This window comes from Onychostoma macrolepis, chromosome 11, assembly GCF_012432095.1.
Source record: "Onychostoma macrolepis isolate SWU-2019 chromosome 11, ASM1243209v1, whole genome shotgun sequence".
Taxonomy (NCBI): domain Eukaryota; kingdom Metazoa; phylum Chordata; class Actinopteri; order Cypriniformes; family Cyprinidae; genus Onychostoma; species Onychostoma macrolepis.
The window spans coordinates 4729046-4786906 of NC_081165.1; the positions used below are offsets into that span (position 1 = coordinate 4729046).

Consider the following 57861-nt stretch of genomic DNA (forward strand, 5'->3'; position numbering starts at 1 on the left):
TTTCTTTCCTATTCTGTTTCTCAGTCTGTATCCGGTCAGATGCTTTTTATAAAAGCGCTATATAAATAAAGGTGACTTGACTTGACATCACATATCAAAAGTGGTTTGTTTTAGTGCATTATGTTCATACATGACCAACTTGATCTTATGAGTATTCGTATGTATTTTACTTAAAGTACATTTACTTTCATTTGCATAGACACTGAAATGTACAATATTTGCGCATTAACAGCATTTAAATGTGTAATACTGATGTACTGACAACATATAAAACAAATTATTTACCTATGAACATCTTAACCGACTTACAAATCAATCCTTATAAATATTGAAATCGTGGCATGAATATTTTGATTATATTGTATTAATTTGTCATATCAGTGGCATTATAATTTCATCGCATTTATGCAACAGTTTACTCATTTACTTAATATAAAATGATAACATGAGGAACAGACCAAAATTCAAGCTTTTATTCAACGATCCTCATCTTCATCCTCAGCAGCAACCATAAGCATCAAAACCCATGCTCATTACAAATTCAAACTGCTGCTTCAAGGAGTTTTACGAAAGGTTTTTACAGTGAAATCAAATGTTTATTGGCTCTCACCTGCCTCGCCACAGATTGCGACGTGCCGTTTTTCGGGTGACGTAACAAGGTTTATGTTTTAAATGTTTCAGTACATCCGAATTGAATGTTTCAGCATCAATCAAAATGTAGATAATTGTAAATGTTACATACTAATACTTACGTTTAAACAATGAGACCATGTTGACATGATACAAACTTCTGTGTTCACCATGTGATGTTTGATGGGTTTTTGAAATTGTGGACAGGAGTTAGTAAAACTTACTCATGATTTCATTAAAATGAGATAACAAACCAGTAAAACATACTCACAATTTTCTTAAAACAAAGGAGCGAATTAGTAAACTGTGTGCATGATTTAGTTAAAATTAGTAAATTAATTAGTAAATCCTGCTGACGCATTAGTAGGTTGTAACTGTTTGTATAACCACAGTTTCACCTCTCTCTTTGCTGATTCATGAGAGAAGTGAGATGACCCCAAAAAGGAGGTATATGACGCCATATTGGAGGTCATCCGGTCATTTTAACAGACAATTTGTTTTAATCAGTGGTTAAATGAATAAACACGTTATGTTAAAGAGTTTGTATCAGTCAATCAATCAATCAACAAAACTTATGTTAAAAGGTTTGTATCAACAGGTAAATTAATAAATGAATTAATAAATAAAATGCATAAATCTTATCTTGTAATTTTGTTGTTATTGAAGGTGTGATAGGAAAACCTGTGAACACATCCAGAATCTATATGGTCACAGATTGAACTGAATGTTGAATGAATGCATTTATATATATATATATATATATATATATATATATATATATATACTGTATATGGGCGTTTCTTCAACTAGGGGCACTTTTAGCCTTGTGAAGTTGAATAAAAAAAAACTTGTTCAAAAGTCACGTAACACAGTCTCATAAGTTTAAATAATTTGTCTAATTTTAAGGTATATAAGAGGACAAACTTAGATTACAAGAGAAATTGTTAATATTTTACATTTTTCCGACCTGCAATGAACAAATGTCATTTCCACCACATCCCAATATACAGCTGTTATTTAAAAATAGAATAACTTATGCCACTCAAGAATTGTCTAAGTTCATTTTTCTAACTAGTTTTACCAGATTTTACACAATGTACAATAATTATACATTTGTCAATGAGATAAATTAACTGCCCTAAGGAGCAAATGCTGAACTGTACACCTGTCACACTCTGAAATGTAATATTGGTTTGGGTAAGAGCTTATTAGAAAATAAATAACTTGAATTTTTATATTAAGTAGAGCATTATCTCATAAATTGTGGATACATTTTTAATGTGTGATGAGAACTTTTTCAATATTTTTAAAAAAATGTGTGGTGATGGGAATGACAGGGTGGTAGTGGAAATGACAATGAATTAACGTGAATGTAGAGAAACAGCAGATATATTTATTAGAAAAAGTCTTAAACTCATCACACTCATTAAACTCAATTCACAAAGTCATTAAACATATCAATTGTACTTTGTAACCATAAATGTCATTTCCACCACAGAGGCAGTGTGGTGGAAATGACTGTGGTGGAAATGACATTTCTGTAGTTTTTTGTGAAAAAATTGAAGACAGCTTCACTGATTAGCTTTGAATTAATACTTAGCATTTCATGTATGAAAAATACTCTTATTTAACTTAAAATTTTTAGCTTTTTAAAAACACCCTTGAAGGTACAGCATGCTTGGAAATGACGTAGAATAAATGTATTAACTGATCAAGCAATATTTACCTTGATTTTTCTTCCATTTGTTGTTGATGAAAATTTAAATTTCCTCCATGTCCAACATGTGCTCTGATGTCACTAAACATTTACATAGAAACCACCTAAACAATCTTTCACACAAACTTTTTAAAGGGACATTACAATGTTGTGCTGGAAATGACACCAATACTGTGCGACAGCTATATTTTGTATAAAAAGTAATATTGATAGTGGTCTCACATTAAATATTATAATGTATTTTAATTATTTTACTAGTGCTTAATTCAGGTACATTAATAGTTACCAGATAAGTCATATATTTTAACTGTATTTTCATTGTTGATGTTTAAAAGTCTGGGTGTGCGACAAGGAGAAAACAGTGATTTTGACACCTATAAGGAGGTTGAAAAGTATGAAAAAATCATAATAGAAAGGTAGTAAAAAGTTTTAAAGGTGGTTTTAATGTTAGTTTGACAAAGAAAGAGGAATTTGTCCAAAATTATATGTATTTTTAAAAATATGACCAAAGAACATAAAAGTGCCCATAGTCTAAGAATCACCCATATATATATATATATATATATATATATATATATATATATATATATATATATATATATATATATATATATATATATATATCACATTTCATACACAGTGGTAATTCAAAGTGCTTTACATAAAAGGAAGTGAAATAATAATCACAACAATAAAAACAAGTAATTAAAAATAATAATAATAATAATAATAATAATCACAACAATAAAAACAAGGAAATTATATAAAAATTGATTTAAAATGAATTTAAAACAGTTAAGAATAGAAAATGATTAAACCTAAAATACAGTGCAGTCAGTTCAGACGTAGCACAGTGCTCATTCAATAAATGCACAGCTAAACAGATGAGTTTTGAGTCTGGATTTAAATGTGGCTAATGTTTTAGCACATCTGATCTCTTCTGGAAGCTGGTTCCAACTGCATAATAGCTAAAAGCGGACTCCCCTTGTTTTGTGTGAACCCTTGGTATTTCTAACTGACTCGATCCTAATGATCTGAGTGGTCTGTTAGGTTTATATTCAGTGAGCCTATCTGCAATGTATTTAGGTCCTAGGCCATTGAGTGATTTATAAACGAGTAAAAGTACGTAAAAATCAATCCTAAATGTAACTGGAAGCCAGTGTAAGGACCTGTGGACTGGTGTAAAATGCTCAGATTTTCTGGTTCTAGTCAGAATCCTGGCAGCAGCGTTCTGGATGAGCTGCAGCTGTCTAATGGTCTTCTTTGGAAGGCCGGTGAGGAGACCATTACAATAATCCACCCTGCTGGTGATAAAGGCATGAACAAGTTTCTCCAAGTCTTGACTGGAAACAAAACATCTAATTCTTGCAATGTTTTTGAGATGATAGTATGCTGATTTAGTTACTGCTTTGACATGACTACTAAAACTAAGGTCTGTCTCCAGAATCACCTCAAGATTTTTGACTTGATTTTTAGTTGTTTGACCCCTAGAGTCAAGGTATGCATTCACCTTGATAACTTCATCTTTGTTTCCAAATGCAATGACTTCAGTTTTCTCCTTGTTTAACTGAAGAAAGTTCTGGCACATCCAACTGTTAATTTCATCAATGCATTGGCAGAGGGAGTCAGTGGAGCTATAGTCATTTGGAGATAACGCTAGGTAAATCTGGGTATCATCAGCATAGCTGTGATAGGCAATTTGGTTCTTTCTCATTATTTGACTTAGTGGGAGCATATACAGGCTAAACAAGAGCGGTGCAAGAACTGAGCCTTGTGGGACTCCGCATGTCATGGATGTCCACTTAGACTTATGCTTTCCTATACTCACATAATAACCTCTCCCTTCTAAGTATGACCTGAACCGCTTGAGTACCATCCCAGAAAGCCAGACCCAGTTTTCCAGTCTCTCTAGAAGTATGTTATGGTCGACAGTGTCAAACGCAGCACTAAGATCTAGTAGTACCAGCACTGATATTTTGTCAGAATCAGAATTGAAGAGAATATCATTTATTATCCTAATGAGGGCTGTCTCTGTGCTATGATGTGCTCAGAAACCAGATTGAAAATTGTCCATGCATCCATTTGAGTTTAAGTAGTTGTTCAGCTGATTAAAAACTACAATTTCAATAATCTTACCTATGAAATGAAGATTTGATATTGGTCTATAGTTGCTCAACATGGTGCTATCAAGATTGCACTTTTTCAGAAGGGGCTTAACAACTGCAGTTTTCAGGGAGTTTGGAAAAGTCCCAGAAATAAGTGAGGCATTCACCACTTCTAAGAGATCTCCCAGACAGCAACATAGTTCTGGCCCAAATCCAGCCCACATCTGGGCCATGTGAAATCCATGCGGGCCAGTTGTAGGCCGGATCTGGGCCGACACTGCTTGCTGTCTGGGCTGCTTCTAAACAGTTAAGATGTGGGAAGTGTGTCAAGATAGCAGACCCAGCCAGCCTGGCAATTCTATTGCCCAATGCAGGTAGGTGGTCAGCAGAAGGAAGCAAGATTACCATTCTCACGATGCCAAGTATTCTCCTGCTGACACTGTGGATGGCTCTGTGTACTTTGGAGTGGGGTATGGCAAAGGCCCTGGCCACGACACACTTGCCAACCAAAACAGGAACATTAGTGTCTCCAGCACAGGACCCCAGCCATGGCCAAACTCCTCTCCCAGGGCCGTCATTAGGGTGTTGAATGACTGCCTAGACAGGCAAAAGTCAGGGTGGAGATCACTGACTGACTCAAAATACCCAAAATGATCACAGCGTTGTTCAGCTGGCAGTAGTGGTTTGGTCTGTCCTTCTAAAATTAAATGACATATATATATATATATATGTGTGTGTGTGTGTGTGTGTGTGTGTTGGGGTGATGTTATGTATAAAAGGTGACTAACAAACAAAATGAAGAAATTTATTTTTGTGCACTATTGTTCATTACTACGGTAAAGCTAATGGCGTTGCGTTCCAAATGTCATTTGCCCTTGACTGGGAAACTGGTAAATAACCATTAGTATTCCATTTGGAATGATACTACCCTTCTGAAGTTAATACATTAGTAAGGTCAGGCCCTTCCAAACAGAACATGCATCACAGCTTCTCGTCCAGGCCCTTGTCCTTTCTAGGCTGGACTATTGCAATCCTCTTCTGGAAGGACTCCCAACATGTGCAATCAGACCTCTGGAAATGATTCAGAATGCAGCAGCACGTCTCATTTTCGATGAGCCTAATAGAGCCCATGTCACACTGCTTTTCATCTCTCTGCACTGGTTTCCAGTTGCAGCTCGCATCAAGTTCAAGACATTGGTGCTTGCCTACAGAACAGCCACGGGCTCTGCACCCTCCTACTTCTGCTCTATCTTATGAGTCTACATCCCTCCAACAGCCTACGGTCAGTAAGGGAGTGGAGCCATGTTGTCCCATCGAGAGCGGCTCAAAATCACTCTCAAAGACATTTTCTTTCAATGTTCCTTACTGGTGGAATGACCTATATAACTTCAGACAGCCAAATCCCTCACAATCTTCAAGAAATAATTGAAAACTCATCTCTTTTCTGAGCACCTTACTGCATTCTCCTAAAAGTGTTCTCATTATCCCTTATTCCCGTCCTGTCTTAGCTTTTACTATTTTGAATGATGACTGAAACCATGTATAACTGGCACTTCTCGTGTTTATTGCCATCCTATGATGAATTGCTTTTTGTATGCTTCAAGTTGCTTTGGCTAAAAGCGTCTGCCAAATGAACAAATCTAAAATGTAAATACACTAGATGGCAAAGTGCAAATTGTAAGTGCATAGAGCAGGGCAGCACGATCTTAGTCCTGGAGGGCCACTGTCCAACCCTAATCAAACATTCCCGAACAAGCTAATCAGTGTTAATCAATGCAGGTGTGTCCATCCCTTGCATACAGCATAGTATACCACCATACCACTTGTAGTACACTTGAACTGAGTGTTCTCTTACTTTCCATGATCTTCGCTGAGCGATTGGATAACTAATATGTAAGAACTACAGAATGAGCAATAGAAAACGAGGTGGTACTGTGAACTCCATTAACAGCTTTAAATAGTTCCATGCACTTGATGCTGTACTGTGGAATGTTAATTTTATGTCTATTATTACGTAATCGCGTAGGAGTATTTTTGTTCTGCTCCTTTCACTGAGAGCATTCAGATTTAATGTCAGAAGTTACATGACATCTCTTTTGAATTACAAAAAAACTATACATTCGTTTATTTTATTGCATGTTTATTTCAGCAAGTGGCATCAAGTAATCAAAAACAAACCCAAAAAACAACTTTAAGATATTTTAATACAATAGTGCCAAAAACTCTAATATTTATCCCTCTGGAAATAGAAGATCAGGGCTACGTTTCTCAAAAGCGATCAACGTAGGCTTACGATGCTTTTAAATTTGGCAATGAAGAGTGAACAAAGTATTCTGTGATGCTTTTACAGGAATTTAGCGTGCATTATTGTTAAAGGAATATAACCCTTTTATCGCAGGCCTGCCTTGAGCTTGATTCCTGGAGTCACACAATAGATTCATCAAGATCCTGTTCACTCTATGAATTTGAGGCAACAGTAGGGTGGGAGTGTCTGTAAACACTTGATGTACAGAAGATATATTAAATACAAGAGTAAACAAACACATGCTAGGCATCAGCGCTGGTCGATGCATTGATCTCTGTGAAGAAAAGCTTCAGCTTTGCCATTAGTCCTGCACTGCATTGTTTGTCTGTTGAGCTGTGTGAAGTGGTATGCAAAGTGCACATCATTTCCTTGTTTTCGTTCCTGAATCAATGAGTGTTTTTGAATGAATGGTCTATTAACTTGGTGGCTCCCAACCATGTTCCTGGAGCCCCCTAGCACTCCACATTTTGCATGCCTCCTTTGTCTTTTTCAGACGTTGCAGTCTTTACTAACGAACTGATGATGTGAACCAGGTGTGTTCGATTCAAAACAGTCATGCGACATGCAAAATGTGCAGTGTTCCAGCACATGGCTGATAAAGACAGTCCCTTGCCTCCATCTACTGGTGCAACAAAATAACCTGCACTGAAGATATCCTCAGGAAATCCGCACCACCAAAGTGATTGATTCATGAGACCAAAACAAATAATGTTTAACCACTACAAAGTCTCCAGAGACAGCGACAAATGTCAGAAGGCTAACGCCATCGCCGCTCACTGGGAGAAATGCTGCCTGTCCAGAACGAGAGACATGCGGAGCGATACAAATGGTGAACAGTCCCAGAGATATTCAACAGCACTCATGGAAGTGCTCAGCCAATCAGATTCAAGGACTTGCTCATATATTAGGAAGATTTCATTTGAACATTTTGGAATAAAACTTCCCATATTTTAATTTGTTGACTTCAATGGCTTTCTTATTCTAAAATGTGGTAAATAGTACAAACGTAAATTTGAAGAACAGTGCACTGATCTTAAAAATGATTACATTTAAATTAACTGGTTTTATTCAAGTTGGGGGGGAAATAATTAATATCACACTGAATCAGTCTGAATATGTTTTTACCAATAAAACATTTGGGGTAAATTAGGACTATTAAGGTAAAGGTAAGATAATAATTGCAGGTTACTATTATTTACAGTGTAACATGTATGAATAGTAAAAATTTGCATCCGAAAGACACAATTATTTGAACTTCAACTAAATTGATTAATAAATTAAGGAAATGTGCCAGTACGTGGTAGAATTTGTGGCAAATTAAGTATAAACACATAATTATAAAGTTGAATGAAAATAAGAGACTTCACAATTCATAATAAACCTTAATAATAATAATAAGACTATAATAATCAATAATAAGTTGATGTTTTAATGTTCTTTGATGAAAATGCTGTGAATAACTGAAAAAGTAAATAAACCAACGAAATACAACCAAGATTTTATTAAAAAAACGGAATTCAAGAGATCAGTTAAAAAAAGGCACAAACAAAGACAGAAGAACATTTTTTTTTGTTGCTGTTGCAGTTTTTCTTAAAAAAAAAAAAAAAAAAAGTAACAGAAAATCAGAAACTGTGGCACAGGAAGACAAATTTCCGGCTAGAAACTCCGGGTTAACATGCAAACAAACCACCAAATTGTTTCTTCAGCTACCTGTACAAAATGTGTTATTGTATAAATAAAGAATGTTTAAAAAAGCTGTTCAAGAGACAAGCCATTCGTTTAATAATCACAACATCAGCATCACAAACATACAATATTGACTTCTGTACAACTTCCCATCTCTAGACATCTCGATACTGTCTACCGACCCAACACAACTAAACACAGTTCGTTTCTTAAAGGCACTTAGATTACAGCTTCGCCACAATAACTTTTAATGGTTCTGTTGTTTATGGCTTCATCTGGTGAACAGCTTGAACACCCCATGTTAGCAGCAATACATTTTGAAACTATGAAATGAGCTCTTTGAACAATTAGCAGCTCTTCTTTGAAAATCTGAACTGATCGATGAGAACAGAGTACCGACTTTCACATTCAGCATCATCCCAGCTGTTGAAAATGGTAGATCATTGATAATAATTTAGATATATGTAATCAATCTGAATAAAAACCGACACATCATTTCATAGTTTCAAAACCATGTTTAATGTTTTGTGTTAATAAATGGACGAAACGATTTATCAGTTTGACAACCAAAATAAATCCCATTTTCCTTCATGAGGTGAACTGCATGGTATAACTTGAGAAATTACTTTAGTACAGAAGATTTGACTTAAAACATCGACAGTAAAATCACATTGAAAAGGTGGGCAAAGGATGAGAAGTCAAAGTAATGGAAAAAGGTGATTCTGCCAAAGGAAAAAACATTTCCTTTGCCGTAACCAACAAACTCATCAGCTCCTTAATTACTCGCATGGATTTATTGTAGTACATTTTTTAATAGGAAACAATTGAGATTGTTGTATCTTGGTGGCGTAGCTATCTTTGGTAGCCGGAATGAATCCATTCTTTGGGAATCTGAAGACAAGTGTATCACAAAGATGCCAATAGTTTGAATTTCAGCCTGAGTGAAGGAAAACTGTTACAGAGGTATTGATCAGTTTCAATAACACAACTTCTTTGAATGTAAGGTCAAACTATCCTAGAAGGTAATCAAGCTAGCAGCTATGTTTATGGATGGAGAAGAGTCTCTTAATGAAAACCATTTAATAGTTTTCAGATCAAAGTCATGGCTTTACATTCAGAAAATGTAAAATGCACCAAGAGGAAGCCCTCAAACGAAGGAAGTAACAACTGCATCAAGTGTCTTTAGTGTTCTATAATATAAGCCCTTGAGTTTCTATCCTATAGAAGAGCGAATCTTTCTACACTTTCAAAAATAAAGGTGCTTAAAAGGTTCTTCACAGCGATGCCATAGAAGAACTGTTTTTGGTTCCACAAAAAAAAAACAATCAGTCAAAGAACCATCTCTTTCTTACTTTTTTTATAATCTGAAGAACCTTCTCTCACCGCAAAGAACCTTTTGTGAAACAGAAAGGTTCTTCAGAAGTCAAAGGTTCTTTATGGAACCATTTAGACAAAAAAGGGTTCTTCTATGGCACCTTTATTTTTAAGAGTGAAAAAACATTTATAACATATATTGGTATGTTTTAGTGTACAAAAACAACTCATGAGTGAACACTGTTTTTTTTTTTCCATTCATGATATCAAAAAGTTTCATTTTAGATATTCAAATTCTTTTAGAAGTGCATCATGATTGACCAAGACAGTACATTTCAAGTAAAACAACAAACAGCACAGAGAAGAACTCAAGAAAATGTCTTTCCTTTGCACACAAAAATATAAAAAAATCCTATTAATCTGGGATTTAAAAAAGAACAGCAACCAATACACACATCTCAAAAGTTTTCAGAAAGTAAAGCTTTGCCCAAACACTACAGCTAATCTCACTTGGAAGATAAAACAAAACACATCAGTGAAAACAAATCATAAAAAACACAGCAGCATGAAGGAAGATAGCGACTACACGCGCTGAAGAACTGCTTCTGTCCTTCTTGATCCTAACCGTCTGTTCCATATAACAGTTTTTCCTACTATACATGTCTAATGTATAACCCCAGCACCGTTTGGAAGATATTTCTACAAATCTCTGCACTGTACAGAACCAAAGCCACGATAACACACAACCCGATGAGGACACGTCGCCGTGACACGCTGCAAAACATCAGTGTGCTAAGCGGCTTTTTGGTCTTGTTTTACAAAACATCCTAAAAAATAAAATACAGGCCTCAGGCCAGCTAAGATGTAGATGAGTTTCTTCATGGGAACAGATTTGGAGAAATGTGTCATTGCATCACTTGCTCACCAATGGATCCTCTGCAGTGAATGGGTGCCGTCAGAATGAGAGTCCAAACAGCTGATAAAAACATCAAGTCAGTCAAACCACTTCAGTCCATCAGTTAACATCTTGAGAAGACAAAAGCTGTGTGTTTGTAGGAAACAAATCCATCATTAAAAAGTTTTTAACTTCAAACCAATGTTTCCGACCAAAATAGCAGTCCATCACTTTAATAACGCTAAGTCCATACCCTGTTTTCCTTTTACATTAACATCCACCCACATATTAGTTTAGAGCTGTTTTGGACGGTTTCCTTGTAGATGGTGATCGATCTGTGCAGATTTCTGTCCTTATTTATATGAGATTTTAACTGGAGAAAGCAATATTATGGATTATGGACTCTTATTTCAGCCGGAAGCAACGGTTTGTAGATAAAAACATCTTGATAGATTTTTTTTTTTTTTAACAAACACACAGTTTTTCTCTTCACAAGATGTTCATTGATGGACTGGATTACTTGTGAATTATTGTGAAGTTTTTATCAGCCATTTAGACTCATTCTGACGCCACCCATTCACTGAATGTAATGCTAAATTTCTCCAAATCTACATCTCTCAGCAAATTTTTGTTTTTTGGGTGAACTATTCCTTTAAATAAAGAAAAAAGTCAATATGGTAGTAAAAATAAACTTCATAGCAGAAAGTTAAGAAAAACAAAAAATTAAAAGGTACACTGTTACTTTTTTTGTTCATAATCTACAAAATTGATATAAAAAACCTGCATAACACGTAGGCCAAATAAAAACCAAATGCCTTGAATTTCTTCCCTTTTCATGATTATATTCTCCTACTGCATGTGTTTGATGGATTCAAATCGTTTGTTAAATAACAAAGGTGAAGCTTTCTTTCAAGTCTTCCAACCAGACTGACTGTCTGCTTTACTACAGCATGAAGAAGAGTGATAGCAGTGTGGTATTGAGAAACTTCATCAAGTCATGTGTTATCATCACTTTTTTGAACTATTTTTGATATTAACAAACCACTTAAAGTCACTTCCTCGAGACTCCTGTACTGTAAGCCAATGGAACCCATATGTACGAAACACTATGTGCATTACAATGCACATTTAAAATCACAAAAAACAGCTTTCAGAAACCTGAAATATTTGGTGTCATTACTGTATATACATCGAAAAAAAAAAAAAAAAAAAAAAAATAATATTAAAAATAAATCAGTCCTATCTCTCATTTTAGCTACAGAATCAAGAGGATACAGAATTTTAAAATAATTTCTAAAATCTTTTTTACATTTTCAAATTTTAAATAAAAAGGAATTGATCCTGAACACTGTAATGTTAGGCACAAACTGTTTCACAGGTAATCATTAGATTTAAAATGCCCCTCATAAAATGCCTTTTTATAAAATTCGGATTCATTTTCATTACTAATTAATAAGAAAGCACATAACTGGAGAATCGCTATTTCTGCATCTAATATTTTATGTGAACTTCAAAGACAAAGCTTTATTGCCTTGCTATGCACCAAACTTTGTAATAAATAATAAGTTAATGATTGTCTGTTGCTTTCAGAGAAGTGAAGATTGAATTAGAGTGATTTCATCACTATTTCTTGGAAGATTCTTAAAATGGCGCTGCATGAAGAAGTGGCTTTAAATGGTTCTCTCACCAAAACACCTAAATATCGAACATCAAATTCAAAAACAGGACAAACAAAATGCACTGTTTGCATATTAATCTGTACAAAATATCTTACTGCTGCTATCTGAAGAAAAAAAACAAAAGAACAAATCTTAAAAAAAGTTGCATATTTTACAAACAAAAGACTCATTTTTAACTTTTTCTTTTTGATCCTCCCATATTAAAGAATTAGTTCTTAAAAATAAGAATTTGCCATTACGTGCATAAAAGAACACATTGTGTTTTCCTTACACTTTTCTAAATCAACATTGTTTTTTACACTTTTTTTTCTGTTTTGTTATCAAAATAGATGAAAGATTGATAGTTCTTTTGCACAGACTCCCACCGTTGGCTGAGTGACTCCTGAAGAGAGAGGAGTTGAACAAAAGATGAGTGATGTCCTTTTTGTCTCTGTCCTACAAAAGATACACGTTCCTTTTGTGATCCGGATCCCTCTGGTACTCTTTGTCTGTGGTAATCCGCAAATCTCTCTGAGAGATTCCCACTGTCCACAGCACGGTGCAGCACCTCCAGAGGACCTGTGCGGGAGCGACATAAAATAAAGAAAATATAGCTCATGTTCAGTAATACAACCCGAATTCCGGAAATGTTGGGACCTTTTTAAATTTGAATAAAATGAAAACTAGAAGAATTTCAAATCACATGAGCCAATATTTTATTCACAATAGAACATAGAGAACATAACAGTTGTTTAAACTGAGAAATTTCGCAATTTTATGCACAAAATGAGCTCATTTCAAATTTGACGCATGTTTATCATGGTGTAGCATCTCCGGTTTGAAGATGTCAGGGCATCGAGGTTATGAGTTTCTGGAGTTTTGGTGTTGGAATTTGGTCCCATCTTGCCTGAAATAGGTTTCCAGCTGCTGAAGAGTTTGTGGTCATCTTTGATGTATTTTTCGTTTAATGATGCGCCAAATGTTCTCTATAGGTGAAAGATCTAGACTGCAGGCAGGCCAATTCAGCACCCGAACTCTTCTACTACGAAGCCATGCTGTTGTAATAGCTGCAGTATGTGGTTTTGCATTGTCCTGCTGAAATACACAAGGCCTTCCCTGAAATAGACGTCATCTGGAGGGGAGCATATGTTGCTCTAAAACCTTTATGTACCTTTCAGCATTCATAGTGCCTTCCAAACCATGCAAGCTGCCCATACCGTATGCACTTATGCACCCCTATACCATCAGAGATGCTGGCTTTTGAACTGAACGCTGGTAACACGTTGGAAGGTCTCCCTGCTCTTTAGCCCGGAGGACATGGAGTCCGTGATTTCCAACAAGAATGTGAAATTTGGACTCGTCTGACCATAGAACACTTTTCCACTTTGAAACAGTCCATTTTAAATGAGCCTTGGCCCACAGGACTCGACGGCGCTTCTGGACCATGTTCACATATGGCTTCCTTTTTGCATGATAGAGCTTTAGTTGGCATCTGCAGATGGCACGGCAGATTGTGTTTATCGACAGTGGTTTCTGGAAGTATTCCTGGGCCCATTTAGTAATGTCAATGACAGAATCATGCTGATGCAATAAATGTCTGATGCAGTGTTGTCTGAGGGCCCGAAGGCCACGGGCATCCAACAAATGTCTTCAGCCTTGTCCCTTACGCACAGAGATTTCTCCAGTTCCTCTGAAGATTTTGATGATGTTATGCACTGTAGATGATGAGATTTGCAAAGCCTTTGCAATTTGACGTTGAGAAATTTTTTAAAGTATTCCACAATCTTTCACAGATTGGAGAGCCTCTGCCCATCTTTACTTCTGAGAGACTCTGCCTCTCTAAGAAATCCCTTTTATAGCTAATCATGTTACAGACCTGATGTCAATTAACTTAATTTGTTGCTAGATGTTCTGCCAGCTGAATCTTTTCAAAATGTCCTGCTTTTTGAGCCCTTTGTTGCCCCCGTGCCAACTTTTTTGAGACCTGTAGCAGGCATCAAATTGGAAATAAGCTCGTTTAGTGGATAAAAGTGTAAAATTTCTCAGTTTAAACATTTGTTATGTTCTCTATGTTCTATTGTGAATAAAATATCGAAAGTAATTTGAAAGTCTTTTAGTTTTCATTTTATTCAAATCTGAAAAAACATCCCAACATTTCCGGAATTTGGGTTGTATATATAAACATGAAAAAAGGTCTCAGGGGTCAAATTGTTCTAATTTAGTAAATCATTGATAAATGCTATAAAAGAAGCAAAGCCAAGCAAAGTAATCAAGTATTTTCTGTGAAAGGAATGGAGCAGACATTATCTTCAAATACACTGGAAGGTAACATCATTTTGATTTATAATATAAATTTGGCCATCTGTTTGGATGAAGGGGCAAACTCATCTACATCTTGGACGGCCTAAGGGTGAGTACCTTTTAAGCAAATTATAATTTTTGGGTGAACTTTTCTTGGCCTAAAGTTGATAGACTTTGCTTAGGAAATGTGACAATTGCTCTGAATGCATTCTGGAATGGTGAGGTTTTGCTCAATTCAAGCAGTATTTGGTTAATGCATTGGGCGGGCGGTCAGAGGTCTTCTCTGGAATGAAACTATAGTCCTGTCATTATCAATATCAACACTTTTTTTTTTTCCCCCGAGCACTGAAATGAATAATTTTGGTGACAATTTAATTTATAATTACACTGCTGTTCAAATGTTTGAGATCAGTAAGATTATTAACGTTTTTTAAATTAGTTTTTTTTTTAATGCTCATCGAAGCTGTATATATTTGATAAAAAAAAGTTTAAAAACCCTCCAGAAAAAATTTTATTTTGTGAAATATTGCAATTTAAAAAAAATGTTTTGACCTTGCATGCATGTAAACCTGTTTTAGGGGACTCGTAAAACAATATTAGCAACCTTAAAAATGGCATAATAGGGGCACTTTAAAGTATATTAAACCAATATTTTTCTGTATCTGTGATCAAATATATTGATGACCATAAGAGACTCCATTAAAACACATTCAAAATCTAACTGACCCCAAACTTTTGAACGGCAGAGTAATTTTAAAGAAAATGTTCTACAAAACTACAAGCATAATTACACGATACATACTGTTGTACAGTATAATAGTATAGTATAATATAGTATACTGCAGCATTAATTATCAACACTAAGTTGGTTTTGACTCAAAAACAGCTTATAATAAAATATGTGAATTTATATAGCTATTCTCTGAATAGTTTATAATATGCAAGCTGGCTGCATTTGAAAGATAAATGCACAGTGCCAAACCTGCCAGATTTGACAGACAGCACATCTTTCATTTCTTGTCTTACCGTAGCTTCATTTGCTGTGTTGATAGGAATAATTAGTGTGTTCTGAAGGCGTCTCCATGGAAACCTGCTGCTGCTGTCCACTGTTTTCCTACGTGACAAAAAACGAGAATGAATCAAATCTTAACCACGACCCTGTTCAGCATTTAAAGCAGCATGTGCAGACCAACGCTTGTCATACCTCTAATGTAACACTAGAGGGAGGCACTGGGGTGTACTGAGGGATATACGTTCCTTGCATAGCTGCGTTAGGTATATACTGCGGGGCAAAATAAATACAGCAACTGGTCACACATATAATGCTTTCCGTCACGTTTTGATGGTAATTAGGTTCTATACTGAGAGGACAAACTCTTATTGAGGAAGTAAATTGACGGTAATAGGCCACCAACCGTGCCAGCGCTGCCGAGCGACAGGTGACCGAGCTGCTGGGTCAGGGGTCCGATCATAGACGTGGGCTGAATGGACATCGGGTGATCCATAGCTGAAGTCAGAACGGCCCCCTACGGAGAGAGAGAGATGCTGAGAAACCCAGAAACCAACGCTGATTGCTAGATATCCAAACCTCATGGGTGTCTGAATCAACATAGTGCTTCTTTTGTCATTATAGGGAAGATAACAAAACACCAGTTGCATGGAAACTTTTATGTGAAGTACAGTAAAGCTACAGTTCAACAACAAACCCTACAAAGAGATATCTGAGCTCATATGTGAGCAGCACTCACACTGGGCTGCATGAGGTACGACTGATGATGCATCCAGGACGGGCTGTGCACCTGAGGACAGAAACACTGCATATGAATCAACCGAAAATCTTCTAAATAGAAATCATTTTGGAGGGTTAAAATCATTGACTGAATTAAACGTTTCTCCAGTGGCGTGTTTTGAATGTCGGTGTCTATTTCTTGCACTCACTGTGGATAAACTACAGGCACCCTGTCAGCTTATAGCTGGATGATTTATCAATATTGATTTAGCATTTGTAATCGATACTTACTTACAACTGACGGCAATGTGTATCGTATTTCATGTAATCGCTCAGTCAAATTGCATGTGTAATGCCACATTGCATTACATTTACCTTCAATTTTTGATTTCGGCTCAAAACTTTAATTTCGGCCCATTACTAGTTTCTCCAATTCCAAAATCACAGTGCAGGCACTAGCAAAATATTGTCCCTAAATTAAAATGCACCATAGCAGCCCATTTTAACAAGCTATCCCAACGTGCGTTTGGGTGCATATGCTGCTCATCTGAAGCCAGATGGTGATGGTGACAGTGACTGCAACGGGACGGGGTTTGCATCTGTCCCCTTTGCATAGCTTTTAAAGGTGATTTATACACTACATTTAAAAGATTTGTGACCCTGGAGCACAAAACCAGTCTTAAGTCGCTGGGGTATATTTGTAGCAATAGCCACAATTACATTGTATGGGTCAAAATTATCGATTTTTATTTTATGCCAAAAATCATTAGGGTATTAAGTAAAGATCATGTTCCATGAAGATATTTTGTAAATTTAAAACACATAAAATTGAACAGTATAAATGTTTATAATGTTACAAAAGATTTATATTTAAAATAAATGCTGTTCTTTTGAACATTCTATTAATTAAAAACAATTCTGAAAAATAAAAATCAGAAATGTTTCTTTCTCAGCTAATCTCAGCATATTAGAATGATTTCTGAAGGATCATGTGACACTGACTGGAGACTGAAGTATTGATGCTGAAAATTGAGCTTTGATCACAGGAATAAATAACATTTAAACATATATTCAAATAGAGATATTGTTTTTACAGTATTTTTGATCAAATAAATACAGCCTTGAAAAGCAGAAGAGACATCTTTAAAAATGTACAAAATCTCACCAACCTCAAACGTTTATAAAAATAACCATGCCCCAGAACAACAAAAAAATGCAACAACTGATGATGACTTTCATTGTTGGATGAACTACTCTAAGTATTTAGGGCCAGTTTTACTAAACAGGGCAAATTAGCGCGAGAGCGCAATTCCAAAAGAGCGCCGATGGGCGTGGAAATTTCTGCGGGTGATTTATTAACAAATGCGCAAATTAAACAACACAGACGCAACATCTCATTTACATATTGACCAACGCAATGTACCAAGCGCAGCGCAAATTAATGTAGTCGCAAATAAACAATAAAGAAATAAATAAGCCACAGTACGTTGAAAAGAACCGGAGGCCGAAAAATGAAGGGTTGCAACAGTTTTGATAGACCTGGTATTGCGTGACTCCTAGCTGAGGGTTCCAAGTCGTCTTTTATTTCCTGAAGCAAATTAAAAATAACATGGCTTGGCAAACGATATGTTCGGATAATGTGTTCTTTCCAAATAAATTAATACGTGTGGAAAAAATCCTCTCCCTTATACCACGCGCTCTCTGTTTTCTGCGGTGCCTCCTCCTAGCAACAAACTGCATCCACTTCAAGTGCAAAATAGTTTAAGACATGCTGTTTTTGGGCGTTAAATAATGGCGCAAATACCAGTAATTTGACGAGCGCAAACTTTAGTAAATCACGTTACGTGATTCCTTTGAATACTCTCCTCCCATAAATTTTGCGTCTGAAAGGGAAACTCCTCGAAATGCATATTCAATAAAGTCAGGTGCAAAAATAACGGTGTCCACGCCTTTTCTCGCTAATTCGTCATCGCGCATCTATAGTAAATCCTGACAGTAGCCTACTATTTTAACGCCAAAAGATGGTTTGCGCTGGTGCAAGCTGTTAGTAAAACTGGCCCTTTGTCTGGCCTCCACAGTCTTCTATAACTCTTGAATATAAGACTAATGTTACGCGTTAGCAGACTGAGCCGTAGTGTCATTACTCAGTAATCCAGCTCTAATTCAGTGCGTTTTGAGCACGCGTGCCAGACCTACAGGATCTCAGCGTACATTATTTGCTTTTGCCCGTTCATCCATCAGCACTCAATAAGGTGTCAGAGTTCCCACAAGCCCCAGCTCAGCTGAGTCACTGCGGTCTAATATTCTCACTGAACACATGCGGTGAGTCAGTCTTTGTTTCCATTCGACTGCTGTCGGCTTTGGCACACACTCAGCTTGAGCTCACTATCGCAACAAAAATGAAACGGAATCTGGATTGACCTAATGTTTCCTAATAACACACAGAAATGGGTAATCAGGAATGACAAACAAGTAAGTCTGTTTATGAAGACATAGAATTGTAAAACGAATGAGCGAAACAGTGAATTAATCCACATTAAGTGTTTTATAATGTTTCATTGTTTTTCACAATTGATATAGTGTGGCAGATGCTGCAAATGAATCGCATTCTTTTGAGATGATCTAAGCATTCATGGCTTGAAGCAAATGTAAAATTGACAGGCTTGTGCTGCCGTTATACTGATGTTTCTGCTCCAGTCACATGACTGAACACTATTTTGCTTATTAATGTTTTAAATATTTTCAATAATATTACGCAACAATATTGGGTGAAACAAATAGTGCTGTATCAATGTATGTATACAGAACATACAATTATGACACACATAAAATTGATATCATTGTCTTGATGAGACTCACCTGGTAGGATGGTACTTGTGAGGGCATGTATGGAGACAGAGAGGTCTGAGTGATCATTCTGTTTGGAGCGATGCTGTACGGAGGAGAATAAAACCTAAAAATAATAAGCAAAAACAGTAAGAAACATGAGCACATTTTGTGACATTAGCCATTGAGAGTTATTGTGAAGAACACCATGTTTGCGTAATTTAAGTCGTAAAGGGACAGTTCACCCCCAAAAAAGAAAATTCTGTCATTCGTCATTCTGTCGCTCCAAACCCATGAGATTTTCAATGGACTTTGATACACAAATGAAAATATTTTTAATGAAAGAAAACATTGATGCTTGAAAACGTTCATAAAGAGATCATGAAAGTAATCCATATGAATCCAAAGCGGTTTAATCCAAGTCTTCTGAGGAGACAGGATTGCTTTATATGATGAACAGATTTAATTTAGGCTTTTAAATCACATATAAACATTGATCTATGCACATATATAAAACACATCAAATATGGTAAACGGAAGCTGAAATGTGCTTGATTGACGCGCGAGAACCAATGAGGTTTATGATGACCACACGAACAAGAATAGACCTTTAAATACTGATCTAAAGCACTTTAAAAAGGAGACGCATTAAACCAGGTTCTGAGTGTGAGGATGTTTCTCTGCGCTCACCCGTTCTGTAAGGCCGTAGGGTCGTACGTGAGCGTCATTCCTCCCTGAACGTGGAAAGGAAAATTACAAATTTGATATCAAATGTGTAAGGTCTGTGTAAGCACTTCGTCAGAGTCCAGAAAGAGAGCTCTCCTACCGTTTCACCATCTCTAGCCCAGGGTCGACCATTCTGTAGGTACTTTGCCTGGTTCTGTCGCTTCTTTTGTCCTCCGTCAGCAAACTTGCATAACAACGGTTCTGTAGGTACTACAGGTGAAGTGTAAGAAGTAAGAGGTTATTTTTAAAGATTGATGTATTGTATTGTTCCATAATCAATAATGAATTCTTTAAATCAATTATATATCATCTACCTGGCACTCCAGGTGGGGTTTTGATATATTTTCCATTAAAATGCTGAATGATGGCTTCACATTTCTCTGTGGATTCCATCCTGTTATACAAAGACATTAATAAACAATTAAAAAGGTGGGCTAAGTTGCAATGTTTTATGAGGATATATAGAGAGGGAGCTCAGGTCAAAATACCAAATCAAAAACCATCAGTAAATTCTAGTTTCTCCACACCCGCTTTTATACATTATGCAGCTTGAGTGATTAGAGAGTCAGTTCACCCAAAAATGAAAATTCTGTCATTAATTACTCACCCTCGTGTCGTTCCAAACCTGATCTAGATCCTGATGAAGATCTTCATTCATCTTCGGAACACAAATTAAGATATTTTTGATGATCTTTAAAATAGTCCATGTGACAACAGGGGTTCAACCGTAATTTTACGAAGCTACGAGAATACATTTTGTGCGTAAAGAAAAAAAAATAACGACTTTATTCAACAATTTGTCTCCTCCGTGTCACCCTGTAGCACCCTGTTTTGGCACGTAAACAACGTATGCAACGCATGAAAACACACAACAGCATACGTTGTTTATGTTCAGTGGATACTCTCCAAAATGGCGCTAGGGTGACGCAGAGGAGACGAATTGTTGAATAAAGTCGTTGTTTTTGTTTTCTTTGCGCACAAAATGTATTCTCGTAGCTTTATAACATTACGGTTGAACCCCTGATGTCACATGGATTATTTTAATGATGTCCTTGCTGCGTTTCTGAGCCTTGATCGTATAAGGATCCTTGCTGTCTATGGAGGGTCAGAGAGCTCTCGGAATTCATCAAAAATATCTTAATTTGTGCTCCAAAGATGAATGAAGGTATTACGGGTTTGGAACGACACGAGGGTGAGTAATTAATGACAGAATTTTCATTTTTGGGTGAACTATCCCTTTAATAAAGTACCTTGCAAATCCTACGCCTCTGCTGGTTCCGTTGGCATCCCGTAAGATCCGTGTGGAAATCACCTGGCCGAAGGATTTGAGCATGGCCTCCAGCTCCTGCTCGTCCATGGACACGGGCAGGTTAGAGATGTACAGGTTGGTAGGGTCCTGTTCCTGTTGCTAGAAATAAACACATAACGTAAATCTGATTGACTGCACTTTTCAATCGGTAAAATATTTCATCGAAAATATAAAGTCTTTTCAGAGCAATTTTATATTTTCCTTCATTCCTCACGCTATTAGCAGTTTAACGGTCACGTCCATTTTGATTTAAGAAACATACATGGAAAAAGAAATGTTACTATTAATAGACTCATAAAGATAAAGCCTCAATCATAACAGATTTTAATACAAGAGGGTGGGGTGCAATAATAACATTTTCAGTTGGCAGAAATAGTGCGTTTTTAAGTGGGACTTAAATTTTAATGATTTGAAATCATTTAAGTATTATTTATTATCATATATAGACCAGGTAATAGGTCAAAACATTGATCATCTGGATACTTAAATTATGTTTATTCTGAGGATTAAATTTTTCCATTTACTCGCAAAATTGTTATTTCATAACTAGCATTTTCTACTGCCCTCCCAGCCAAGATAAAATTATGTCTGCTGGCAAGAGGGTACAATGCTAACATCTATTTTTCATAACTTTAACCAACAACTAAGAGATAAAATAGATTATATTCTGGATTCAAATGCATGCTAAGATACATTAAAAAAAATAACAAAAACAAAACATTTTTTAATTCAAAAATCAGTTTTTGTTGGAAATTTCTTACATTTTATCAGGCTAAAAGAAAACTTTACAGCATGTAATCACTTTTTTTGTAAGAAAATTAAATGTTACGAATACCCCTGCTCAACCCTACACGAAGTTTAAAGTAGCAAATCATCAATTTTGCATAATCATTTATTTGTCAGAATGACAGCCTTTTTCTTCCTGATCATCCCTGCAGAAAGCTTTTACATCAGTCAAATCAGCACACGGCTCCACGGCTCAGCACAACTCAGAGCTCAGATCTCAGAGAGTGAAGAGAGAAACAGCAGGATATGACAAAAAGACTGACATGATCTTTGCTCTGACTGTCTCTTCGCTCCTTTATCCATGACACACTTTCCATGCTTTCTTAAAGACTTTAATAAAACAAAGATTTCCAACATATGAAACAAAATATTTATGACAGCATTCCATTAAAAATAATATTATGCAAGCTCGCTGGCTTTGTTAGTTATACTAAGAGTTAACACTTTATTTTAAGGTGTCCTTGTTACACGTTACATGTATTTACTATTATAATAACACTTAATTATGCATAATTACATGCAAGTAAACCTAAGCCTAACCATATAGTAAGTACATGTAGTTAATTAATATTAGTCAGTACTTAATGTATAATTGCACTGTAACCTACTAACACACTACACTTAGACTCTCAGCCTGTATACTGAGCAAAGCATGCAATATTACTGTATGTGTACCCAGACGGTGACCTTATACTAATACTTGCCAGAATATGCAGTATATAAATGAGCACACTTCACATAACACTGTATACCACAATGCAATGCCCTCGACTTGACCTTCTACTGCCAGTGTGATAAATGAAGCAGAAGTAATTACAGTGAGCTGCACAGATCCCTTTCTTTATGCATTATTTAATCAGATTGTCAGGTTACGCCTGTAACTCCCGAGATATGAAATCATAGTCGTTTTTTATGGAACAGTGTATTAGACCAAAATCTAAAAGTTTGCATGTGTTTTTTTGTTAAGTATTATACATGATACATCAAGCTTTTATGGCTCATATAGTTTGCTTGGTATAGTGAGATTATCAAGATCATAATCAAGGAGGAAAAAGACCTCAGTTTTATTCAGAAGTCCAAAATATGCAATCTACTGCAGTTGCTGTTGCCAAAAACTAAAATGAAATTCTGATTAATAAACAAAATCTTTATAACAGTACAGCAGATACTTACATAAAACACATATAAACATCAGTAGTCACTGCATCTCACAATTATGTCTTGGTAAGATGATATTTCAATGCTAAGTTTTATGATTAAAGCTTTGTAGTTTTAAAACATAAAATGTAATGCAATACAGTGATGATTGAGAGATGAACAAATGTTCCTCTAAAGCCAGATGATCATATTTGATACTCACATCTGAACATGATCTTTCTAAAAAAAAAAAGTAAAAAAAAAAGTTGAGCAAAGTTGCTTAAGTGCAATAAGTGTTGTTCCTACATTTACATAAAAATCAGTAAAGATTTCACAAAAAAAGACAAGTGAAGCACGAGCTGAAGGTGGATGTTTTTTGAGTTATATTAAAGGCCTTTTACTTGCTAAAAAGTATGAACTATCAATCAGACAGCCGAAGGCATGTAGTAGGTTGTGTGCAACAGGTTTAACAACAAAGTTTTGATCATGTTGATAATTTAGAAATATGACGGATGTCACTCACATGCAGCACTGTCACATGACCTCATCACAATATAGCACAGTTCTGTTGGAAATGTTATCTGTGGCAAATCGCCTACTGCTTTAGTCTATTTTAATAGATAGTTATTCCATTTTGAACATGAACTCATGTAAACTGAAGTTCATTCTTGGCCTCCATGAGAGCTGTGCAGTGATGCACTGAACAGGTGTATTGTATATTATGGCATAACCAGAATGTATTCCATTAGTCAGCACGCACTGCGTTTTATAGTTAACAAAGCAATTAAAACAGGAGTAGTTTATTAAAATTGCTAACAGAGAGAGATGACAAATGGGTCAGTTTGTTTGATTACACTCTATTTTAAGGGGACGTTGTTACAGTGTAATCAGTCAAATAAGTGTCGCGTAATATTAATTAACTTATGCATAATTTACTGTTATTGCTATTACAAGTTCAGAATCAGAAAGAGTTTTATCGCCAAGCGTGCTTACACACACAAGGAATGTGTCTTGGTGACAGAAGCTTCCAGTGCACAGACAGGGTGACAAGTGACAAGACACAGATAACAAGTGATTAAAAATAAATATGTAAAAACAATATGCAATAGACAAAAATACACAGTTCATGTAACATTTGTAGCTACATCACATTAAAATGAAGTGTTATCATTTGTTATTTCAATTAAATGTGTGCAGATTCACTGTATGGATGTATATCTGTGTGTGTGTGTTTCCATATGTCCTTAGCACACTCCCCTGGTGCCATACAAAAGGGAGTCTGGGAGACACAGAGGGATCAACTTCAAAAGACTACAACACAGCCGTTCACAACACACACACACACACACACACCGCAGCTAAACGGCAAACAATGCCACAAAACGTGCCAGAGAAAAGACTCAGACAGCCAAGAGACATATACATATCTTTATCTAGTCAAATATGTCACTACATCTTATCAGTAGGAATAAAGATGTGTGTGTGTGCGTGTGTATGATTAAACCACCCAAACATTATCTAACCAATGTCAACAAACCTCATGATAAAACACAAAGCTTGACTCACGTCCATGAGGCCACTCGACAGGTATGTGACAGTGGTATGTACATGTAAATGTGCACATACTTTCAGTTTGTGGTAAAATTTGGGTAGCACTATATTTTACAGTGTTGTTCTGTGTGTACAACACTGTTTAAAAGTCTTAACATTACATTTTGTAATGTTTTTGAAAGAAGTCTCTCCTGCTCACCAAGTCAAGCATTTATTTGATCAAAAATAAAGTAAAAACAGTAATATAGTGAAATACTATTATTACAATTTATGATAACTGTTTATTAAATGAATTCAAATGTAATTTATCCCTGTGATCAAAGCTGAATTTCAGCATCATTACTCCAGTCTTCAGTGTCACATGATCCTTTAGAAATCATTATAATATGTAGTAGAGGTCGACCGATTAATCTGGCCGATTTTTGGCATTTTTTAAATTAATCGGCATCGGTCGATTGTGCTGCATATTAGGCCGATTTATAGGCAGGCGCATCTGCGGGCAGCTAAGCGTTGTTGTGGAGCACTGTACAGGAGAATCTCTCTCCCTCTGGCTCGGGTGTGTCTCACAAGTTCTCAAAAGTGAAGCTGTGGGCTCTTTGATCGCCCCCTGGTGGCTGGCTGCAGTACAGGTCATAAACCCCGCCCTCTCCATGTAAACGAATGGGACTCGAGTCAAAATAAATGGTAAAACTTTACAATAAGGTTCATTAGTTAACTACATTAGTAAACATGAACTAAGAATGAACAATACTTCTACAGCATTTATTAATCTTAGTTAATGTTAATTTCAGCATTTACTAATGCATTATTAAAAATCACAAGTTGTGCTTGTTAACATTAGTTAATGCACTGTGAACTAACATGAACAAACAATCAACAACTGTATTTTCATTAACTAACATTAACAAAGATTAATAAATAGTGTAATAAATGCATTGTTCATTGTCTGTTCATGTTAGTTAATACATTAACTAATGTTAACAAATGACACCTTATTGTAAAGTGTTACCAAATAAATTACACTTCCAGTACAATTTTCCGAAATATGGTTTTGGTCATTTAAGGTAGTTGTTATCACGCTGATATATGTTCAATTGTTCGTTTTTTTGATAAGTTTCATTTTAGCTAGTAATTTGATGCTATAAAAATGGTGTGTGTCGTTATGGTTGATTGGGTCTGTGGGAGTTTAGGCGGGAGTTTGAACATCGGCCAAAAAAATTGGCATCATATATCGGCCATTGGCTGCCCTGATTTCTAAATATCGGTATCGGCCAAAGAAAAACCCATATCGGTCGACCTCAAATATGCAGATTTGCTGCTCAAGAAACATTTCTGATTATTATCAATGTTGTTTTTGCCGTTTAATACTTTTTGTGGAAACCGTTATACTTTCTTTTTTTTTTTTCAGTATTCAACCATTATACATTTCTTTCGTATACTTTGATGAATAGAAAGTTTATTTGAAATATATTTTTTTGCAATATTATAAATTTCATTAAATGTCACTTTTAATTTAATTCACAATTTCTCAATAAAAGTGCAACTCTAATTAAAAATAAGCTAAAAAGGTTTGGGATAAGTATATACTTTTTTAAGTATATAATTTTATATATAAAAAGTTTTATTTTCTTTTTAATTTAAAAAAAACATTTGCAAAGGTTTCATTTTGGGTCAAAAATAATACTAGACTTTCTATAAAACTAACAGAAGTGAACATGAGATGGTGTGTGTTTCTGTTCGTATGTATGAGAAGACATGAAATAGAATCTCAAAACAACATTAACAACACACGTCCTGAGACTGTGTGCTGCAAGTCTTATTTGCACACTGTTTTATGTTCATTTCTGGTCCACTCTAAACTGCTGCGGCATGAATCATATGGCATTCGGTTTTATCAAACGCATGGAGACAATCGAGGCACAGCGATTTATCAGGGCTGAACTGCTCGAATGGAAACACGTCAGTGGAGACAGAGGTCTGAGAATCAACATTTCTAGGCATGAGAGCTGGAATTCATGAAATAAACATAGATAGGGATGTAATGATTAACCACGAGCCGGTTGAAAATAGACTCAAATGTGACGATTCAAATCGGTTGACATGCCAAACAAATCGCGATAAAATTGGAGTAGGAGTTCATATGAATGCATCTTGTAGGGGAACTGATTGTCTTTAGAAAAGTTTAGATGGCATTTTCTTTTCATCTTGCCTCTGAACGATGCATATTAAAGTTGTGTTCATAAGCCCAGCTCTGCTTTGTTTACAGCAGTAACTCAGGAAATACTATATCATTGCTGTTCGTAAGCGCCACCTTCTGGCAGAAAGTGAATCTGCGTCACATTCAGCTCGACTGCGGTTTCGTTCAGATGTGTTTTATGTGTAGTTTCACAAAACTAAAGTCAGACCATTCTGTCTTTGCTTCAAATTTCGAAATTATACAGTCTAATTTCGATTAAAAACTGCACATGCTGCATCTTTGTTTGGATCATGAGTAAATGCAGTGGTTTCCTCTCATTTTAAATGGAACGAGCGCAGACAAAGCCTTAGTTTGTTTATGTGAAGAGATTTCTTTTATTTCTTTAACTTGCTTATTTGATTTGGGGTTTGTTTTACAATTTCAATTTAGTTTTGTTTTATTTCAGTTTCACAAAGAAATGTGCAGCAATAGCCTAATAAAGGGACACACTCTTTTACTGTATAATGTCTTCAATCTCATTTTGTTAAAAAAAATCGTGAGAAAATCGAACCGTGAAATCAAAATCGTGAATCGAATCGTGAGTTGAGTGAATCGTTATATCCCTAAACAAAGATGACCTTCTCACTGCACGCTGCTGAAGTGTCAAACACAATCAGAGGTTAATGTGCTGAATCAACATTATGTTCGTGGGGTTTTTTTCTGTAAAAGTCTACCTTGGCCATCTGAGCTTGAACCCCGCTGGCCTTGAGCGCTGTCACAGCCTTCTGTGCTGCTGCAGGACTGTCAAAATCCACAAAGCCATAGCCTGCACACAAATCAATACATTTGTATCAAATGCATACTTTACTTACTACATTGTAAATAATACATTGAGAATTGAGGAGTGATTCTCTCAAGAACATAAAGCCATTCTTTACCCACCTTTGCACTTGTTGGTAGTTTTGTCCAGAATAGCCTTGGTGGACACAATCTTTCCATACCTATAAAAAACAAAAATACAAAGACTGTCATTATCAAATCTTATCAACCCCAAACTTTTGAACGGTAGTGCACATGATATTACAAGAAAGAAGCACAAGTTCTAAAGGCATTTAATGCCTCAGCTAATGAACGCTAAATGCACAATTTCTCTTTTTTTCTGATAATGCTTATGTATTGACCTGTGAGAAATGAGTGAAAAGACTGAGCCATAGAGGCATTTTGCCAGTATTTAGCTAATATCTATGCAGTTTGAGCATGTTCGGCAAATGCTGGGAATATTCCTGATATTATGACTTTTTGCTTCAGCACCAAACATATTTTCCCCTTTTTATGACCAACTCATTAAATATCCTCTACGCTTTTTCAAACATCCCCATAAAGATGGCAAGTGTCAGAACTGGCAGTGAATCTCATATGACTCACATTCACAGTGTCTCTGCATGTAAAGCTGGCCAAACACACACCTCCCACGCTTGTGAATGACTCTGAGGGAGATCTGCAACCGGCCTCAACGCTGCTGAATTTTTTTTTGTACAGGTTAAGACATCTCCCTGGAGACAAAACAATTTGTTCTGGGCTTTTCTCCACCACACCTGTCTGTCTGTCTGTCTCTCCGTTTGTCTGCCCCGTTACTAAAAATAGTTAAGTACACTACACTACGAACAAGACAGTGAACAAGACATCTCTTTCAGTGTAGATATGCATTTCAAATAGCCATCAAGATTTTAAGTTAAAGTTTATAAGAGTGTCTTGGGTATTATGCTGATACGAGAATGAAAATTCATTTTGTAGTTTTTTTTTCTTTTCCCACATTTACCATGTTTTGTGCCTTTGCTGTTAGCACTCTAGTTTAGTTGGAGTTGAGTTTTAGTAATGGCTTCTTTAGAGGATTTCCTAAAGGAGCCTTCAGAAGAGCTGCTACAAAGGATCAACTCTTGCAGTCGGCCCCTCAGTATGATATTACTGTTCCAAGCAGTGAGAAGCGACTGAAAGATAGTGTGAAGGAAATTGTCAGAAGTGATCTGATTGACAAGGGTGTTTTGAAAGTTAAGCCAGCTTCCCTACCATCTAGGTTTAAGGTAGATTGGCTAAATTTTGGCTGATTTGGATTCTCATTTGTCTCATTTAAATCCTTCTGCGCGTACTTGATTTGTCAACATTGGCCCTGCTCTCTGACGTTCCAACTTGCACTAATGTGCTAGAGCATGACATTGACGTCAAGCTACCCCTATTAAACAACACCCATAGGGTACATCCTGTGAAAAATACTGTGTGTGTGACTGTGTGTTGTAATATTTTATATAGTACAGAGAATGTGTGCGCTTTATAATTTAATATATATATATATATATATCTCAAGATCTCAAAAGTATTCCATGTCAACTATCCTTCTCCAGTTTTTAGTTTATGTAACAAAAAAGGTTTTAAATGCATATTTTGCAAAACAGCTTATCATCTTATTAATTAAAATGACTAATGTCTAATTGTGAATTAAAACAAAAACTATTATTCTAATTTAATAATAAACATTTGCTGTAATTAAATGCAAAACTATGTGTGTGTGTACATTATACAAGCACACATAAATGATCATATAGTATCATGACATAAATAATGTATTAGATGCAGTGCACTCTCGTGAGCTTCAGTGAGAGAAGATGACGGATGTAACCAGACTCCACTTCTGTCTCCTCCTCCAGCTCCTCTCTCTCTCTCTCTCTGGGTCTTAGAGCACACTGGATTCACTGTGCCATCACGCTGATTGTGCGTGTTATTTTACCGGATTTTGGTATTACATGCCAAATTGAATATTTTACATAATTTACACTACCACCGTTTCATTTGTTTCTCAAATCCTAAAAGAATTTTGATCTAAAAGCTTATATCTAGTTAAATATAAACTGATTATTCATTTTTACAAAATTTAGATTTCAAATTACATTTTATTAATAAATGAAATTAAATGAATTTACATATATATAAATACCATGCATAATGTCTGTTGCTTCATAGTAATAACCTTTAAAATGTTCGTCATAAAGTCACTCTAATCCTCGTTTAGACATCAGAGATAACTCTTCACCGCCTCTGGCAGTACGCACAGACATTCCTGTCTGTCTCGGACTCTTTTCCGATCACGCTGACATGTGGGAAGTCTGACGTTTGGCCAGTTGGCACAGTGGAGTGCTGTTGGCAAAGCTGCTTTGGAATGACTAAATGAAGCATAACTTTCTACATTGAGTGCAACTGTTGGAACAGAACAAGCGTTATTAACACACCGTTTGGCTGCTACAACAACAACCTCGTCTGTCAGGAGTTACTAACACTGCATCAAAAGGCCAATACGGTTCATTTACAAATCAGCTTTGGATTTTAAGCTATTCAGAAGAGCCAATCCCTGAGTCTATGATATTCTGCTGAAGGGCTGCAATTAACATTTTGATCATTCATTTGTTGATTATTTCTTTGATTGATTACATATTAAACATCTTGCCAAAATCTTTCAAACAATGTGCAAACTAAACGTGAATATTATGTATGCTATACATTTATTTTGTTACATTTTTGCACAAAAACTTATTTTGAATTTATTTTTTGGAGGCAGCAAAAACAGTTGAAACAATTTAAAATGTAATTAAATATTTTAAAACCATTTAAATAAAAGTTAAACCATGCAAAACTGACAACACATTGGCATAATGTGAGAGACTATTCTTTATTTTTCAGTAATCTCAATAAAGTCAATGTTCATTAAAAAAAATAAATAAAAAAACACATTCGCATTGCATTTAAGATTTCAAGTTTAAATTACGGTTAATTTGATGTTTAAGAAATTGTTTAAATCCAAATGATTGTGCTCAATTTCTTTTGATCTCTCATGGATTTAAGTGCATGATGAAGAAACAATACATTCTTTGACATTTTTCATTTTGTGCTCTACAGAGAAATGTAACCGTATACTGGGTTTGAAACTACATTAGGGTGAGAAGATGATGACATCATTTTTGATTCAGTTCTTTAACAGAAATAGCTATCTTCTTTAAAGTGTTCAAATAAAACACAGTAATGACTTTAAAGGGTCAGTTCACCCCAAAATGAAATTTCTGTCATTAATTACTCACCCTCATGTCGTTCCAAACCCGTAATACCTTTGAGAATGAGTAATTAATGACAGAATTTTCATTTTTGTGTGAACTAACCCTTTAAGCCCATGACAGTAACGTCATTATCACACTAGACGTCTGTGTCTCACATTATCAGTGTGAGAGTGAGATAACAGAGGACAAAGGGGAAAAGAGGAAAAACCAAACACAAGACAGGACAACAAAAAAAGAGGAAGTGCCTTATTATGCTGTGACATACATCCTGTTGAACAGTTCAAAGGTAAGCAGTCAAACACCTATCTGATTTTTCATTTGTGTGTGTGTGTGTGTGCGCGCGTGTAGAGAGACGTCTGAGCCGCTACCATTCAACCATGACCCAGTTAGCGCTGATGCTGTCCTTTCCGTCACACTCTCTGGTATTTGTTTCCCCTTCAGAGAATTTCCACTAACACTTCCTCACCTCTCACCCCGTCATCTTCTCCTCACTTCAGTCCAGTCCCGACGGCCAAAGAAAAATGACCGATGTAATTACAGATTTGCTTCTCAGTCAAAGTCTGACACTTTTAATTATAAAGCTGTGAAATCATTGAAATATACCTTATGAATTGAGTAAATGAGTAAAAACGGAGTACAGTACACAATCCAAATCATTTGAAAAAACTGAACCAGGATTTATCAGCAATGTAAACTTGAATTATTTGAGCTCACTAAAAAATGAAACATTTTTTTTATTCCAATTGCAATTGCAAAGAGACTATCGCTGCACACAGTTACCGCAGTTAAAATGAAGCAGCATGCGTCTTATACGGTCTTAAGGTCTCTTGGCCCATCCTCAGTCTAACCACAGGCTCTTCACCACAACAGCCCAACATAACAGAGCAGATCTCCCTTCATCTTAAACCTGTGCAAAAACGCAAAACATCTGCTCATTTCAACATTTCCTCTCATTTCACAGCAAAGCGTGGGAAGAGCAGATTTCCCTCTCTTCACCTGCTCGTTCTGTCCAGCTTACTCCATTTCTTAAGTTAAAGATGAAGAACAGTCATAAGTAGTAATAATTTTTTTATTTTTGGAAACTGATCAGTATCATTTCTCCATTCTCAAATATTTTATTTACATTTACCAAAAATATGGTAAATACATGTTAGTCAAACGATCATTTTCATAAAATATTAGATGTAAATTGTTGACAGAGATTTAATGTTTTAGGCATTTATTTTGCTACAACTTCACCAATGGTTTCAGAGAGTTTAAGGCGGTATAGCTTTTTATTATTTTGATATTTACAAAGCCACTCAAATATTTCATGTTCTTCCTGTCTGTGTCAACCAGATGTGCTCAAACTTTTCTCAATGAATTTCAATTAAAAAAAAAGTTAATTTAGACATGAATATAGGCTTCATTTTTTCCCCCTGATTTTCTTCCTCTTTTACAACATGGCAGACCAAATCAAATATCATCATGGGCCAATCATCTCTTAAGTAGACATTACTGTTGAAAAAAACAAAAAAAAACCCTTCCATGAATCCAGTTGATATGTTGGACTGCTCAACAAAAAGAGCAATGTTGAAAGCTGCACAGAGCCGCAGTGTTTAACTTATGAATGACTTATTTAGTTGTCTCTGCATATTAAGCTGTGACAGAAGTACATGATGCATGCATTTAGCCGACTACACACCAAAACAAATAATAAACGCGGTTTGTTCTAGACTGGTACATCCTTCATACGTCAGGAAAAGGCTGTTGGCTAGACAGCGTGTGACACCAGAAATGGAGAACTTTACACAGTTTACGTCATCCCGAAATTACCGTAAACCCCCATCCTAATCTAGTCCCAGGTGCAAATGCATATAAAACAGAGACCAGCGAAACAGAAAGCAAAACTGACTGGCATTATTGTTTAACAAATAATGTGGATGAACTTGTTTATTCTCTCAACTAACTTCATAAATCTATTGAAGGAATTCACGTATACACTGGACACTTGTTGGCTGGTTTTCCCGTGTTCTAAAGAAATTCATATGTACCAAGATATGAACTTGATTGCACAGATACTGTTTAAACTGGACGATGACATTCACTGAATTCAATGATGAACTGCCTTTAACTGAAAATTGAGTGTTTACTATTGTCCTTTCACATTACTACTCACTATTTTCCTGTTTGATACTGTAAAGCTGCTTTGACACAATCAGTACTGTTAAAAGCACTATATAAATAAAGGTGACTTGACTTGACCAAGATTATTCATTTAATTTCAATAATTATAAGCTGCTTTCAAGATGAGGAGAAACAAATTCAGTCAAATTCAGACGAGTAACGTATTTAAAAGAAAAAGCTGCTCATGTGCTGTTTAACTGCAGGATTGCGAAGTACAGCACTGCGTTCGCTTTCCGAGAAATGGACGACTGTCGCATGAATTTTTCCATAGCCTAAATATGGCTGTGCTGATGTTTGTGGAAAATCAGCATTAGACGTGTACATTTTTTTTTTTTTTCTCAGAAATGTTTAAGAGCAGCGTCACCCTTTTCCAGTTCATCTCCGACAGAAGCAAAGCGTCAGCAGCTCTCTCCCGCCGCGGTGCTAACGCTGCCCCACATCTGAACTGAACTGAAGAATGTGTCTGTTTAAACATTAATGATAGGGTCTAAACAAGATCCGTCTTGACTTGCAGAAGCAAAACCAGTTCTCAGCCTCTACAAATCTGTAAAATTACGGTATACTCAGGCACAGTTAACTTAATAGTGACGGAGTGTAGGCTTGTAATCAAAGCACACAATCAGGTTTAACATGCAAAGCTTCACATAGATGTATTGTGTTAGCTCACTATGAAAATAAATTGAAATAGATAAATAAAAAGGTACATATGAAATTTGCTGAAAGACTGTGTAAAGCTGCTTGATGAAATATTTTAAAATAAAGCACTTGGCTTCTTCACAGGGCCACCTCAGAACAAGAAAAAATGAACCATTTCCTTTCTGCCACTCCTATTCAATTCATGTCTCCCAAATCTACCCTCATGTTTCCTCTTTTGAACCACAAATGGCTTGAGCTCAAACCTCAAAGCACACTGCAGTTTGCACAACAAAACATACTCAAAGGAAGAACAGGATCATGAGATTTTTAGTCCATAAACACATTAGCAAGCAAGCTAAAAGGCCAGACTTCTGTGTTTGTGTACAGTGAGGTTTATGGATGAAGCGTCCAACTAAAGGGTTCTTTAACAAAATATCACATACATATGTATCTTAATAAAAGAAGTCCTAAATGTTCCTTCAAAGCAGTGAGAAGACCATCTTTTCATTTATTTCAAATATACAGTAACTACAACATTACACTAGACATTAGTGATTTTTCAACACCTATCAATACTGAAATATCTGAAACTGTTTCAAAGCTCTTTTGTCCATGATCTGATGTGGCTTCTTATCACAGAATGAAGCCAAAAATATATTATTTTCTAGTATGCTATACTGTGACACGTGCTATGTTGATTAGCACTGCATTATAAGTAATAACTAGGGTAAATGTATTCATTAAACACACTTCCATTTTTGAGATCGGATTATAAAAAGAAAAAAATAATTTATTTTCCTACTTGATGTCTTAACCAATTGATGTGTTTTTTTTTACTATATACCTCCTATAATTTGAAGTCAATCAGATCATCACACGCTGAGATACGAGTCTCCATGTGTTCACGCTGTCTGGCGGCCATTTTGAAAGCTGTCTGAAAACTTTCACCAAAAGAGGAGCCCCTTAAATGTGCGTTTTTTTAGATGTTTAAGCCTTTATTTTGGGTAAGTTTCACTACTTATTGTAAAATTAAGAGATTAATGTTCAGACTTTTGCATATTATAACCTGGAACTTGGATGTGGGAAATAATTACATTAGATCCAAAAGATAGTTTTAGCAACACAGCGCAGATGCTACAGAACACAGTTAGCTGACTAGCTGTATAAGATTGTGTGCTACGCTAACATATTACTTCACAGGCATTACTGGCTTGTGCTCTTACATCCATAATATTATAAATGAACAGTTTATTGCTGGTCTGTGGTTTTACACAGCTGTAATTTTTTAATATTTCATATTATTTTAAGGTGAGCTTAAAGGGTGCACTACTATCACACAGCTTATCAGTAAGAAAAATGTAGAATTTCATAGATACTGTTAATGATAGTTGTTCATATTAAAATATGCAGAAACTTAATACATGACCTAGAATATTTATTTAGCAAAATCCTGTCATTTTAATAAATATTACATGAAATTTATTAAAAATGGTTGCTGCTCCAATTAAGCTCAGTGTGCTCTCTTTAAGCTCTTCCACATTCAACGCTGTAAATACTTCATGAACAGACTTTAAATATTAACTGATGGTTGTCACTTTAAGTTAATCGATTTTCTATGGATTCTGTCGACTCAAATCTGCAGACTGACTCTGATCTTTGGTATCTAGCCTCAACTTCTCCAGACTGTAAATCTGAGGAAAATCAGAGCAAAAATCATGTAGTGTATTCCAGCCTTAAGAGACTATAGATAAGTTGACATCCATTTAACAAGAGGTTTCATAATGAGGCTAGTTTCTGTGTTCGTCCCCATGAATGAAATGTTTTATTGGTTTGTTTTATTTGATTTTTGAATGTGTTACTTAGCTGAACGTGGACTAGTCTAGATGTTGCAATGTGCTTAAATGACACTTCATTATGAATATATAACTGATCGACTTGAATTCCTTGTTGCTTGATTTTAGTGTTCCGTTTTTTTTTTTGTGATTGACTTTGTACCTTCAAAAAAATCATTTTTTTTTTACAATTATTCTTTATTGTATTTTTTAATTAAACATGATGTGAGCTTAATGAGAACAGGGGAAGGGTACAAAAAGTAGCCATTGAGCACAGCCAGACTTTTTGAATTTAATGATGTACAGTATATCTTAATTGAAATGCTTTTTTCATTTAAAATAAAATTAAATATTTTTGTGTGAGAGATTAATATTTATTTTAACATAACTTTTTGTACTAAAACCAATATCTTGTGCATTAAAAATGTCTCAATGTAGATTTGGTGAGCTTAATAGGTACGTCTACCCTAAGTATTTTATTTTATTTTCTTATAAAATACCCAAGATGGCTTGAAGAGCACAGATAAACAATATATTGCTTTAGTCAGTCAAAGCATTTCCATCTTCCTTTTATTAGATACAGTGATAGCTGGATGCCTCTGATGCCTATATCGATATTGTTTAATGTATCGTATCGAAGATAGATTCCAGCATCATGACAACACTACTAGGCATATTACATTTTTTATTTAAAAGCTGAGAGATGACTAAAAACGTCCTCACTCAGATCATTTCAGATCCAATTTAATTTAATTCAGACTTGACAGAAAGTGGTGTTAACAAGTGTTCTTTACTCTAATCAGTCCTTCACTTTGCATATTGTAATTGAATTGGTGTTTTGAAACATCTAAGTGTAAAGAAACTTTCAAAGCAATTAGCACTTTTGAAACATTGCTTCATGATGCTTTAAAACATTTGTGATTCTTTTGTTTCAAACCAGTGGTTTGGAGGCTGTATTAAACTTCCAAAGTCACAAGGCTTCATTGGCTCAAAACTGTTTGGAACAACACTCTCATGACACTTTTCAGGGGAAAAGTGTCTGAATTAGTACAATCTCACTGGCGTGATCTCCTGAGAGTTAATATTAGGGGTGGACCATCTTTATGCATGTTTGAGCTGAGCATTCGCATTCATTTACACCATTCTGACAAGCAGTTGTTGCAAGTGTCTGGTGTCTTGAGTGTGAATCAATCGAAGAAATTGGTTCATTTGAGTCAGAGTTTCGAAAAGCTCTCTTTCTCCCATCGCTACTCTTCAAGAACATTATCCCTGACGATCATCATTCACATGCAAGCACACCATAGTTAGCTAGCCTTACGTAGCTTACACGGAGCAGTGAGACTTACGGTTGGCAGAGCTTGACCAGATCTTGGTCAGTGGTCCCCGGATGAAGTCCACGAATGTAAAGGTTGGTTTTGCTCAGCTGTTCCCCGCCTCCCGCACTACTCGCGCTGCTGCTGTTGGTATTGAGACTGGGCAGCGCCATCTGGTGGCTGGAGGACACATAGGCTTGCTGTTGAAATGAAAAAAAAAAAACATTACATAAGTATAGTTAAATCAGTGTTGTCACTGTTGAAGAAAACCGTTACAAATCAGGGCTCTGAACCGGAACGTAAACAAAAACTGGAAACGAACGAAATTTGGACAGGAACATAACCAGAAACAGAAACAAAATCAAGATTTGAAATGGCCATTAACGGCCATTAATGTTATTTTATTGTTCTGTTTAATATTTTAATTTTAATTTTGATGCATCCAGCATGAGTGAAATAACCATGCTCAGCTGTCAAGTCATCAAAGGTAAGTCGCAATGGCAATGCCCTGGCGTTAGAGTTTTCCCGAGGATGTCACAAACCGTCAAGCATTAGGCCTACATTTAAAGGGGACCTATTTCGCAAAAATTACTTTTATAAGGTGTTTGAACAAAGTTGTTTGTTAATTTTTTTTAATATAAATCATAAACAGTCTCTCAGAAGACGCGATTCCAGATTCTCCCTACATACAGTACATGTCATCATAGAAGTCTTTACCATTTATGATGATCTCTGCCCTATTAGCATAGACATGAGTAGTGATGTGCGGACGAGCTAAAACGTCACCCGAATCCGCAGCTTCAAATAAATTATCCACCCGCCAACCGCCCGCACATATATTTTTACCTGATTTAGATAACTGCACCCAACTAGCACCCGATCGTCATATTCAGGATTCGTATCGTCATAAAAAACCTGGAAAAGTCATGGAATTTTAAAACAGCAATTTCCAAGCCTGGAAATTCAAAAATCAGATCAAATCAGTCGTTTGAAAACAACGTGAGTGATTCAGCTGTACCGCGTCGTCTCTCTTTGACCTACACTTCACATCGGCACATCTAGAGCTGAACGCTGCGATACAAGACTTTAGCTCGCGTTTCAGTACAGTTGACAGAACTATCAATTGCCTAATTGGTCATTGTTGCATCATCACAAAAATGTATTATTTTCAAGCCATTACCGTTTTACTGTTTCTTTGCTGTACCTGCTTGAGATATACAGTGTCAGCGCCCCTGTGTTTTGGGATGCACCAACGGACATACTGTAGGAGTCATATTTTGTTTTCCAAATTGCCTTCTTAGCACTCTGTAAGGCTAATATTGCTAAAGCTACCATTGCCTGTTTTCACTGATGCTGCCTTCACGTGCTACCAGAATGATTGTAAATAGGAATGTGGAAGAAAAAAAATTGCGTATGAAAGCAATGTGAAGTCGACCGCTTGAATTTGTTGAGCTTATAAATCACAAGTGGGACTTATAAAGTTTGTGATAGCATGCGATGGCACCATGAGACTGTAGTTATTTTTATTGCGCCGTGCACCCCGTCTGTGTAATTCTTAAACGCGCATTTATTATGCACAGTATAATCAGATGACTGGCTTTTAAACAGAGTATGTTTTCTGTAAAGATAACAGGCTTGTACTAATAGTGGAATGTTTATTTGCAAAGGCCAACACCAGTATTTCCAGAGCATGAGCTTGAAGCTCTGCCCTCTTCTGAAAAGGGTGGCCAGGAACACCAGCACATTTGCATTTAAAGGGACAAACACAAAAACGGCGCGTTTTGGCTCATACCCTAAAAGTGCCAATTTTAACAAGCTATAAAAAATTATCTGTGGGGTATTTTGAGCTAAAACTTCACATACACACTGTGGAGACTTGTTAAAAGGGGCATAATAGTTCCCTTTTAAGTGAAAATGAATGGTAGATAATATGAAACTTGTTGAGTGTTTTGAAACCAGCGAAAATTGCAGGATAGTGTTGAACACAGATTCACATAAGGTCACATGACGCACCTGCAGTGCTTCTGAACCATTTGGTTTTTCATTTTTAAGCCCTCTTTAAATACAAAAAATATTAGCAGTGAAAAAAATACTAAAGTAAAAAAGCCCAAAAAGGGAGTTTGCAATAGAAAATGTACTGATAATGGTAGCAGCAATATTTTTAAAGAATACCAAATTAAATACATCTATGTATGCACCATTAAAATGGACTCAAACTGAAAGCTTTGGCAGTGGTTCGCCACATCAAGCCCTAAACACGCTGCACGATTTTCAGCTGTCCCAGACAAAAGATTGGCAATTTCCTAATCGTGATCCTTCGTCGTACAGTGAGAGAGGTTCAAAGATGGCCGTTGTCATGGTCTTGCGACCAAAGATAGCCTACAATACAGTGTGATCATCGCACAGTGTGTTTGTAGTTACGATCCAAGTTTACTGACCAACCAATAAAAATGTGACATGAAATCAACGCGACATGGCGCTAAAACATAAAACTGCTTGCGTCAAGCTCTTATCCCTTCCTCTTTTGCCACGTCCACTTTTTTCCAGCACACATAAAAAAATACAACTGCTAAAGTATGATTTATCATGCTCTTTTTGTTTACCACTAGCGCATGCTGATGACGTTTTATTCTTCTATAGGAATGTAGCGTACGAGTCAATAGGTGTCATCATCGTACAGTCTACATGCGTCTTAGCCAAGTTTATTAGATCTATGTTGCACAGCGTGACATGCTGCGATCTTATAGGAATGCTAAAATCGTGCAGCGTGTCTCGGGCTTTACACAGAACAGCTGTGTCCTTACATTAACCTGCTCTGGCTAATGTGACCGATGAGCCAATTCACCCACATACAGAATCAAAATCCTGCATGTTTCAACATCCCCTCTCCCCTCTGCTCCATGAGTTTGTTGACTTAACCTTTTGTCTCTTCCATTCAATAATAGCAACATTAAGCAACCTTCAGATGCTTGCCAAAAAACCCCCAAAAAAAACAGCACTGAAATGTGAAGGACAGCAAAATGTGCTGCTCATCTCGGTCTAAGGTTTAAGGTGCCATGTATCGGACATTAATCACACTGAGAAAGGGAAATCAGGGGACACGGACACAGGTAATAAAGCTGTCACAGAGAGCGTCAGCCCTCACAACACTGAGCCAAGACAGGGAGAGGATGTGGCCTGACATGACTGACTGCGTGGGTAATGTTTATAAACCAGAGTATGTGAGTGAAGAAGAGCGGAAACGGAATTGCACAATTTTGCTTGGAGTGAGAAGCTTGAGTGTCTGTGTTTCCTCTCACTCCAGTACAAGCACGTTAGTGCTCCAAAATGCAACATCAACAAGAATTTACAACATGTAAAAAGACTATTAACAGGTAACGTGAATGTGGCAACAACCAAAAATGCTCAGTGGAATTTTAGAAAAACATGAAGTGTTCCTTTCACATAAGGAAGGGAATGAGGAAAAAATGAAAAGAAGGGGAATACCGTCGTTCTCTCCTCTCAAAAGTACAGTCTATTCAACTGTGAGGGTTCTCACTCACAGGGCATCTGATACAGCCACACGTCTTCACTCCACTGCACAGACGACAAAATAGGCCTATGGTGCTTCGGTGTCAATACACTGATGCAATAAATGTATTCAAAAAATAACTAAAAATTAAGATGCATTCCAATTTTCCAACACTAAATAGGTGGAAACCAGGTCCCCAATGGATTGTGATCATGATCTGATAACTGAAACAGCATATTGCGAAAGTTAAAAACCACACTCAATTTCCAGTGAAACACTATCCAAGGCCCTACGATTTCTGCAAATACGAACAAACATTTTGGATGAATTTCTGTGGTGTACCACTTGGTTTGCCAAAAAAATAAAAGCAATAAAAGGAATTGTTCAATTTTAATTGCATTACATTTGAAAAGATTAATCAATTGTTCATGTTTTATGCTTTCATTTGGTTATCACGGTTTTTGATAATAAATTTAAATCATATAAAATTAAATCATAAATCCAGAATATATTTATTTATTTAAATTTTAACAGACACATTAATTTTAGGTTTATTGCATGACAAAAAATGTAAACATTAGTGCTGTCAAACGATTAATCGTGATTAATCGCATCCAAAATAAAAGTTTTTATTTACATAATGTGTGTATAGTGTGTATATTTATTATGTATATATAAATACACACACATACAGTACATACTTTGAAAATATTTACATGTAATTGCATGTATATATTTATATTCATATAATTTATATTATATATAAATATATTGAATATATAAAAATTTTTCTTCAATATATACATGCATGGGTGTATTTATATATACACAATAAATATAAACAGTACACACATATATACTATGTAAACAAAAACGTTTATTTTGGATGCGATTAATCGCGATTGATCGTTTGACAGCACTACTAAACATGTACCTTGAATATAATATACTGCAAGTTGCTTTGGATAAAAGTGTCTGCAAAATTCATAAATGTAAATGAAAGAAAATAAAAGAAAATTCATATGCATTATTAGGATTCTACTACACGCTTGACGCAAAATAAGACACATAAGAGGCCATATTATGGAAGTCATGTTTCACTTATCTTTCTTTTCCTGCTTTGTCTGAGAGAGTGTATCGTGGGAATCATTACAACTCAATGATCCATTCTGCGCTACAAGAGAAACAAATGTACTTTTCCTCTGAAAGCAAGAGACATTTACAGGAAGATTGCATGAAAACAGCAGACTAAGAACACCACATTAAGCAAATTGAAGATCTCTCACAGCTTCACCATGTGACGCATAACAACACTCACTCTGTATTATCACTCCGGGAAACTCTCGGTCCTTATTTGGTCTTGATGGGGTTCAGAGAAGGATAAAGCGTCCAATTACAGTCGGCAGCAGACATCTGACTGCGCACACCGCCGCTAGCGGGTTACAGATCGCGGCCTTCTAGTTTAAGATCCACCGGCACAAATCAAGTGCTCGGGGGCCCTGCGGGGACCCGCTTCAGTCGTGCTAATTATGAGCCTTTCTGCTTTTGTGAGCCCATCTTGCTTGCGCTTTAAAAGTTTCAAGAGAAACTCTCAAAAGAACAGCCTTTTGGAGTGGCCTGATCTCTGTCTGTTGATTCATTCAAAGAACAAAAAAAACTCCAAATCTCCAAAAGTGATGAATACTTAAGCAATTGTAGAGCTGTTTGAATCCATTATTTCCATCAAAGTAACCAACTCGCAACAACGCGTATCCAAAATCCACAAAGACTCACACAGGTGCCAAAAAACACAGATCAATGAACAAATACTACAATAATTAGACACCGGGAAAAGCTTCAAAGTGCTTTTAGCTTTGCCTTGCCAACAGTTTGTGCCCAAAGATCAGAGAAAACCATAGTCCTATAAGTCAGTTCATATTCAATTACAGGGTTTCTGCAGGTTTCGTAAGGCTAAATTCAAGACCTTTGTAGGGCCTCGTAAATAGAAATGCAACACTCTTAGAAATGTGTCATTATATTGTTACTATTAAATATAAATGGCTCGGAAGTATATATGTGACTCTGGAGCACAAAAGCAGTCATAAGTAGCACGGGTATATCTGTAGCAATAGCTAAAAATACATTGTATGGGTCAAAATAATACATTTTTCTTTTATGATATTAAGTTAAGATCATGTTCCATGAAGATATTTTGTAAATTTCCTACTGTATATATCAAAACTTAATTTTTGATTAGTAATATGCATCACTAAGGACTTCATTTGGACAACTTTAAAGGCGATTTTCTCAAAATTTTGATTTTTTTTTTTTTGCACCCACAGATTACAGATTTCCAAAAAGTTGTATCTTGACCAAATATCGTCTTATCCTAACAAACCATACATCAATGGAAAGCTTATTTATTCAGCTTTCGGATGATGTTTAAATCTCAATTTATAAAAAAAATGACCTTTATGACAGGGTCACATATATGGCAAAATGTAAAAACATACAAACATTCCTTTCCACGCTACAAAAAGAAACATAAGAGGTACAAACCTCCTCTAACCAACGATCAGAATGTGATTATACTGCATGTGCTCTAAAATGCTGCTATGGCACCTGAGTGACTGTTTAAACTGAACAAATGGATGTGACAACAATAATAAAGCTTCTCTGATGGCAATCTGACATACCTTCCCACTTGTGTGACAGTACACTGTAAAACATATTTTTCTGAACTTGCAAATAAAACAATTATTATAGTGCGTTTGACAAGAAAACACTATTTCAGTCTTTCTACTTGGACATTTCACATTTAATTCAGTGTGTTACTACTTCTTAGTAATTATTTATGAAATGCACTCCAATTTCTGAGCTTTCAGTGTAGCTGCATTGACATGCACACAAAGTTGGTAATTGAACTGGATGAAAATTGGACGAAGAGCTGTTGTAAGGTGTGGAATATTACTAAATGACATAGACCCTGTTTACACCTGGTATTAAGATACGCTTTCGTTCGACCCGATCACAAAGTGGATGACGCTAAAAATGACATATGTTAGGAATAAACTACATAAGCCTACATGAAATATGTTTCAGTTAAATAATTAGCAAATTAACAAAAGGAACAGAAGTCTGTTTTTTTTCACTGTAATAAGGACAATATCCACGATCACATGACATATCACTTATAGCATTGCTAGATGTTCATAGGACTGTTGTATATAATGAATGCCATGATAATTTGTTTTATTTTATAATTGTATACATAATTTTGTACTATAACTTTATAACTATTTTCTGATTTCTATCTTATTCTGTTCTGACATTGTAAAGGATTTGCTGACAACTTATAGGTGACCAATGTTTTTTGTTGTTGTTGTTTTTTTAAAGTCCACAGCGTTCGACTTATTTCACAATGTTAGATCGATAGAATAAACCCACATACACTGTCCCACAGAGCCTCCCCTCAAAAGAAACCCAAAAAAATGGTATTGTTGCATCCCTAATTAATACCAGGTGTACACAGGGCCATAGATTACACAAAAGCATTTTCCAAAACACTCAAGAAGATAATATGATGGGTGAAGTTTCTGCATTACTGGTGTCAACACTTCAATAACAGTGTACTTCGAAAGCATAATGGTGACCTGGACAATCTGTTCCCTGTAAGATTAGTGCATACATGAATAAATGTCTTTGAAATGAATGCCTCGTTTTTTCATGGAAGTGCAATATGCAGCCCACACTCTAGAAGTGCTGCTTTCCTGTTACAGTACTGCACATGATCACTGGACCCACTGTCAAAGAGCATGTGTGAGCCACTGTCCTGAAACTTAACAACGTTTGTGAAGCTGACCTAAAGTAAACTAACTCTGATTGCTAAAGTTACTGGCACACCGTGACAGTTACCTCAGCTTTCAAAACCAAAAGTTGAGGTTAGCAGTTTACTTTAAAGTTATCTTCAATAGTTAAGTTATCTTCACCTGCCTGTGCACAATCTTTGTAATATTTCATTCAAATGGAAGAATCATTGCCTCTAAAAGTGCTGATGTAATTAAGGCCATGTTGCGGGGGGGGGTAATCAATGAATGAATGAATACATAGATGAATGAAAAGAAAAATAAAAGAACATAAAAAAATCCTCTGGAAACAGCATTCACAAAACATTTTTAAGAAGAAACACTAGTATGGTTAGGCTAAGAAAAATAAAAAATACAGTGTTCTTTGTGAACTTACAAACTTCTTTGAATTCATCGTAAGGAATTTCTTATATTGGTTCAGAAGAAAAGAAAAATAGTGTTTCATTTCATTTAATCTTTATTTTCTTTTTTGGTTATCTGAACTGTTCCTAACTCCACATTAGGTGTAAGAAAGGGGAAACACATTTCCGATCTGATGGTCCAGAAAGGAACTCCAAATCCTGTGTCACAGTCTAGCCGTACACAATGAGGGCTGAAATAGAAACTTGTGCTTCACATGGAGTGTTTTATTGGCTCCTCTGGTCTTAATTAAGACTCCGGATATCCACGAGGCCAGAGCCCCGGCTCAAACCTGCTCTTTAAACTTCTCTCAGAATTGACCTTTTCTTCTGCTGCCTGCTTGTTCTCTACGTGTGTGTGTGTGTGTGTGTCCTTTGGGCCCCTTAAACTCAATTACATTCCAAGGATTTTTGGGATGTTCCTAAAAGAAGCATGTCTTTTCTTCTCTTTCATTGGTCAACAACACACCTGCTTCCCCACTTCATCAACAAACAGCAACAAATAAAACACACTTGAAGCATCTTGTAAGCTGACAGACAACGGACTACCTTTATAGCATGATGATGATTTAACTTAAATTATCTTTTTATTTTTTTAAGCATACACGTTTTAAGTTTCCTTTTACACACGTGAACAGCTTATTAAATACGTTGGTATAAAATTGAAGATAATCTATTAAATAAACAGTTCTGTTATGCTTTATCCTAAATTGACAAAATAGTTATTTTATTACAAAAGCATAAAAACAAAGTGTAATTAATATGCCCACTGGTTTATGGTTTTATTTCAGCTCATTCTGTATGGTAGTCAACAGTTTCTATTCATTTTGGATGTTGTACTGCATCTATTTTTTGTCAACATTACTCCACATAAAATCCAGATATAGAAAGAATACTGCTTTAAAATACCAATAATGGGATTTGATTGATTAATAAGTTAATTTTAAATTCTTTGTTTACTGTGAAACCTCACCTCAAACTTAGTTTTTGATATATTTCAAAATAAAATAATAATAATGTACTATATTGCCATATTATTCTGTATAAAGTAATGTTAATGTTTCTCTGTAGTTCATGCTCTGCAATGTACAAAAATGACAATTATTTTTTGATTTAAACAACTTGATATCTACACTGTAAAAAATGACCGTGATTTTATCGGTAAAAAAACCGGTTAAATGGTTAACGGTAAGTTCCTTTAAAATTTACAGGGAAAAACCGTAAACTGACGTTCCCAGAATTCCTTTGCGTTGCATTTCAAATTTTGTTCGAATTTGATGTTGTTTCTTAGTTTTTTTTTCTTATCAGTTATGTTTATTAGGGTTGTATGTTACATCTAATGTTGTTAAATTAATGTTTATTGCATATTTCAGTTTAATGAGTCTCACAGTGATGGTGTTTAGTGTTTGCGTGAAGGACACTGTGCACCTTCTATACATGTTGTTATTATTTAAAAGCTGCTTGTGATGGGCTTTGGTTCATCATGTGACTTTCTCATCACCACCTGCATTTGGTGGTTATCAGTGTATTTCAAAGGTACAAAACAGATCTCAATACTTCAATAGGTTGGTATATTAACATTATATCAGTTAATGAAATTACAGTATTTAACTGTAAATTTAAGTTAAACCCGTAAAACCTAAACCACAGCTGCCGGTTTTTTATCATCAATTTTACAGTGTACAATACGGTTACAGACTATTTATTTTGTATGGCTATATAAAAAAAGAGAGACATTTTCATAAATCTGCAGGCAGGTTTGTTTGTTATATTGTACAGCTGCGGCTGAAGTGAGTCATCAGCAGAGAGAGCAGGGCAGGACATCCTCTGTCATGCCCTCATATCTCACACACACACACACACTGGTATTCCTATCCTTATGGATTCATTCCATAGGCGTAGTGGTTTTTATACTGTACAAACTGTATTTTTAACCCCTTACGGCTTTTACCCTAACCCTACACCCAAACCTACCCCTCACAGTAAACTTTCTGCATTCTTAAATTTTCAAAACACTTCATTATGATTTATAAAAGTTTGTTTCCTCATGAGAACCTAAAAAATGTCCCCATAAGTACAACATTTCCTGGTATTACTATATTGTGGGGATCTATATTTGGTCTCCACAAAGTACACAAACACACACACACACACACACACACACACACACACACACACACTCATTCTCACAAGCTGTGCCACATTCCAGCCAGCTGCAGAGTGACATCAGAATCCAGTCCAGACTCGCTCCGTCCCCAGCGTCTCACTCTCGCTGTCTGTCTCGCGTCTTCATTACCGTGTGCTGTGTAACGTAAAGCAGCGTTCAGGGAAGAAACCTGATGCTGTCTTACATTAACCTGATTCCGCTCAGTGTGCCGTCTCTTTTATCTTAATGCTCGCTTTGTGTACCTTTTCAAAAGATGTCTTAAAGGCCACAAGTAATCCACAAGACTCCAATGAGTCCGTTAACATCTTGTGAATGCAAAAGCTCTGTTTGTAAGAAACAAATTCAAGAGTTTCAATTTCACTTCTGTCCGAAATACGACTCCATAATAACGCTTCCTCCAGTGAAAATTCCATCTCTTGTTGTCTCTCACATCAAAACCCACACACATCTTTGCTGTTTTGGACTGTTTTTTGTTTGTAAACGGTGCTTGATCTGTGCAGATTTCTCTCCTGATTCACCGGGGAAAGTAACGTTATGGAAAGAGGACTCATATTTCAGTCAGAAGCTATGGTTTGAAATTAAAATCATCTTGATGGATTTGTTTCTTACAAAGACGCAGCTTTTCTCTTCTCAAGACATGGACTGGAGTGGTGTGGATTACCTGTGGATTATTGTGACGGCACCCATTCACTGCAGAGGACCCATTGGTGAGCAAGTGATGAAATGCTACATTTCTCTAAATCTGTTTCCATGAACAAACAAACTCATCTACATTTTGGATGGCCTGGGAGTGAGTACATGTTCAGTAAATTATAATTTGTGGAAGAACTATACATTTAAGACAGATTTTAAATATTACAATTTTCTTTAAACAATTTCCCCTGTAGTCCACTTGCAACACATTTGTGATTGCAGTTATATTTTTCATACAGAAATCATCCCCATTCAAATGAATCAAAACACAGGGAAATTGAAAAATGGACTGGCAAACAACAGCCAACAGTAAATTGTTCCCGTTATACAGCATTAGCAGAGCAGACTCTGATGCAACACTGCAACGTAAAGAGCTGAATGTCTACTGTTGTCATTTCATAAAGTAATATCACCAGCTTGTTCTAGGTAAAGTGAACTTTTTTTAATCTATATTTTATTTGATTTTAATGGAATAAAACAAACACAAGCACACATTTCAGCCCTGAGAGTGATTCGATTTCTTTCTTTTTTTTTTTTTTAATCAAGAGGAAATCACTAACACGCCTTTTCTAACTCTTTCACTAAGAATACTGCAAATTTATCAACCAATTTTTTTGTCTTCAATTTAAGTTGTAAGCAAAAAACAAAACAAAAAAAAACTTACTGAGCCAATGACATAACCATCACCAGTTTATAATGTACATGAGTTGAGAAAGCCGAAACAAACGTGTTGTTGTTTTAGAGTAAACTTTGGACCTTTCTGTATTTCTTTCTTTTTAAATTAACTCTAGAAATATTTAAAGATGCATTTCATGAAAATGATACAGATCATTGATCGTACTCCTATATGATGGTTCCAGGTCTGGGTTGAGCCCTGAATAATCCAAGTGACCAATTTCAGCATCTATTTATAGCGTAGGGGGTGGATTCTTCAGATTCTAGAGAGCATTTGATTGGACAGAAAGTTTGACGAGAAGCTGAAGTGCAGGGTGATTGGCGAAACTTAGAGAAGTTGAATGCTTATACAGTGGGGCAAAAAAGTATTTAGTCAGCCACCAATTGTGCAAGTTCTCCCACTTAAAAAGATGAGAGAGGCCTGTAATTTTCATCATAGGTATACCTCAACTATGAGAGACAAAACGAGGGGGGGAAAATCCAGAAAAATCACATTGTAGGATTTTTAAAGAATTTATTTGCAAATTATGGTGGAAAATAAGTATTTGGTCAATAACAAAATTTCATCTCAATACTTTATTATATACCCTTTGTTGGCAATGACAGAGGTCAAACGTTTTCTGTAAGTCTTCACAAGGTTTTCACACACTGTTGCTGGTATTTTGGCCCATTCCTCCATGCAGATCTCCTCTAGAGCAGTAATGTTTTGGGGCTGTCGCTGGGCAACACGAACTCCAAAGATTTTCGATGGGGTTGAGATCTGGAGACTGGCTAGGCCACTCCAGGACCTTGAAATGCTTCTTACGAAGCCACTCCTTCGTTGCCCGGGCGGTGTGTTTGGGATCATTGTCATGCTGAAAGACCCAGCCACGTTTCATCTTCAATGCTCTTGCTGATGGAAGGAGGTTTTCACTCAAAATCTCACGATACATGGCCCCATTCATTCTGTCGTTTACACGGATCAGTCGTCCTGGTCCCTTTGCAGAAAAACAGCCCCAAAGCATGATGTTTCCACCCCCATGCTTCACAGTAGGTATGGTGTTCTTTGGATGCAACTCAGCATTCTTTCTCCTCCAAACACGACAAGCTGAGTTTTTACCAAAAAGTTCTATTTTGGTTTCATCTGACCATATGTCATTCTCCCAATCCTCTTCTGGATCACCCAAATGCTCTCTAGCAAACTTCAGACGGGCCGGACATGTACTGGCTTAAGCAGGGGGACACGTCTGGCACTGCAGGATTTGAGTCCCTGGCGGCGCATCAGTGTGTTACTGATGGTAGTCTTTGTTACTTTGGTCCCAGCTCTCTGCAGGTCATTCACTAGGTCCCCCGTGTGGTTCTGGGATTTTTGCTCACAGTTCTTGTGATCATTTTGACCCCACAGGGTGAGATCTTGCGTGGAGCCCCAGATCGAGGGAGATTATCAGTGGTCTTGTATGTCTTTCATTTTCTAATAATTGCTCCCACAGTTGATTTCTTCACACCAAGCTGCTTACCTATCGCAGATTCATTCTTCCCAGCCTGGTGCAGGACTACAATTTTGTTTCTGGTGTCCTTTGACAGCTCTTTGGTCTTGGCCATGGTGGAGTTTGGAGTTGGACTGTTTGAGGTTGTGGACAGGTGTCTTTTATACTGATAACGAGTTCAAACAGATGCCATTAATACAGGTAACGAGTGGAGGACAGAGGAGCCTCTTAAAGAAGAAGTTACAGGTCTGTGAGAGCCAGAAATCTTGCTTGTTTGTAGGTGACCAAATACTTATTTTACCGAGGAATTTACCAATTAATTCTTTAAAAATACTACAATGTGATTTTCTGGATTTTTTTTTTCTCATTTTGTCTCTCATAGTTGAGGTATACCTATGATGAAAATTACAGGCCTCTCTCATCTTTTTAAGTGGGAGAACTTGCACAATTGGTGGCTGACTAAATACTTTTTTGCCCCACTGTATCTTGTAAATGCAAATTTTGTTTAGTTTTGGAGCACACTGGTTTATAGATAATTTTAAGGCTAACATATTCAAAAAAAAAAAACTATTTTGATATCATGGCGGCTTTACATCAAATCATAAGGTTTTCATTTGACATAAAAAGCTGATACAAAAGCAACAATTATGATCCTGAGATGAATAAATCTCTTGTCAACTGAACGACTATAGCTGCATGAATTCCTAAAAGCTAAGAAGTTGAACATCAATATTCACGGAGTGAATGGACAACAGTAATGAGGCAGCATCAGTTTGATAGGAAAGAGTAGGAAACGCTTTCCTTTAAACAGTCCATTTCCAAAAGGAGTATCATGGAAAATGCAAGCACAAATATGTGCTATATTTGAATTAGAATAACGTCACCATTGTAAAATGCAAGCTAAATTTGCAGTTCCACTTTAATTTTGAACACAAAACGATTCCCCATGGACCCGAGTGAGACTGAGGTCATCTTATCTCATCACAGGTCCAGAATGGGTGTGTGTCTCACCAAGATATCACCATCAGCCAGCTTTACATTAAATATGATTAACCTGGCATAAATCCATAGATACAGTGCATTATCTCTGTGTCAAAGTTTCTGTTTTCTGATCTGATAAAGCTGGTTTGTTTCATATTTCTGATATTTCAGAGTATCCCTACTAACAGTAGGTTTTAGTGCCATGTTAAAAATAAATACATAAATAAATAATAAATTCAAGATTAGGAGATGAAAGTCCTATTTTTAGAATAAAGTCAAAATTATGAGGATAAAGTTGTGTTTTATTGCTTGAATAAAGTCAATTAAATTGAAAAATCCACCTACTCCGTGAAAAACTCTTCATTCTTCAGCAGCTTGTGAATTTTTTACCTTTTTTTTTTTTTTGCTTATGGGCCTAGGGCTGACTTACTATGCTACTGTGCCTGAGAAACTGTGCAATACACAAATTTCAGCAAGATTTCTAGCACAAACCTGGACAGTGCATGTTATTTAAAAGAAAAAGAGACAATTAATATATTTAATGTCTATAATATAAAACTAGCATATGGCACCTGATCATCAAACTTGAGAACACAAGATAAGCATTTAATTTCAACATTTGTTGTAGTTTTCGCATTTTAACATTATATAGACCAGAGATTTTTTTTTTTCTTCCCAAAAATGCTTTTTCCTGTGAATGGCCTAAACATGCAAATATGATTAAACCATTACAAATCATTGCTTAAAAGGAAGTGATTCAATTTACAGCTGCAACATTTCTTACAATTCCGTCAATACATCTGGCAAAAACTTGGAAAAGTTCATTAGCACAGCAAGAGTCCCAGCGGAATTAGGATTTCTGGGAAATGTAGTTTTGAGGAACGTCATTTTAAAAGCAATGTGGTAATTCAAAACCCTGTGCCATCTGGTTCTATAATCGCCTCCCACTCACAAAGAGCCTTTTCTGGTCCCTCGGCTTGTGTTTATTTTGTGTTCTCTCCTTTGTTTACTCTTATGGCTCAGGTACAGGAACGAGAGATCAGGTCAGAAAGACAGAGAAGAGAGATGGTAGGAGATATGTCTGGAATTCTCCACATGTGCACTTAACCTGCGCATGAACTCCAGGCTACGGCCAAATGTTTTTCAGCTAGTCATGGGAGTAGCATTCTCACCACTAACATAACAGTTCACTTCGCCCATAGTGTTGTGAAATGCTCTCTTCTCAGGAACGTAGCTATGTTGGGAAAGCATAAAAGACTACATTCTAAAATAATGTTTAAGATACATTTGTTATATCACCGCTTACAGGTTTTAAATGTATCTGAAGATAGAAATGTTTGCTGCAATGCACATTTGCAATCAAGCACAGGGTCGGGAAATATTTGTTAGGTTTTTATGGAGCAGAAGTAGCTCTAATAAGCTTAGCCCATTTGTTTTATTTTGAAATATAACCATGGGAGAAATAAGCTTTACAGGCAAATGCATGTTACTGTTGTTATTATTATTTGTAACCAAACACATTTTTGGTCCTTGAGTTATTTGAGTGTGTTTCTAAAATAATTTATATATAAGCATTTTAGACTTAAGTCAATACAACTAATGTAACAATTTATCTTCTTGATATTTAACAGCAATATTTCATGAGTATCTGTGGCGAGTGCAAGACATTTTCTGAGGGATTCTTACAGAGAAAATAATAATAATGAATACTAATAATTGTCTGTCTGGAATTACAATCCATATTAATTTAAATCCAAATTAAGCCTGATATAGGCCCAGATAACCTAATGCAGAGAGTAAAACTGCAGACTTACTAAGGGAAGGATCTACAGTCAGAGCAGTTTAAAGGTACCATGATGAGGTCGTCCAAAAAAAATGTAAATTAAAAAAATAAAACAATTTGACAGACTGGTTGTTAAAATGGATGTAGGGCCCTACGATTTCCGCGATGAAGAAAACGCGGACGGAATCATGGAATCCAGTTATAAAAACGGAATTTACAGTTTAATGCGGAACGTCACGGAATTTGTCAAAGTTTGGATGAATTAATCAAAAGTAGGTCATTACACTTAAATCAAATCGCGATATGGACGCGTATCTGTAAATATTAAGCCGCAAAAGTCGGTCTAAATATGAATCCTGCATGTTCTGCGCATCTCTGTATGAGTGGAGCAGACGCGCCGTTTTGTTTTCTACACACACAGCGCGCTTGACGCTCGCGGTGATTTCAGATCTCAATGAGGACATAAATACATCTCTAAAACTGCTCTGAGAGTCACTTCACGAGCATTTTACCATTTCATTTGAGTAAAACTACTAGTGTCATATCATATACACATAGAACTTTAAAGGTATTCACAGCAACCCGTCAAAATAAAAGTTTGGTTTAATTTAAAGACATTGTGCCAGAAAAAGACTGTATTACTATTATTTAGTAGAATGTACGTAATACTACTACTACTGTTGAAAAATAATAAAACTTTATTATTTTTAAGAAATAATCACAAAATATTTAAAATTTTAATAGTAAATCCCCTTTATTTGCCAAAAATGTTAATTTAATTTTCATTAATTAAAAATGTAAATATAAATTAACTAAAACATTTCATACGGCCCTAAACATGTAATTTTTGTGACACTTTTAATAAATTTAGGTTAAATTGTATACGTTTCATGATTTTATATTAATTAGGCATGCTTTTTGATTCATAAAATTATTTGACCACTAAAAAGGAGTCCAGAAAAATTACGTTGTTTACGCATGTGATACTCTCCAAAATGGCGCTACAGGAGACAAATTGTTGAATAAAGTCGTTATTATTGTTTTCTTTGCACACAAAAAGTATTCTCGTAGCTTCATAAAATTACGGTTGAACCACTGTCACATGGATTATTTTAATGATCGCTATGTTTCTGAGCCTTGATCGTGTAAGGATCCTTGCTCTCTACGGAGGGTCAGAGAGCTCTCGGAATGCATTGAAAATATTTTTATTTGTGTTCCGAAATTGAAAGGTCTTACGGGTTTGGAACGACACAAGGTTGAGTAATTAATGACAGAATTTTCATTTTTTGGGTGAACTATCCCTTTAATGTAATCTGAATACCTGAAATCAAACCCTACATTGAAAGGTTCATAACAGATAAGAAAATTTGTGTGACTGAAACATTCAGTTCATGGCATTCAACCATAAAGACACGGAGTCAATGCATACAAGATAAATGCAAAACAACACATCCTCTATCTGCGGTGCGAGTAAAAGCACTGGCCTGTATGGGTCCACGAGATTATTCAGGCTGGCAGCCAGCACGGAGAATACCAGCGGCTGGTGCAAGGCATGTGATGTGAAGTCTGCTTCCAGTACTTTTGGCTGGAGAGAGGACAAACTTTGATGAGCCGCTATAGAAAGTGGGATTCCCAAAGCAAAGCAAACTACTGCCATGCCATTTCATAAGACAAACGCCTACTAATTTGTTTGTAGGGAGTAGCCGTGATTTAAAATAAAATGCTCAATATTATTGGAAAATTGTGATTGATGGGATCAACCTCTCCTTCTTACAGACACTTCACTACAGTATGTGACAGATGACCACGTACGCTCCACTAACTACTCTCCTGTTGGTAGTTGCTCCCAAAGGTCGCTGATCATTTGCATAATGTTAACCATTTCTCAACTTGTCAATGAACATGCCCACATCACGTCACCAAAACACTCTAACATGCATGCAAAGTCCAGTATTTATCAAGAAAGTTTAAAAATTTTATTTTTTTTCTTAAAGGGTTAATTCAATCAAAAATAAATAAATAAATAAACAAACAAACAAACAATAAACTCACCCTTAAATTATTCCTAACTGACTTTCTTCTGCTGAAAATCAAAAGAAGTTACTGTGAAGAATGTGAGTAACCAAACAGTTTCTGGCCTCCATGGCATTTTCCCCCATAACAACTGTCTGGTTACCAATGTTCTTCAAAATATCTTTGCGTGTGTGTGTTCTTCAGCAGAAGAAAGGATTCTTCTCATTCATAGAAGTTAGGAACAACTTGAAGGTTAGTAAATGATGACAAAATTTCAGTTTTATGAGTGAACTATCCCTTTAATGCATTTCATGGGCAAAGCAAGCAGATTTTCAAGTCACTTTCAATTTTCAGTGACCACATGAAGGAAAAGTACCCTAAAAAAAATGTGTATTTGTATATATAATCGATGTACTAACATCAAGTAATTTGGTAATTTATCAGTGCAAAGTATTTAAACAAGTTATTTATCTGTGACGTTCTGTTCTCTCTGACTGAGATACACTACTGCGTCACGAGCAGAGTATCTATTCGCAGTGAAGTCAAACGCTTCTGACAGCAAACATTCCAGACACTTGACTCTTGCACAATATCATCAACAGTCTTCAGAAGTCTAACCTGGGTCGCTTGCCTTCTTAAAACTCCTCTAGTTTCTTCAGTTCTACTGGTTGAAGAACAGCATTAGCAACACCAATGTCATGGGTTCATTCACAGACAACACTTGGACTGATAAAATATATAGCCTGAATGCTATACATATTTGGATTAAAGCATCGTCCACATGTAAATCTCTTAGCGTCTTTCTCGCCAATGTATATACCTTGTTAAGGCATATTACTTCATTGAATATAAAGGAAACTTCAAAGTTAAAGTTAATAATAGGTGACTTATAAAATAAATCATAATTTGTCTCCACCCATGTAATATACGCACAAATATATGTAAACAACTGTTGCTTTTTCTGACGTTCGAAAGCATAATAAACATAACTAACTGTCAACTATAGGAAATATATTAAGAAGAGCACTGGTTTCTAATCATCTTTTGGATGTGTGTGACATTTAGTCTACCGTGTCGCATTTGATAAGCCAAACCCTCAAAAAAAAAAAAAAAAAACTACGTTCTGGGAAACAATGGAACATTCACATCCTGAATTATGTAACTGTTTAACCCCATCTGCTGCTACTACGCGGCGCGACAGGGACGCTCACATTATAAACAACTAAGCTTGCAACGCTGCAAGGGCTTCGTTTACGATCAATGTAAACGTTCTCGCACAGTCTGGTGCATCGCGCGCGCGCTGACTTTCGCTGATAGCGTTCTTTTTAGTCGCGTCGCGTCGTTCGTCGAAGTTACTGCTTGGTCCTTTAAAAAAACATGGACGGTCACAAGAGGCGTAAACATTGCCCACACAGTCGGATAAGTTCGCTGAACAGAAACTTTTTTTCCATGTTATTACTCCACAACGCAACAGTCAAAGCGTCACGGTGGGTTTGTTTTTCAAGGGGTGGGGCGTTGTATTTTCCCACCGCTGAAAACTTTCGCGACTGCAAAGCAACAGAAACATCAAAGCATCCGCATCCCTCTTTTGCTGCGACACTGAATATGTTGACCACTTAACGATTCTAGTCGCTTTTGAATAGTTCGTCAATGATATGCACATCTTTCATTTTTCAAACCTTTGTGAGAAAGTAAGTTTTCCATCCTAGCTTACCAAAGTTATCTTCTTCCGCGGGCAGCTGAAACTTCGGCAGTAAACCCGTGGAAATCGATGCGTGTATAAATGTGAACGAGTTGAATGATTAAAGCCACAGAACGAATGCAGTTATTATTACCAGAAACTTAAGAAAGCCGCCATTCCCAACAAACCCCAGCCGATCCCGAGCCGTCTTTTAAACGCGCTGTATCCAGACAATGATCCCGCAGAAGGCTGCAGTTGATTTGTCAAGGACACCGCAGCTCGCATTCGTGCATGGAAAGCCGCTGGTTTTGGAAAGCAGCGGCCAAATACAAAGAAGAGCCCGTCTGCGTTACCTTTTTGCTGTTTCTGCTGTTGTATCCGTTGTAGGGGTTGATTCCCGTCCTTGGCGCTACGGAGAGCAGCATTTTTTTCTCAGCGCGGTGTCCGGAGCGGCGAGGCTGACGTCAGTCAGAGGAAGTTCAGGCGGGATCTCGATCTCTCTCTCTCTCTCTCTCTCTCTCTCTCTCTCTCTCTCTCTCTCTCTCTCTCTCTCTCTCTCTCTCTCTCTCTCTCTCTCTCTCTCTCTCTCTCTTTTAACAATTTCAATTTGCATACCCAAGTAAGAAATAATACATAACATAACAGACAGACGAATATGGACACAAGTAAATCTCCAGTAGTAACCTATACTGTTAGGCCTACTGTTATTCCACTTGTTTTTATGTGTATGATATTTAGGCTACCCATAATAATGTTTAACATCAGTGACATCTTTTTCGTGAGACCATCCACATTTAAACCAAAACCTGAAATACATTCAGTGAAGGAATGTCAGTACAAATGCGATGGTGCATTGAAATCAAATGTTTCAATTACTTTGTTGTTCCGCTTTTGATCCCTGTTGTAGGCCAACACTTCACCAACCTTTTGAATATGTACGAGTGTTTTGTATTAGTTGTAGGGCCTATTTTACACACTAATAATTCTCTAAAAGAAAATGTTATCCCTTATTTCCTGATAAATAAATTGTATCAATTGGACAGTGTGATCTGTCAAATCAAGTACATATAAATTTTGTCTCTCATATTACTCAGGTTTAAATAATGTATTTCTACAGTATACATATTGTAATAGTTCTGTTTTTCCACAAGGTGGAACCATGCGGTGTGATGTTATGGCTAAATATCATTTTTTCGGTAGTGCAATACAGGCCCGGCTCCAGGTACGAGTTGAAGGGTGGGCCAAGTGATATTCCAGGTGGGCAGGGGTTATGTTTTTTTTTTTTGGGGGGGGGGGGGATGGGGGGTATAGGCTACTATTTTTATGCCCCCATTTCTTTTTAAAGTGAAAGGATGAATGCCTTATAAACAGTGACATTTAAGACTTGCATTTAATTCACCCCAAAATGGGCCATTTGCACATTTTCACGTGAGTTCTGCTACTTCATGGAGTAAGGATAATTATGAAATTAATATTAGCCACAACAGAGGTGCAAATTTTGCAATACATAATTCAAATTTTAAAAATTAAATAGACCGCAGCAATTAACATTTTGTCAGAACCTCTAGTAAATTACAAGCTATTTGTTTAGTTGTCTACTGAGAATCATAGGAGAATATGATCTCTATTTGAAAACAAAAACAAAAGAGATACATTTTTCCAGAATTGTACATATTCCTATGTTTGACTGACTGTTTCTCCCATGGCAGTGACGGGCAAATGTAATCCCTCCTCCCCTCCCCATACCATT

The 57861-nt window shown here is 36.2% G+C and overlaps 1 protein-coding gene across 1 annotated transcript; it reads right to left on the reverse strand.

The window, feature by feature from the left end:
• Positions 1-8239: 8239 nt before the first annotated feature.
• Positions 8240-56659, reverse strand: rbms2a (RNA binding motif, single stranded interacting protein 2a). The gene is made up of 14 exons (XM_058791085.1): positions 56465-56659; positions 36932-37098; positions 27794-27852; positions 27586-27677; positions 21143-21300; positions 20207-20286; positions 19993-20102; positions 19857-19900; positions 19200-19293; positions 16360-16410; positions 16027-16137; positions 15816-15893; positions 15638-15725; positions 8240-12889 (listed from the first exon to the last, which is right to left on the reverse strand). Exons 1-13 carry the CDS (start codon positions 56534-56536, stop codon positions 15645-15647), a joined length of 1197 nt encoding a protein of 398 aa, XP_058647068.1. The 5' UTR covers positions 56537-56659; the 3' UTR covers positions 8240-12889; positions 15638-15644.
• Between the last annotated feature and the right edge of the window lie 1202 nt (positions 56660-57861).

Bases quoted from the DNA above. Each gene is read 5' to 3' on its own strand.
- rbms2a (XM_058791085.1), bottom strand. From the start codon at position 56,536: ATGCTGCTCTCCGTAGCGCCAAGGACGGGAATCAACCCCTACAACGGA. The intron at 19,901-19,992 runs GTAGGAGAGCTC...TTCCACGTTCAG, and splicing joins GGGCTAGAGATGGTGAAACG to GGAGGAATGACGCTCACGTA. The intron at 19,294-19,856 runs GTGAGCGCAGAG...TATTATTTTTAG, and splicing joins CCTACGGCCTTACAGAACGG to GTTTTATTCTCCTCCGTACA.